General features: G+C 42.8%; 1 protein-coding gene across 1 annotated transcript; it reads left to right on the top strand.

Annotated features, from left to right (window-relative positions):
* The first annotated feature begins 482 nt into the window (after positions 1-482).
* On the top strand, positions 483-45,757 carry LOC118790866 (voltage-gated potassium channel subunit beta-3-like). Its single transcript, XM_036547972.1, has 14 exons — positions 483-2,326; positions 14,326-14,369; positions 14,972-15,009; positions 15,277-15,356; positions 16,502-16,546; positions 16,923-16,967; positions 28,823-28,866; positions 30,700-30,786; positions 31,586-31,671; positions 38,677-38,797; positions 39,174-39,268; positions 39,676-39,796; positions 40,335-40,423; positions 45,184-45,757. The coding sequence occupies exons 1-14, from the start codon at positions 2,004-2,006 to the stop codon at positions 45,271-45,273; spliced, it is 1,308 nt and encodes a 435-aa protein (XP_036403865.1). The 5' UTR covers positions 483-2,003; the 3' UTR covers positions 45,274-45,757.
* Positions 45,758-60,948: the final 15,191 nt, after the last annotated feature.

The raw sequence follows: 60,948 nt of genomic DNA, 5'->3' as shown, positions 1-60,948 counted from the left end.
TCTCCCCTGTCTATTCCCCTGGCTTCTGTGAATAGCCAAAACAATATGCATAATACCATTCGCTCGGTGGCAAGATGGGTTAAACAAGACGGCTCCCTGCCGCACAGTTGTGTTTCTATGCATGCGACGGGGAGGTGAGAAAGCGGGAGGGGAGGATTGGGTTTGAGGATGGAGAGCGAGGGAAAGAAATAGGAGGAAAAGTGAGAGTGACAGAGGGAAAAAACGCAGGAGGGAGAATGAACCACAGGCACATGTGTTCGCTGAAAGGGGAGCGTTCGTTATTTAAATCGTAATTCTCCCGGTTTGTATGCGTATGCACAGGAGAAGGCGCAAGGCGGCTGGCCAACGTTTTATTCGCTCGGCGGAGCGCACGCGTCCGTGCGCGCGAGCGAGCGAGAGGGTCTTGCTTCGCTGTTCGGGGCTATTCCCCTCGCATAACGAGAGGAAGGGAGAGAGAGAGAGAGAGAGAGAGAGAGAGAGAGAGACAGAGAGAGAGAGAGAGAGAGAGAGGAATGAAGCAGTGCGCGTTGGACTCTGGATATCCGGGATCTGTCCGTCTGTCCTGAATATTTGGGATTTAAGGATTCTTCGCCAGTGCAACGCCACAGACATTTCTTTTCCTGGGTGAGAAAAGCACTGAGATGGAAAGCGGGAAACAGAAGCAAGCAGGTGCTTTTCGGTATCACCGATGCTGTTTGCGTCGTGCCTTCGCGTTTGAGTGCCGCTCATAGCGGTGGAGTTTAGCTTTAGCTGTTGGCTCGTGGGGGGAAACAGTGAAATCCATTAACAGGAAAAACAGCGATTAGCAATCAATTGACTCAGCAAGGTGACCAGGGTTGAGCGTCTATCAGTTGTCCAAATAATATTTTTAATATACTCTTGGTACTTTGACGGCAGAGGTGGGTGCAGCGGAGCCTTTCTGATTATAAAGCGGTTAACGATAATTGATGATTTAAAAAAAACAAGAACGGCACGAGCCGTTGGTATGTGTTACTGTTGCCAGGGTGTCAGCGTCCCTGCAGCACGTGAAGGAGCCGCGCTGTGCAAAGAAGCCTCGCCGCCGCTGCGTGCTTGTATGTGCTGAGTGCATGTTTGTTTTGTGTCAGGATATGCGTGCAAGCTCAGCGCGTGTTTGCGGCTGGCAGGCGTAGACTTTGGCGCCGGAGCGCTAGAGCCGCCAGCCAGTGCGCATTTGGTACGCGACGGGAGATCGGCTAGGTGCGAGGAGAACAGTGTTAAAGCCACTCGTGTCACCGGTGCAGCGCGCGCGGGGGAAGTCAGTCTGGGCGACCGCGACGGGAGAGTCCAGATGAGTCAGAAGATTTTGTAGTGTCGGCCGGCAGCGTGCCAGCCAGTCATTCCGTCAGTTAGTCAGCTGTCATTTTCTCAGTCAGCTTTAGCTGACAGGCCGGACGGTTATCCCCGTGTTTGCTCAGGGGCTCTCTTCAACAACAAGAGTGTGGATTTTTTTTCCACTTGTGAAGTCAGTGTGGTTGTTTCAGCATAGTTACCACAAAAGGGGTTAATGCCTGTGTAAGCAAGCACAGTCAAGGCACTATAACTCTGCCAGTCAGGGGTGCAAGGGTTCCCAGTCTGTAAGGCGGTCTCGGGTTGCCGCCTGGTTCGGAAGCTCCGCTTCGTGGGTTCTCAGTGCTTCCTGCGGCTGTTGTCCCTCGGCGAGAGTGGGCATGTGAGGCCAAAGCTCGTAGCGCCCCGGCACAGGCGCTTTGGACCCGTGCTGTCGCAAAACAAAGTAGCATTCCTAGTTTAGAGGCGGCCCACAGTGTGCCACTTTGGACTCTGCACCTGGCAACAACATCGGCGTGCACTAGCGGAGCATAGCCCAGGCCCCGTTGTGGCACCACCCCCTTTTGGGCACAATCACCAGTGCCTGGCTAGGAGGGGTGGGAGACCTGGGGGGAACTAGAGTGGAGAAAGAGGGGGTGGTAGTGCCAAGCTGTCCCATTAACCAGGGGTGCTGAGAGAGACAGTGAGTGCTGAAGATGCAGGTGTCCATCGCCTGCACGGAGCACAACCTGAAGAGCCGCAGCAGTGAGGACCGGCTCTGCGGCCTCCGCACCGCCCCGCCCGGGGGGGGCTGTCCGGGTGGAGGCGGGGGAGGAGTCGGGGGCGGGGGTGGAGGGGGCGGCGGGGGTCTAGGAGGTGGCGGAGGTGGTGGAGGAGGAGGAGGAGGCCAAGGGGGAAATGGGCACCACACTTCCCAGGGGCAGACAAAGTCCAGAGTGTTGGTGGCCACACGGACCACCCCCCATGGACACGCCCACATGAAGGAGGCCATCGGCCGGCACAGCAGCATGAAGTACAGGTGAGTGGGTGGAGATGGGCAAGGAGGGAGGGGTACAGCTCCCTCTGGGGTGGAGAAAGAGGAGGGACCTGACCATGAGGCAGGGAGAGGGCAAGCGGCACAGAGACTGCTGCTGGTTTAAGGGCTCTGGATACTTTTCACTCCTTACAGCTGATCCAAGATCAGCTTACATTGCCCTAATACTAACCATGGCTATTATGTGAGAACAGCTGGCGCTGATCCTGGGGCTTTGGAACAGAATCTTTCCACACAGTTAAGGAGAAGGCTGGGTAGTGGTAGCGTTTTGGGAGAGTTTTTTTCGGGGTGGGGGGGGGGTCTGCTGGCTGCTCAATGGCCTGCTGGTTCAGGGTTGATTCAAGGGTAACACTTGTTGGCTGAGTCACCTGTAACCGATATCATGCCTGGATTACAGTTCAGTTCAGCGTGGAGCACTTGTTCATGCAGCGTTTAAAATTTCATTTGTTTTGGGCTTCGAGATCGGGCAGACATGCTATGAATGATGGATCAGTCCTAGATCAGTTTTTTGGTGAATCGCAGACACAACACCCCCCACTGCCTCCCCCGCCCCTGTTGCTGTTTGACACGGAGCTCCGACCACCTTTGTTGCCCTGTTGCCGGTCCAGTCTCATCTGGCTGCTGCTATTGTGGGAAAAGTGATGGGGGCGGGGCTATGAGGGCCCCTGGGGGGTTGCATGACTTCCCGGGGAGGTAGGCTGCCCTTGGGAATGGAGTCAGGGGGGTTGGCGGGGAGGTGGTTTGGTGACAACACTGTTAGGGGCAGGGGGTTAAGAGGGATTTAGCGATGATGTCAGCCTCAGATCACTGTTTTGATGAAGTGGCTGCCATCAAGGGGGTTTGCTCCCTTAGGGTATTGCAAGTTGTTGTTTCTCATGCCATAATCGTTGTTTCTGCTGATGTAGTTGAGGATTGAGGTCACTGTCAAATTTATCTTCAGCGCTGTTGCTGCTGTTGTGGTACACTGTAATTCGAACAACCCTATATGTATTAGAAATTTTTCCCGACGTTCATGCTAAACAGGGGACCAGTATCTTATTGCCACTTGTGTTGTTGGTGATTTTAAACTACATGACCATTAATCACATGATAAAATCACTTCCACTCCTTTTACAACTTATGTTACATTACGTTAGTTTTTGTATTAAATTGTATTGTATTATATTACATAATATAATACATAATTATGAATATACATGTTAATAATGTGCCAGATATGCAGGAGAGTATGTTGTACTTATCTGAAGGGAGAATCTCTGAAAAGCTCTGTACTGACAATGTGCAAGTCACATCTATAAGACTCTCTTATATTTTGGTTTGGTGGCCTAGCTCAGCTGTAAGTCTGTCTTTCAGTTCAATTCATTTCTTTTCAATTAAGGTCAAATTACAGAGGCTTAATTGGCTTAATTGGGTCATTTGTTTGCTCTTGGAGGTTGGACACTCCCAATTTCCCCAGGCTTCTGTTAAAACCAAATGTTGACCAAATGTTGATCAGAAACATGCCACAGACAGAAGCAAGAGTTGGCACATTTCTTAGAAATGCAAATGACAGTGGGGCAGATATTTGCAGACAGGATGTTACAGCTACATATGTGCTGAGTCTCCCCTCTCTTTTCATAAGCCCGAATGGTCTGCCCTTGAGCCATATCCATAGCAGTCTTAAATGCCAATATCCAGTGCCCATTGATTTAATATAACAGAGACAGACTAAGTTAATGGACTGTTCTGTCGAAAACATGCGTGTACTGACAAAATATCGAATGTTATTGAATATTTCCGTGCACCAGGGGGTTTTTGTCAGCCAGTCACAAAGGTCAATGTTCTAAGCACTTTTTTTAGCCTTTAATGCACTTATTTGCAAGTAGCCGTGCTTTCAGAGAAAGCGGGGTTAACTCTGACCTTGTTAGCTGTTTGGACGTGGCAACCAGAATTGTCTGAACAGCGCAAGTGCTGCTCATTGGTTTCGGTGGCGGAGCATTTCTGAGGCAAGTGGTGGGTGCTCAGTGCCAGCCCAAGCAGAGAGAAAAGGAAGCCTCTACAAGGTCAGCCATCAATGTCCGAACACGGGCGCTCGTGTCAGGATCATTCGGTTACATAATTGCTTAGACGTGCTTTTGCGGATGACAGCAGGAATAACCCCCCACTCCCCGCCCCCTCCCCCCACACAGTGCCCTGGCGTTGGGTTGGAAAGGTCAGCAGGCTTTAATTTGTCCATCTTTAATTTACACGTTCCCGGGGCCGCGTCTTTAATTACAGGGGCAAAGCCGATTGGCTCCGGGTGGCTTTAGAGCTGTGTGATTGATCGCAAGGCTGCCTCGGCATTCGTGGGCCTCTCGGACACAGTCTGCCCTACCAGAAAACACTTGTGCAAGTCACTGAGTCCGGAAAATCAGGAAATACGTCCCCTGCTCTGATTCTGAGACACCGTAAGCAGCTGGAGACAGAATGCCACCATTTAAAGATCGGTGCTGCCACAGCGTCCCCCCCCGTGGAACGAGCCGATAGGGTCTCACCAAGGGGGTCTTTGTCACCTTGTTGCCCCCCTGACGCAAGCTGACATTTGCTGTTTTTACCTCTTGCTACCTCGGCAGCCTGCACAGAGCTGAGGTGGGCCTGTTGTCGTTTCGAGAGACTCGGGGGCGTCCCACGGCTCAGACGCGTTCGACTGCGCAGAAATCCTTTCTCCTGGGGAGCCCATACTGTCCGTCCTTGAGGCACCGTGGGACTTACGTAAGACCCCAGTGCTCGACACAGAATCAGGGCCGTCTGCAGGCTCCTCCGCCTGATGGCGTGCTCTCCGGCGGGACCAGGGGCGCGGCCGTCTTCCTGTGTTTGCGAGGGTAAACGGCGGTGGCTTTGCTAGAGTGGACGACCTTGGTGTTGCGTTCCGGTCCTACATTACAGCAGCCAAATCGCTGATCCTCGCTCCATCGCGGAGAAAGACCGCTGTGAACAGATTTGTACTGCGTGCTTGTACTCCTCTGCAGGGTTTTGATCTTGCTCTCCAGCTGATTTCCTTGTAATTGGCACGAGCTCAGAGCTGCTGCAGTCGTTTGGTGCGGGAGCCGCTGTCGCGGAAATGTTAGCCTCTCAACCCTGAGAGTCCTAAATTGTAGATGCTCAGCTGACCAACCCTGACTGACTTGGCTCCTCATCCAGATTAATTGTGTGATTGTTCTACCCTATTGAGGACAGCACAGAATTAACCCCAAAGTGTGTGTGTGCCATGTGCATGTGTGCGCACGTGTGTTTGTGTGTGTGTGTGTTTGTTTACATACCTGTGTGTATATGTGCATATTTGTAAGAGTGTGGGTGTGCATATGTGTGTGTGTGTGTGTGTGTGTGCGTGTGTGTATGTTTGTATGCCCATGTGTTTTTATATGTGAGAGTTTTTGCATCTTTGAATGTTTAGGTTTGTATGTATGTGCCTGTCTTTACATGTGTGTGCTCATGTGTGTGTGTGTGTGTGTGTGTGTGTGTGTGGCCTCCGGGGCTCAGAGCCGCTGCCACTGAGGAGCGCTCATTTGTCTCTGGGTGAGGGGTGCGCACCTCAGTCCTTTCTTCTCCGCCTGCTCCTTAATTGCTCACCCTGACTAATGAAGGGGAGTCACTCATCAGAGTGGGGAGCCATCACAGGGAGGGGGGCTGTGCATAGCTGGGTGCTGGAAGACAAACAGGGCTCGCTGATTGGCTCGTCCACTCACTGTCTCAGCCCTGCCGTTTGTGTGTGTGCTCCCTCTGTCCCATTCCATCTTCCTCCCCTTGCTTCTCTCTCTCCCTCTCCCTCTCCGCCCGCCCCCCCCCCCACCCTCACCCGCTGTTTCTGCTGCCTCCTCTCCGCTCTCGGTTTCTGCAAATCCTTTTTCGGTGCATTGCAGCGCTTGGAACACAGTCCTGAGTCCTGTGAGTGTGTGTATGTGTATATGTGTGTGTGCGCGTGTGTGTCTGTGTGTATTACAGTTCACACACTGTGGAGTATTGAGCCCATACGGTACATTTATAAATTGATTAATGCATATGCTGCTTTACAAGGCTTGGCTTTCATAGATATACTCAGATTCAAGGCATAAAGTACAGTCTGATGTTCTTTAGCAGTGTATGCATGTTTGTGTGTGTGCGCGTGTGGCATTGCTGGAATGTGGTATCACCCTCTTGCTCTCTCTGACTATAACTGATCAGTGCAGGCACACACACACACACACACACATACACACACACGTACCTACAGCTTCTGACCGATGCTGATCCCTGTCTCATCAAAGCTGAGAGCCCTGAGCTGATTGGACTGCTGGAAGAGGAGTAGAATCTGTTCTCTGTCTCCATGTGCAGGGCCTGTGGGAGCAGTGATGTCACTACAGGCTTAATGAGGACACAGACATGCACAGAGGATGAGCAGGCCAGTGTAGTGCAGGACAGCCATGGGAAGGTTAGGGTAGAGCACAGTAGTACTGAGGTAGGGGTAGGGCAGTATTGAGAGGATGGTATTAATGGTATAACAGGGTAGTACTGGGGTAGGGTAGAGAAGGGCAGCATTAGAGTATAGCAGAGCAGTACTGGAGTTGGGAAGGGCAAAGTAGGATAATATTGGGGCATAGCAGGACAATATTAGGGTAGAGTATAACAGAACACTATTAGGGAATAGTATAGTAGGGTGGTATTGGAGTAGGGTATTGCAAGGCAGTATTAGGGTAGGGTATAGCAGGGCAATATTAGGGTATGGCAGGGTAGCATTAGGATATGGTATAGCAGGGCAGTATTAGGATAGGGTATAGCAGGGAAGTACTGGGATATAGCAGGGCAGTATTAGGACAAAGTATAGCTATGCTGTATAGCAGGGCAGTATGGGGGTATAGCAGGCAAGTATTAGGGTAGGGTGTAGCAGGGTAGTATTAAGGTGGGGTATAGCATGATTGTATTAGGATAGGGTATAAAAGGGCAGTATTAACACAGATTATAGCAGGGCAGAGCAGTCAAGCAGTATGGTTTGACAGAGCAGGGCAGCTAATTGGGGGGGGGGGGGGTATAGCAGATCAGAGTTAGGGTGGGGAAGAGTAGTGTAGGGTTGGTTAGAAAGCTGGAACCAGGCTGGCTCATTATACCTGTTTTCCAACATAGGACTTGAATCAGCCTGGCTCATTATAGCCCTCTTCAGCTGAAAAGTTCAAACCAAGATGGCTCATCATATCCCTTTTTCAGTATAGAGTTGGAACCAGGTTGGCTCTCTCTTTTTCAGGTTCAGGTCCAGGTTCTGGGTGGTTTTCCATTATGCTTTCCCGTTGAGTTGATCCTTGTCTCCTCGAACCTCTAGTGTCAGTGGTGCTGGCCTACTTACCAGAAAGCCACAGGCTGAGTCAGCAAGCAGCGTAGCTATGCAGCTCCCTTCAGCATCTGTGCTAAAAGCTGAACAGCTAATCCAGGGAGGGAGAGGCAAGCCTGCTGACCTATAGCAAACAACCAGAGGTGAAAAGAAATTTGGAGCCTAGAATTTTTTCATGGAAAATCTCAGCCATGGGCTGGAGACAAAGTCTAGGTAGATGTCTGGATTCAGCAGGCACTAGCATGTATGTGCTGGAGCTTTGGTTGTTATACAGAAGGAAACAAACTTTGCTTTACTAGGGTCAGCCAGCTTTGGCTCCAGCTGTTACTAATCTGCATGGAGTTCTGACACATGTAAGGGATATAGAAGCTTACCTTTAGCTATAACTACTGATGGGAGGTGGAATCTACAGCCAGAGATTTTTGATGTGGACTACACTGGGTAGGGACTCAGCCTCCCATAAGCACTGCTGTTGATGTTTATGCAACATTTTTCTGATTGAAAATGCCCAGGTCTCAGTCCGGTGGTTATGGCTGGAGTGGTGTGGGGGATTGTGACTGTGAGGACTGGAAAGATGACAGGCAGAAGGAGAATGGGGGATAATGACAAGGAAAATGCAAGCCTCACAGAATGTACATGTATAAATCCCACCATGAAGAAAATAAATTACTAAAACGGAAAAAAAAGATTTATTTTCATGGGATGTTATGGGATGTTTTCATGGGAAAATGTGTGTGTGTGTGTGTGTGTGTGTGTGCGTGTGTGTGTGTGTGTGTGTGTTTGTGCTTCTTCTTGTCTGTCTGTGTGTATGTATGTATGTGTGTGTTTGTAGTATTCCAGCTGATAATTGTTTTGGTGGAAAAATAAAAACTGAAGGAGTGCGTGAGGGAGGGGCAGCGCACAATGAGTGGTGTGGACATTTTCCGTTGAAGTCGGATTAGGTGCACCACGGCCAGTAGTGGCGGGTGCTGGGAGGGGCTGGTTCAGGTGTCTGTGGAGGAAGAAAGGGTAATGACACACGTCTGAACATGTGACACGCAGCGGCAGAGGCGTCGGTGTAGCTTTAGCCCTTTTGCCGATGCCCAGCTGCTGCTGCCGACTGGGGGCTCTGTGGATACGGTGACTCAATGCTGCTTCTGAGAACAGCATCAGCCTGAGGCTTTAGCATTTACCACCTGACCCACCATTCACCATCTACCCACCTATCCAGCCTTATCCCTAATGCAATCTGATTCTGTGTGTAGAGTGCAGACACCCGTCCCCAGCCTCACTAGGGCGGCTTGTTTGCCCAGTTTTAAACGAACTAAACAGCGTGTTTCTTCGCATTAAAGTCAGACAGCCCACGCGAATTATTATCACCCTGCCACGAATTTCTGCTGTGTCTGACCGCAGAAATTAGAATGAAAAGCTCCACATACCGGGATGCGGACGTGGTTGTGATGCGTGTGTGCCCGTCCATGCGTGACAGCATGCCCATGTGCCAGTGTTGAGATATATGTGCGCAAGCGAATGCTTGTGTGCGATGTATGCGATGTATGCCTGGGCATGAATTTGAAGTGTGCACTGCGTGTCCGTGCACAGATAAGCAGTCATGATTCCCTATATGTTTCGAAGTCGATCTGTGATTCACTAAACGTAACTGCAGGCTAGCAAGTCACATCGTATACACTATATATATATATATATGAGAGAGATTACCGTCTCTCACATAATACTCGCTGGCAAAGACATGGACGCGCTCACACTTAATTCCCCGTAGTCCAGAAACCAGAAACACACACACACACACACACACACACATTCTTGGCTGCACTTTCCAACACCAAGCTCCAGTGAGCATGGACTGCTAGCTTTTCATTGAACAATTACTAACTAGGAAACAGAAAGAGTGTGCCCTCCACACAGATATACTCTACATGCAGATTGTACTGTATGTACGCAGTTTGCGATATAGGTAATACTTCTATTCGATTGTATTCGCCGCGATATATCTGACTTCTCTCCAACAGTACATCCTGTCCAACTAGCTAGTGTTTCTCGGCATCGTTTTTGGTTAACCAAGACGCCCCGCGATGTTGCTTTCGAGGATTTCTTGTGATTAATGGACATGACGCCAACCCCCTCTCCATCTCTATAATTTTATAATGAGTAGCTTGTACGCACTGTGTGGCCATTCGCACCCACACCCGATGTAAAGTCCAAAAATAGCCCAGCCGGGCAAGTAAAAATAGAGAGGGAATTACCGAAACGCTCTAGGACGAAAACGATTTGACAAACTGTCTCATTCCATCGGGCTATTTCTGAGGAATACGCGCAAGCAGGCGGCCCCAGATGAAAGCGCGGGCTGGAAAGACGCAGGGCGGGAAGTGTGGCCGTTGCAACCCCGCTGCAGGTCCGATGCGGTGCCGGTGCCGGTGCCGCTGCCGCCTCCAGCTGGCGCGATTAATCAGAACGGAGCGCGACGCGCTGAGCCCCGATTTCAGACCGCACGCGTCGCGTGAGCGTGTTTGCCACGTGCGTTGATCCAGAGCGGAGGCGCATTTTTTTTACGGAGCGGGAGCGCAGAGACTTTCATAATTGCCTACTCGCGAGATACATCTTAGCCTAATATCAGTGCCATTAATAGCCTATCTGGATCTTGATAAGCTTATTGAAATTAAATAGGCTACACCATTCTCTCTTGTCGCGACAAGGTAATAAGTACTTAAAATCCGCAATGGTCTTGTAAACCACAATGGTTAATTTGATAGCATTTGCAGAAGATATCAGCAAGGGAGGAGCCTCTGTGCCTTGTCCTCTGCAGAGAGAACACAGAACGGAGAGAATGCCAGAAGTCTATCTCATCTCTCGCTCTCCATCCCCATCAAAACAGTAAAATTCACTGGATTATCTCAGAAGATTCTTAATGGTAATTGTTTGACTGAATTGTTATGTAAAGTAGACTATATGATAACAACGATTGAATGACAGAAGACAATATTTTATATCCACATCGAATCATTTTTAAAGCTATTCACAATAAATGCAAAGAAGTAAAGGTATAGAGGGTGAATTTAAATTTGTCTTAGTGAATATATTTAACTGGAAGGAAAAAGGCACATGAACCAGTGCTCCATTGAAACGGGAATGATTAGTTTTCTCTGTATTTAATTCAATTTCTGTACACAGGAACAAACAATTTCACAAGCACAATTTTAAACCGTTTCCTTCTTTTTCAAAACGTCCGGCACAAGATCAAAACCAGCAGCGAACGTCTCGACGACATAAACCCCAATGTTGTATTTTATATTTTATTTTGTTTCAACTGCATTCTATTTCGTTCTATTCGAAACCAAATACCTGCACATCCTTGTTGAAAACAGGTCAGTGAACAACTAAGATAAAACAAATCAAATGTATCAGCCGTGAGTTTTGGGAAAAGAACATACGTATTGAAAACAACAGTACTCCTAAATTGCATTTTTAATGAATACAGTGCTCTGATTTACAGTGAATAAAATGAATGGAGATTAGTATACAACAAAGGTCAGATTATTTTCTGCCCAAAGTTTAAGACATCATGGCTGTTACTGCATCATTCAGGATGTACCATGAGGGAAAATCCATGAGATGTCCGTGTCTGACATTACTGTTGTGTACTCTTTTGCCTTGCCAAAGAGGGTAGCATCCAAAAACCTTCTGTTTGCATGCAGATAAGAATGTACTCTCAAGGAAAAGACAATGAAGCATTATTGTAGTGAAATTAATATGAATGCCTGATGTGCAGTAGGACACTCCTGTCCCACTGTGAAATGTTGAAAGCTTCAGTCGTGAGTGCAGTGTGACATAGCAGTGTGACATAAAGGTTGCTGGTTCAATTCCCATTCAGTTCCCCAGCGGAGCACTGCTGTCGTACCCTTGTGCAAGGTGCTTAACCCAAATTGCCTCAGTAAATGTTCAGCTATATAAATAGATTGCATAAGCAAAAAAAGATATGTAAGACATTCTGGATAAGAGCAAAATATGACATAATTAACAGGGTGAGGGTGTAGTGATATGTCCTTTCATAAAATCTTACATTGTGCAAATGTCCTTCCCAATTTGTCCCTGCAAAGAGTTCATATCATGTTCACATTTGTGGCATCCTTTTTAATGAGCTCCAAGAAGGTATGAATGAATGGGCTGAATACTGTACACATGAGCATGGGTTCTGTTCTCCTTTTTCAGCAGAAAATGTTGGACCAAGGGCAACCTTCTTAGTGTCTTCTGCCTCTACAACAACTCCCCCCAAGTGCATGGCAAAAAGAAGATCTTAAAAAATGTAATGTTTTGTGATCCTTTCACTTTGATTAGGTCATTTATAGCAACAACATATTAACATGTGAAGCTTTATTGAACTAGGAGGATTGTCGTCTAAGATATGGGTAGGGTGATGTTTCAACTGTTTCCTTTTTACTGTTACTGTTACAGGTAAGTGCGCCCACTGTATCATGTAGCTTTGGGTAGAGTTCACAGCTCATTGCTGTTCTTATGTTAAGATTGCCGAAAAACATACAAATGCTTTCAAAATCCATGCGCCGTCAATTCAGGTGTTTTGTTCTTCAAAACTCCCCCAAGAGTAAACACACTCTTTCTCTTAGTGATTCGTCGGAACCAAACACGGAGCATTAAAGACCCGTGCCATTATCCCCATGGCAACAAAGAAACACACTCTGCGATATTGCAGTTAATGAGAATGCCCCTTGTCTTTGTTTGAGCTTATCTGCGTATCACCAATTACATTAAACAGTGAAGTGAGACTTCATTAATCATCGCGTGTCTGTTATTACCGCTGCGGTTATTCTCGCCGGTAACACAAAGGCACAAAGGACGCAAGTGGGTATTAGCGCCCGGTAACTGCGCACTGTGGAGCTGCGTGTAGTGTGTTGACAGCGTGCGTGGCGAGGAGGAGACGTTGGCTTACATTATTGGCTCAATTCATTCGTGACGGCCGCGATTGTCGAGTCCGCACCAGAGCGTCATTAATATTGCCGCTGAAAGGGTAGCGTATATACACCACTGAGGATCGGGTAGAATTCATTGAGGAACAAGACGCAAATCGTGCTAAGCTGGGTGAAAAAGTTGCGTGGTGATGAGTGGTGTGAGAGTGGGGAAGTGCAGAACACACCTTTAACTACATTGTAAAGTGACGCTTTTTGAAACGCCCTGCAAAAAATATCCTTTTTCTGTAGAAGCCACAATTGAGCGGTCCTTTTCTTTTGTAGAAGAGAGGACTCGATGAATTGTGACACTTCATGGAGGTTTAGCGTTTGGCACATTGGGCTCAGCACCCCCTAGAGTCAGATGGAGGTAGCGCATGCTAAGAGGCGATGCTAATAGTTTGTCTGTAGTCCCATGACAGGCTGAAGGTCTGCACGATAGCTAGGCCGCAGACGGGTGACTCATCACTAGTGCAGCTGTCCCCCTGCCCGTTTCCGCAGTCTTCGCTTTTCAGTTTGGCCATCTGGTGCTCACTGTATGCTCGCCAGCAGCCATCTAGGCCTACAAAAGCACAGCGAATGTCAAACATTTTCATCCTAAGATGTGCGCTGGCTCTGACCAAGAGGGATTGATGCTTGTGTTCAGAGGGTGAAGGAAAGAGGACAGCAGGCCTCTAGTTTTAAAAGTGAAGGGGACAGTGTCAGATGGCATCAGAGGCACAGTGGCAAATTGGACAGATCTGTGGTCTCAACAGGAGTTATGTACCACAGTGGATGTGTTTAGGCTAGCTGTTTGTTATCTGGCTATATACCTATCTACACACCTATATGAGTCAGTCAACCTATCTATCTATCTATCTATCTATCATCTGTGTACTGTGTCTACATCTGTCTGTCTGGCTATCTATTTGTTTATTTATTTGTGTGTCTGTTGACATCAGTGACAGGGTGGCACTGTAGCATAGTGGTAAGGAACACGGCTCATAACCAAAAGGTTGCTTGTTTGATTGCCTGCTGGGGCACTGCTCCTGTGCTCATGGGTAAGGTACTTATTACAGAAATGCCTCAGTAAATAAGTTGTCTAAATGGATAAGATGTTAACATTGTAATAAGTGTAAGGTGCTCTGGGTGAGAGTGGCTGCTAAATGATAATAATGAAATGTATCTATATGACAATGTATTTGTCCGTCATGTATATAAATATATCCTTTTGCTTTATAAGAATAAATGATTACAAGTGAAAATAATAATTAGGGTTAGGGTTAGGATCTCTCTTTATTTATTTAGTTCACCTTTATTTGACCATGAGTGTGAAAAAAACCTTTAAACGTGGGATGTAGAAAAATTAGGGCTGGTCATGAACGTAGTCAGTCAGCTGCAGCAGGGGCGATTAGGTGGCCACTTTTGGAATTTGATAGACAGTGGGGTGAAGACCCTGACTCTTTGCAATAAGTGCCATGGGGCCTTTCATGAATGTAGTGTGTCAGAACCTCAGTTCATCCTGGGACTCTCTACAGCACAGTGCTCTACATCATGGCAAGGAGAGTGCTGGATTTTACTGCAAACAGCTACCTGGTTTCCCCAGGAGCCTCCCATCAAAGTGCCAACCATGCTCTGGTTGTTGAATCTGTGATTGGTTGGGTCAGGCTGGATTCTGTAAAGGTAGGTGCGTCTGAATTAACCCCCCCATCCCTCTCCGTGTGTTACAGGAACCTGGGGAAGTCGGGCCTAAGGGTTTCATGCCTGGGGCTGGGTGAGTACTGCACCAGGTTACGCTGCATAGCGCACCCCTCTGCAGGGGCCCCTGAGTACGGGATGCACGGCCGGACACCAGACCCACCCACCGCAGGAGATTAAACTCCTCTGTTTACTCTGATCGGTCGGGGCGACTTGTGTTTCACATTGTTACACATTCGATAATACATCTGGATTAGCGGTCGAGCGTCACAGATTAAGTTCGCCTGTCATTGGGGAGTAAGAATGAGCTCAGGATGCCAGTCCTCTGTCCTTAGCGACCTCCACACTCCAGCATCCAGGGTCTAGCAGCACTGTACCTTACTCTGTCTATATATACATACAGAGACATGTTGTAAGGATTATAGGGTTATTGTGTCCTGCATGTCAGACCCAGCACGTGGTAGAGAGCAATGACTGTGTGATTGTATCACACAGTACAAAATTTCTGTGTATCATTTGTAATTAAGTAAAATGTTACAATTAGTCAAAGGTTTGAATATTTTTGCAAGGCACTGTATGTGTTCACGTGTCAGCAATTGTGTGTATAAGTGTGTGTGTGTGTTTGTTTGAGGGTCTTTGATGTTAAGACAGTTGTGCATTTTTCCTTTCTGTTCTCAGGAACCTGGGTGACCTTTGGATCACAAATCTCAGATGAGGTGAGTTCATCTAGCACTGGCAGTACTGAAAATCTCTCATACAATCTCTCTCTCTGTGTCTCTGAATCAGTGTGCCTAAATCTCAGTGTCTCTCTGTCTCTCTGTGCATCTCAAAGTCTCAATGAACCCTCATTTCCTCAGAGTCTTTGCATATCCACATGTAATGACATGTTCAACATTCGGTCGACTGGTGTCTCACAGTCTTTGTCACTAAAAGTCTTGGTTTCCTCAGTGTGTCAGTGTCTCAGTGCTGCTTGTCTTTCTCAGATGGCTGAGAACCTGATGACCATCGCGTATGAAAACGGCGTGAACCTGTTTGACACGGCGGAGGTGTACGCTTCAGGGAGGTGAGCGCTTCGCCAGTCAGCTGTGCCGGATCACGTGAACACTCTCACAGCACTGTATAACGCACACTGACCGAGCAATTATGTATTCATGTAGTATAATTTCTACAAAAAGGCAAACACGTACAGTCAAACCAATGAACCTACATAAAGCATGAGCAATGTAATTTTCATATAAATGATAATTGTGACAGTGAAGTTACAACATTGTGAAAAATGTATATAATTAGATGGAATCTATTCAGTGATATTGTTGATTCACATATATGTCAGTGCAGTCATTTTTTTAGTTATCAGTCAGCACCAGTCAGCTATGCACTGTCCCTCAGGCTGTGACAGTCTGAGATATACTACTCTGTGATTGGGGCTGTTGGTCCTTCCCCAAACAGAACTAGCAGCTTGTCATCATTCGACATGAAAAAGAAAATGTCCCTGATTAAGGAAATATATTAAAATGCAGCTTCCTCATTTCTGAATGTTTTTTTCACTGTGTAAAAGGAATTGTGCATCTGTGCACTTTGAATTGGTGAATTAGAGAAGGAGAAAGGAAAGGAAATATTAAGTAATAGATAGGGTTTAAGTTTGTTTTGTAATGTTGCTTAGTATTTTACAGTTTTCAACATACTAGTTTTTTCTCTTTCGTTCAAGGATCCCCCTGTGTTTTACTGGCATAGATTTACAACGGGAAACACGGCCAAAACATGCTTACATATACAGGATGTATGGAACAATACACAAGATTTTATATACTGATACAAATGTGGTAAAATAATATTTTTATATTATAAATTATAAATAAAGAGCAAATTCTAATGCTACATATAAATACATAATGACAACAAAAAAAATGTAATATATATACAATAAAACCAGCCTAAACTAAGGGACATAGCAATCTTGGGAATGTTGCTTTGAGATGTCTACACACTGTCACTCAAGTCATGGCAAGCTGATGCAGGCTTAGCTGCCAGGTTTGCTGTTTGCTCTTCCTCTGCAATAACGATGGGGATTTTACTGTGGCGCCTCTCTCTCTCTCTCTCTCTCCCTCTCCCTCTCCCCCCCCCTCTCTCTCTCCCCCTCCCTCCCTCTCTCTCCCTCTCTCTCTCTCTCTCTCTCTCTCTCTCTCTCTCTCTCTCTCCCCCCCCCAGGGCCGAAATCACCCTGGGAAACATCATTAAGAAGAAAGGATGGAGGTGTGTCTCTCATATATTTATAGTTTCCTGTCGATCCATCTTTCTGCATCCCTGATTTTCGTGATGACGGCAGCAGTGCCAAACCACTGTAAATAATTGGTGGACGCTTTTCCACACCCCTCCCCTGTCTCACTCTGAATTTCATTTCCATTCATTTCAGTGTGCTTTACTGCCATGAAAAACATTCGGTGAATACTACCAAAGTGTGTGTGTGTGTGTGTGTGTGTTTAAATCAATGAACATACACTCATCTTCAGCAATATAAATACAATAATGATGGCTGTAAATCTAGAAGTCATTACCAGACACAATATTGGTGAGCTCTTTAGTTAATCTCTCTGTCTCTTTCTCCCTCTCTTTCACTGGTTTAACTCAGACGATCCAGTTTTGTGGTGACCACTAAGATCTATTGGGGAGGCCAGTAAGTATCCTGTTTTTACCAGCACGTCTTGTAACACCACATGGATAACACTAGGCCTGCATGATATGAGGAAAATCTGCAATGTGCGATAACATTGTTCAATATTAAGATATGACTTGCGATAAATAAACAAATATTTCAAAATAATAAAATTATTATAACATTACTCTTTAATCTGCTTTACAGTAATTTTAATCATTTGCAGAGACGATTGTCAAAAACATAAAACATCCATGTACTTCTTTTTGGGAGCATAAACATATTTAAAAGGAAAGACACCTTTCTGACAGAAAATGCATGCAACTCAAGGTGCTTTAGAAAATTAAGTTGAAAACAGCTGTATTGTCCACCATTGTAATCAAGAGTTGAAATTTGACTTCAGCTTGAAAAATTGACAAAAATATAAAGTTAAACATCATAGTGACAACACTGAATAACAAATCTTGTATCTTAAGTTTACATTGAGCAAAGTTTGAGTTACACATCATCACAAAATGCCGCCATATGGTAGCTAGTGAGCCACAATATCAAAACGCAACTTAGCTTCTCATTCACAGGGTCACTCGGAACGATTTGGTAATTTCGTTTTATAGTAGCGTAGGGTAACTAATAACACCAACAACAGAGTATTGGTTGAAAAATGCAACAGAATATGATTACCCAGGCTGCCAGGTTTGGCATAATTATTTTTTCTATTTTTTATTAGTAGTGATTTCGCACTGACTTGTGTGACTGAAATGGCAATAGTTTGGTTTCCTTACTGAGATCGCGTCAACTTAACAAAATAAAACATGCGTTTTCATCAATTTCATCGCTCCTGCGCAGAAATAGCTACGGTTTGTTTCCACGGTTAGCAGTTTATTGTAAGCAAACACTTGGCAGAGTGGTGTTTTAATTGATTTCAGCTTTTTATGTGACGTCACTTGAAATCAGACTGGCAACCCTCTCGAAAAGGCCGACAGTAGTTTATCACAAACACAGCTTATGGCAAGCCGTTTTAACATTTAATAGCTAGACTGGATATGTAGACCCTATTGCAGATATCCGTAATTCAATTCTTCCTAGTCAAAATGAAAATTTCAGATTTCCTATCCAGAATGAACATTCTGACTGTCTGCAATAGAATTCTTACTAGGAAAAACTCCCATTTCTTATATCTACAATTCAGTTCTAGTAAAAATGTCATTACGGATATGTACAACTGCAGTTTTACTAGGACAAATACAATTGTGGACATCCGTATAAATATTGTGGATCTCCATAATTGTAATTCTTCCTATCCAGAATGCAGTTTTAGACATCTGAAATTGTAATTGATGTAGAATGAATGTAACTGTGACTTTTGACGCAGTGTTTTGACGTGTAACAAACACATTCTTGCCGGCTACTATCACAAGACGTTTTAGCGGGATTCTCTAGGGCAGTGTTTCTCAACCCTCTCCTGGAGTACCCCCTGCCCTGCATGTTTTAGATCTCTCCCTGTTCCAACACAGCTGATTCAAATGATCAGTTTGTTATTAAGCAGCTTCAGGAGTTCATAACGAGTTGATCATTTGAATCAGCTGTGTTGGAGCAGGGAGAGATCTAAAACATGCAGGGCAGGGAGTACTCCAGGAAAGGGTTGAGAAACACTGCTCTGTTTTAAACCTTTCTGGAGTTAAGGCACATCAATGTTCAAATCAGAATGTCAAGGCACACCAATTTAAAGTTGGTTATCAATTACGAAGAATGTCACACACATTATGATAGGCTATAATGTCACAGCGAGATTTGACCCATAATGCACTACAGCAGACTGTCAAATAATTATCAAACAGATAGGCTAGTTAAATCAGACAGGCAATCGTATAATTTATTAAAAATGCATTGAAGTGCATTGGAGCAACAACTTGTCCGACATAATGAAGAGCAACATAAAATAAAATAAATAAAACAAAACATTACTCCATTAACCCTTTCGCATGTATGCTAAAACTGGTGCGATTAGAACACTAGATTGGAAAAATTCTAGCTAATTTTAGCTTTGAGGAAACAGCTATTTAACATTAAAAAATATAGCAAATGTTAACTGAAAATTATGAGAAGCTTAATAACGTTAATGAAAACATAACAAACCATGTAGGCTAACGTAACATGCCCGCTACATAGCATAAACATAAGTTATGTGCTAAAGGGTTAATAGCACAATATAAAACATCAGTTTTTTCACAGAGTATAAGTGCACACACACCTAGCCTATATAAAAATGCATCGGGTTCCTTAAAATTCCACAGCACACCGGTTGAGAACCACTGCTTTAGTGGGATTCAGAAAAGAATGGACCGGGAAAGGGACAGAACGTCGACTTTAGATCGTATGACAAACCGTTTTAACATTTAATAGCTAGACTGACGACGACAGGGAAACGTACTGGAGAAAGAGACTTTTTTTTACTAGTAAGAATGCAATTCTGGATATCCAAAAAGATAATAATAAATGCCAAAATGGCTCACTTCAGTTATAACTAGTAAAAACTGGATTGTAGATATCTGAAATGGGAGTTTTCCCTAGTAAGAAGTGTATTGCAGACATCCAGAATGTTCATTCTGGATAGGAAGATTGACATTGTGGACATCTGAAATTGAAAGCCCAATACACATAAATGGGTGGCCAAGATGGCGTCGTAATCACCATATCATAGAAAACTCTCCTGATTTTTTTTTCCAGAGATAACAGCTCATTTCGGTTTTCTGAAGTCTGCAACTTGTCACAAAGGTTTGTTAGTTTGTTTTATGCCGGGTTCAGACTACACGATTTTTTTGTCTTTCATGACGGTCACCATGTCAGACTAGGCATTCATAATAGCATAAAATGGTGCCTCGTCTTGGTCGGGAGACTGGCAACACTACAAGTTTGACCCCGACCAACCATCGTTCACGTCCTTGCGTTTTGTCGGGGAGGCGGGTCAAGAAAGTGTCAATCATGGCTAGAGAAGCGCTATGTGTGTTGTTGCTGCTGAGTTCGCATTAACATTACACCGGAGAATTTGCTATCAGCTCCTAAATCGCAGATACAGAATGTGCCTTGTTGTCTCTAGTACACAATTTCTACAACTAGTGTAAATGTAGTTGCAAGTTCAAAAAATATGACTGGATAATAATACTGATTACTGTTATTACTATAACTCCATGCAACTGGCAGTTACTGTAACACTTTATGTGTAACCATAATTAAAATAATATTACCGACGTTTAACAATAATATACTGTTACTATTCCTAATTTCCATGTTTGTAGAGAGCACTCTGTCATCCTATTGGTCAACTTCAGAACATGTCGTGGGAGATTCTCAAAAAATTCTGAAATGCTAGACTATTCGTCGAGGTGCCATGGGGCGTCCCAGACGCCACATCGCTGTTCGTCGATTAGGCCTATGTCACATTACAAGACCCATTCGTCGTTCAGCGTCGTTCCCATTGTTACAATGTTCACATTTGGGCCCAATGCTAGAAATTTGTCGGGTACGGCAAAATCGGGCTGAAATTGTGTAGTCTGAACCCGGCATTACAGTCTAACAGCAAGCCTTTACTTTGATCAATAATCGTAATTTGAATGAACAAAGAAATTTTTTACCCATGGCGTCTAACAAAGCTAGCAAGCGCAAATCAACCGCTATTTCTGAATCTCCAACAAAGACTCCCGTCAGCAAAAACAGGAAGATGTTTGAAGACGAAGATATTGCACAAAACATTATTGCTACTCTTACAGTTGTGATAAATGAAAGAGCCAATGGTTTGCAGGAGGGGACTAAAAATCTGAAAGATTCAGTCAAATTTAACTACTCTGAGTTGAAAGACTTGAAAGGGAAAATGACATAAACGGTTACCAGAGTGGGTAACAATGAACAGAAGATACTGGAAATGTAAAACAAAATCCTAGAGCTCTCACGTTATAAAAGGTGCTGGGATCTGCGTTTATTCGGCCTGGCTGAAGAAAACAGGGAAGATAGATATTACTTTCTTTCAGAGAGGCTATCTGCCAAGAGATGGTGCCAGATTGTAGCAGCAAGATACCCAGGGCCAGATTAAGAACACAAAGGGCCCTGGGGCTACACCTAATCAAACGGCCCCCTCAAAATTATCACGCAATATTTTCAGGCTCTCAGGTCTTGGCTTTTTAAATGGAAGACAAAGTGGCTCGGACCGAGCCATACACTATTCCAGCCAATCAAGATGTTGCTTCAGGAGCATGGAAGGGAGGGGTGTAATTTGATTGGCTGTTGAGCTCAATTATCAACAACCTTTTGCCAGATTCGAGGACTGTACCTTTAATCTTAGTTGAAGACACAACAATATTAAGATGAGTAGGTATGATTAATTAGTTAACAATTTATTTTATGAAAACAATTATTTCTAACCTGAGACAAGGACAAAATCAAGGCTAAATGTACATGAAACCATGGCACAACTATAACATACACTTAACAACACTTCTTAGGCTACTTGTTTGTCCAGCTAGCTAGATTACTACATTGATTTTAGATTCCCCAATGCTAACTCGCTACTGGATGCCAGTCGGATATTGCCGTAGACCAGCTAGCTATACATCGTGTTATTAATAAACTGAAATGAAGCAAAGTTACATTTTCACAAACATGAGGCTGTGGGATGAGGTAAAGATGTGCTAATCAATAACCCAGGCAGTTTTGTATAATTACAGTCAAATGTGCATCTAACTGGCAGATATACAATCTTAGCCCTTTCGCACGTAAGGTCACACCGGTGTGATTTGCCATTTAGCACGTATGATAAAACCAGTGCAATTAGATTGAAAAAAGTAGATTGAAGAAATTCTAGCTAATTTTAGCTTTGAGGAAACAGTGATTTAACGTTAAAAAATATAGCAAATACTAACTGAAAGCTATGAGAAGCTTAATAACGCTAATGAAAACAAAACGAATCATGTCATATAACACACGTGCTACATAGCATAAAAATAAGTTACATGCGAAAGGCTTAGTTACCTGGGGGGATGGAGATACCTGTCCCGGCCTCTCCTGTTTGAACAGACGCTTGTGCTTCTGCTATTTTGAGGCTAAAATACTGTGTCAGTCTGGATATTTTATCTTTCAGCTCTGTTTTTCGGCCTTTAACTTCCTTTTTGTGTATCCACTGTTGCTTTTTTTGGACATTTTATTGGATGTTCAAACGGGAATACAGCTGGCTATACCAAATGTTTGAAATTAGGCGCAAAAGGTGCAACAACTAGCCTACACGTCATCACTGAATTTGAAAAGAAGGAATTGTATTGGACCATAAATAAAAACAACCAGACAATTTGTCTAATCATCTCATTGTCTCCTTATTTATATCCTTTACATGAACAACGAAGGGGCTGCAAATTTATAGGCTACCAAACTGACGTAGGGTTACTCCCACTGTCAACCAGGTCCCTGCCAGCCTGCGGGCCCTGGGGCTTAAGCCCCCCCTTAGCCCTGTTGTTCATCCAGCCCTGAAGCTACCCGAAGTGATCGACAGTGTTCATCAGCTCGGGAAATCACACCAAGACGGCTGCCCAAGAGGCACTATAATACAGTTCTCAATGCGTCATTACTGTGACTCTGTTTTGAAAGCCGCAAAACAGTCGTCATATCTACGTGAAAAGAAGCTATGCTTCAAGGAAGACTTTTCCCCAGAGGATCAAGCGAGATGCAACCTGCTGTGGCCTTTAGTGGAGAAGGCGAGGAAAGATGGCAAGACAGCCTACTTTATTGGTCCCAGAGCTTTCATTAAAACGGTGAGAGAAGAAAGGAGATCCACTCCCCACCCTCAATAGATGAACTTTGATTACATTGGTTGGTAAATTCTGAAAAAAAATTGTGATAGCCCATACTCTCTTTGCTGGTTACAACATTCTTGTAAAGGGCTATGTTATAAGTACTTCAGGTCAATGCAACCTACCTTTTCAAAGCCAACATTTAGTTTTATTTGGCTAGTTACTTGAGTCTACAATGTTCTGGTATAAGGTTTATACATATAAAGGTTTTACAGCTTCAGTTTATTAAGCTGCTAACGTCTAAGAATTGTGTTTTTATCAGGACAGTGTCAGTTTAGGATATTATTTGCCATTGCTCAGGGTTATAAGCTGTTCTAAAGTCATTTACTGTCTCTTTTGTATTCATCATTTCTTCCTTGTCCATTATTTCATTTAATGCTAGGGGATTAAGAGACAAGACAAAAAGGAAAGCAATTTTTGTATGCAAAGAGTTTAAAAGCAGACATGTTTTATACAGGAAACACATTCAGGGTCAAAAGATTCCAATTTCTGGAAAGCTCAGTGGGGTGAGGAAATATGGTTCTCTCATGGCTCAAATCACTCTGCAGGTGTTTTAACATTAAGGCATAGGTTCAGTGGGGAAATTTTCTTTTCATTATCAGATCAATATGGCCACTCACTTTTTGGTTATTTCACTGAATGAGGAGTTGTATTTACTTGGTAACATCTATGGGTATAATAAAAAAGAAAACATAGAATTCATTGAAATCTTAAACAAAATTGATTATATACTAGGGAAACGCACAAAAATGAAAGTAATGTTGGGAGGTGACTTTAATCTCACTTTGAATGACGGTATTGACAGATGGCCTGTCAAATCAAATGCAGCCTCCAATATTACAATGATAAACCTTATGTAAAGGCTAGACTTAATAGATATGGAGACTCAAATCCCAATGAGATAGAATTCACATGGATGAACAAAATGGGTTCTCTGAAATAACGTGTAGATTTTTGCCTAATTTGAGAACATGGAGCGCTCCATCCATAGAGTTGATATTTTACCTGCTCCCCTTTCAGAGCATAAGATAATCTTGCTAGAAATAGTTGTGTCTGTGCGGTGCGGTGAATGGTCTTTAATAACAGAATCCAAAGTCGTGGTCTGGGACAAAACAGGTCTGCACCGGGAAGCAGCAATACAAAAATCCAAATCTGGGCTCCCGAGTGGCTCAGTCAGTAAAAGCACTTGTTCCGAGTGTAGACTGAACACTGAAGACCCGGGTTCAATCCCAACTGTGTTACTAGCCAACAGTGACTGGGAGCTCACAGGCGGAACACATTGGCTTCGTTCCGCCAGGGATAGGGGTGGGTACGTCGGCAGGGGCTTCGGTCCCATTAGCAACAGCAACCCCTGCTGGTCGATCAGGCACCTGTGGTCCACGTGCCAAAGCTGCATATGAAATGTCTTCTTCCGACTCATCTCTGTGCCAGCTTAGCTTGTGGCTAAGCGGCTGACATCACGCTTCTCGGAGGAGGGCACGTGCTTGTCCACGCTCTCCCAGATTGACAGTGGGGGTTGTGCAATGGGACCGAACATCAATGACAAATTGGGCATTTGAAAAATTCAGGGAATTAGCCATTCCAAATTGGGGAGAAAATGGAAAAAATGAAAAACGAAAAAAAAAATCCAAAACCACTACTGAGGTCCAAAGAATAGGCAAAGGGAGGAAAAAAAACCACAGGAGACTAACAGAGACCAGGCTCAGTAGTGTTGCAGGAACAATACCTCAAAAAGAGGTAACTGAACTTAGTCCTTAAGTAGCCAGGGCTTGATTGAAGAATGGGTTACAGGTGTGCTTGAGTGGTTGAGCCAGGCTGAACTGGGCGTGGCTGGTTTGGCTGAGTGGGTTGAACTGGGTGTGGCTGAGCTGGCTGACTGGGTGTGACAAAGATGAAGTAAAACTGGCAGATCAAGCTTGACAATATATATATTCATAAAGCAAAAGGAGCCTTTGTACGTTCCAAAAGAAAATGGTTGGAAGGGGGAGAACAAAATTCAAGTTATCTTTTTTAATTAGAAAAACACCATCAGAAAAATTATTGTATAACAAAATTGAAAATGGGTGACTCTGTAACTCAGAACCCTTACGAAATATCAACCATCTGTGAAAATTTCTACAAATCTCTCTATGATTCAAATTCATCAATTACAACAATAGAACAATTAATGAATACAATAACTGATGTTAAAAAAATAGTAGAGATAGCCTTAACGCATGTGACTCGCCGATTACTGTAAAATAAACTGAAGATGCCATTGGTAAACTCAAATACAACAAGAGTCCAGGTGTTGACGGACTAACGTCGGAATTTTACAAAAGATTTGCTAAAGAAATATCACCATTTTTACAGAATGTATTTTTAGAAAGTATAAAGAATGGAAGTCTTCCCCCTACCACGACTCAAGGCCTTATACATTTAATACCAAAACCACAAAAAGATAAATTATCGCTTGATAATTGGCAACCTATTTCCATGCTTCAAAACGATTTCAAGATAATAGTCACATGTCTAGCTAAAAGGATTAAGGAAACTCTCAATGAAATAATAGAAGAAATTCAGTCTGGTTTTATTGTCAGTTCTGCGGCTTCGTTGCCGGTTTGTTTTTGTTTTCCTGGCCATGTGCTTTTGTTTTCTGTGCTCTCATTTGCCTGCCCCGCCCCTTGTTTCTCCGCCTGTGGCTTGATTGTTCATGTGTTTCACCTGCCCGCTTGTTCACCTGAGTCTTGTTTGCTTGTTAGCGCGTGCAATTATACCCTGTCTGTTTCCTAGCTCGTTGCCAGTTTGTCCCAGTTATTCTGTGTTGCAACCAGCAATCTCTTGTGTTAACATTTTGCCCACCTGGTTTTTGATCTTGCCTGTTTCCTGACCACGACTTTAGATCCAATTCTGTCCCATGCCTGCCTGTTTTGTTTACCCTGCCTGTTTCTCGACCTCGCTTTTCGTATCCAACTTTGTACTATTTGCTGTGCCTTCCTGGTTTTTTGACATCGCCTGTTTGACCCCGTTTTTTGGACTACCCCTGTGGACTGTAATAAATACCTCCGCCTCTGTCTGCACCTGAATCCCTGCCTGAGCCCTGAAATTTATGACAGGCAGACATATAACTAACAACATAAAACTGGTATTAGATATTGTAGATTACTCAGATCTTATAGAAGATGAGGGTTTTATTCTTTTTTTGGACTTTTACAAGGCCTTTGATACCATAGAACATTACATTATTTTTAAAACTTTGAGTCTTTTTTGTTTTGGGAGAGCCTTTATAAATGCAATTAGAACTATTGCTATTATTATATAAAGTTCTATCAAACTGTCACATGGTACTTCCAAAAGATTTTATATTAAAAGGGGCCTTTGACAAGGGTGCCCTGCATCACCATATCTTTTTCTGCTTGTTATGCAAACTTTCCTAATTCATATTAAAAATAGCAATATTGAGGGTATATCAGTTGCAGGCAGAACCATTTATATCACTCAACTAGCAGACGATACCACACTCTTTCTTAAGGACAAACAACACATTAAGATGCTGTTAACATTTTTTCTGAAGCCTCTGGACTTTTTTAAACATAGCAAAATGTAAATTACTTCCTATTAAAATTTGTATAGATGATAGGTTATTCAAAATACTGGTTAAAAAGGTTAAATATCTAGGGGTAATTATAACGACAGATCAGAAATCTAGAGCAATGGAGAATTTTAGTCCTCTAATCAAAGCAATAGAGAAAAGATTTAACCTATGGCTCCAAAGGGATTTATCTATCTCAGGAAGGTCTTTATTATCTAAAGTAGAAGGTCTATCTAGGTTCATTTACACTGCTCTAGCTCTAGATGTACCCATAGAATGTTGTACTAAAGTTGATGAACTAATCTTTAACTTCATTTGGAAAAACAAGACCCAACACCCATGTTAAAACAAGTGTTTTGATGAATAAACCTTCCAGTGGTGGCATCAACGCATTCAATTTTTCAACTCTGAATACCACTTTTAAAATTAAATGGATTAAAGTTTTGCTTAAAAACCCATCTTCATTTTGGGTTTTTATACCCACTCATGTAACCATGTAACTACAATATCTCTAAAATTCCGCTGAAACTCTCGCTGTTTCATAAACAAATGTTATTAAGCTGGTGTCTTTTGTATAAACACATTTTTTCACCACATAATTACTTTGTATGGAATAACAAAGACATTAGATTTAAGAATAAAACTCTCTTTAATAAAAATTGGTTTGATAAAGGAATTTTATTAGTTAGTCAACTACTTAATCCAGAAGGTCACCTACTTTCATATGGAGAATTTCTCAAAGCATATGATCTCCATATGTTACGGAAATATTATGCAGTAGTGTTTGATGCAATCCCAGGTGGTGCTATAAAGCTTTTGTCATCAGCTCCAAAAGGAAAAGATTGTACAGTGCCATCCTTAAATCCCAATAATATTTACATAAATTCAGAATGTTCACTATTATGTGGTAAAGCTACTAATAAATGTGTAAGAAATGTAATTCTAAGAGATGTTGTTACCAAGTCTTCTGCAGTATATTACTGGAGTAACATTTATGAGAACATGGACTGGAAATGGTCCTGGCTATTACCAAAAAATACTTAATAACAAATAAAGTGAAAGAAGTTTCCTTAAAAATTATGCATAAATGTTATCCAGTGAAATCTTACTTCTATAACTTCGCTAAATATAAACTAGATTTGGATACTAGCTTCTGTTTTTGTAAAAACTGTGAAGAAACTTTAATACATCTGTTCTGGCAATGTTTGTATAGCAGAAAAAAATTTTAAAATAAAAAAAAATTTAAAAAAAATTATGCACTTTTATCACGGAGGAGCACATACTGTTTGGGGCAAAGAAGGATGACCTTATTGATAAGGATAAATTGTTCTTTATCAATCTTTTGTTACTTTTTGGTAAATATCATATACACACCAGCAAATTCTCTGACCAAAAACCAATCTTTATTATTTTCAAAGCCATCTTTAATATATATTTGGAAATGTTGAAATTTTGTTCAAATTCTAAAGCTAGAAAAACTCTCGTAATTTGTAAAAAATTCTCTGTAATTTAAGTGTAATCCCCTACCACTTGCTTTGAATGTTTTTGTTATAATTAATGTTGTGATGTCCATATAGTCATTTTTTGTTACTTGTATCCCATTGTTCTGTTGTATAAATTATACATTGTTTGGTTGTATGTTAATAAAATAAATAAATAAATAAATAAATAAACAATACACATGAATGGCAAAAGTGACGTCATTTGTCCTAGGAAGAATGACGTTGTGGATGTCTGAAATGACAATTTTGGATAGGAAGAATGTCATTGTGGCTATCTGAAATGTTCATTTTGACCAGGAAGAATTGAATTACAGATATCTGCAATACATATCCAGTCTAGCTATTAAATGTTAAAATGGCCACTTGTACTTTTTAAGGATTTTTAGATATCTTAAATTTAGTTTTGACTAGTACAATCAAAGTTGTAGGTATCTTGAAATACAATTTCTACTAGTAAGAACGTTATTGTGGATATCTTTAATTAACATTCTGACTAGTGATTTTTACTAGGAGAAATGCTATTATGGATATCTAAAATGTAATTGCAGATAGGAGTGTGGTTTGATTAAATGTTAAAACGGCTTCCCATACACGCTTCTTTAGTGCATTTTTATTTCCTATTCAACCAGCGCTCGCTACGCCCCTGCCCTTTTCCGCTCATTGGTGGAACATCAGTTTTAAGGGGCACGTCATCTTACCCGGAAGAATGTGGCGGCAGGAGCGCATAGCTCATGGCGGGCCAAAACAAAGGGAGCGAAATTGGGTAGCCCTGTGATAGGTCAAATGTTCGCCTGCTGAGTGTAACTGCGTGGCGCATGTAAATAAAATGATTTCTCTTATTCATCGCGTTTCAGGCAGTCTTTTGCGATGTGTTTATCGCGCATGTTCATATTGCGATGACCCCCCCCCCCCCACACACACTTCTATGAATATGGACTGTGCTGTGACAATACCTGTGCTCCCTTGCAGGGCGGAAACAGAGAGGGGCCTGTCCAGGAAACACATCATTGAAGGTAAAGCACTATTGCTGAAATACCACCTCCTTACAGCCACCATCTTCATCACCATCATTATCATCGTCATCATTTCCATCATCATCATCAATAGCCTTACTCCCATTACTGTTAACATTATCATCATCATCATCATCATCATCACCGTTAGCCTTAGTAGCGTAACCATTAGCATTATCATCATCATTATTCACCATTCATTGCACTGCAAAGAGGCATATATTTAATATATTCACCATCCTTTGTGTGTATCCCATTAATATGTGCTTTGTCTAACCACTGGACAAATCAGCAAACTGAGGTGAAGGTCTGTGCTTGAAGCTACTGTGCTGTCCCACGGGGGGGTGTGAGACTTTAGCCTACACAAAGTCATGAACCCAGCACCTGCCCTGCAGATCCCCCACAGTCCCTCTCACACTTCCTGCCCTCACAGTCTGTGCCTTCACAGACTTTACCTCTCACCCCGCTCATCAGCTTGGTTCAGGACGTGTCTGGCACCTGGTTCTGCCAAGTTATAGCAGACACAGGCCAGGTGAAAACCCATCTTTTAGACTACTGTAACGATACAGCATCACACTCCACCCCCCCCCCCCCCCCATCCTGCCCCCTTGGGACTGTAACCTAATTATCTCAGAGCCCAAAGTACCTCAACCCTGCTCTAATTAAAGAGCCATTCTCTCCCTCTCTCTTACAGTGTCCTCTACACAGCACTGTGGGCAAAAACAGTGGGCGCCGAGTGTTCTCCCCAATCCAGACTGAGCCCTCCTCATTAGCATTGGGATCGCTTTAAATTCAAACCTCAACACCCCCCCCCCCCCCAAAAAAAGCACATCAAAACTCAGCCTCATTATAAATAAACCAGCTCTTATTTGATTGGCTCTTGACATCAGTGCCTCAGAGGTGGGACGTGACATGGCAATGTTCTTCTGCAACTTTTTGCATGCGTCACACATATCGCCTCACCATTTGTCATTAAACATTATTTGCAGTGATGGATTATGCTGCCTGACTTTAACAGACTCAGACCAACAGCGTGTAGGCTTTCCTCCTTTCATTTGTATTTGATTAAGAAAGGCACCCTTTAGCTGGAGGGAACATTTTAATATTAAAATATCCCATGCCACTCACACCACAGATGTGTTCTGTACAAAGACACAGCAATTGTAAATAATGAACCCTTTATATTACCTTACATTATTGTCATTTAGCAGGCACTCTTGTCCAGAGCGACATTTTTATGTAACCCATTCATGCAACTGGATATTTACTGAGGCAATCCCATCTCTATGGTTGTAGCTCTCGTACTCTAAGCTCTGGCCAACTGCGACAGTCATACACATTTATGTTTTGCCATTTAGCAGACATTAAGTACAGAGCGACAAGTCCAAAGTCCAAAGCATGAGCTCCAAGCACATTTCATAAAGTAGGAACATCGGTACATACAGGACGCAGCAGACCACATACAGACATGCTGCACACCCTCACAAACACCTTACATGAATGCACACATTCAGACATGCAATAAAACATACCCTGTAGGATATGTGAGTTGCAATTGAAATTGTCTTCCATGACATCCTTCAACATAAGGGGGCATAGTCTGAGGAAGTCAGTGAAAATAAGTGCAGTGTTAGCACAGCTTATCCAGGCAGGTGATTATATTAGAATGGTATCAGCAGGAGGACCGATGTTGTTGTTGTGGACACAGAGATTGATGAGGGAAACTGTGGTTGAGCATAGAGGACGAGGGAGAGGGTGGCAGGATGTGGGAAACCGGCTGCGCACAGAGGACGAGGGTGGTGATGATTGTGATGATGTCATTGCTGTTCCCAGGCCTCAGGGGCTCCCTGTCCCGGCTGCAGCTGGAGTACGTGGACATCGTATTCGCCAACCGGACGGACGTCAACAGCCCCATGGAAGGTCAGCCCTTGCCCTTGTGTGTGTGTGCGTGTGTGTGTGTGTGTGTGTCTGTGTGCACACGAGTGTGCGTGTGTTATTGTGTGCTTGCAGTGTGTGCACATGTGTTTATGTCTGTGTCTGTGTGTGTATTGGTCCCAATGTCATACTGCCAATCATTCAATCAGTCAGCGAAGTGGGCAGACTCAGGTGTATTATGGGTTATCAGCTGCTAGGGTTTCCATGGTACCAGTCAATGTACAATATCAAATGAGGGTCATTTATCCAAGCTCAGTAAACTCTTTATTCGCTTCTTCTGTCTTTGAGAATCACTGAGAATAAATAGCAGAGACAAGCTTGGATGCTGAGTCAGTGGGGTCTGAAAAAGTACACTGATGGAGTATAGGATGTTCATAAAAACAGTGGCTGAGAAATGTGGGGGATTATGGGAAAGGGGTACTGATACTTGCAGCAAGGTCAAGAGGTTGGAGGCCAGGCACAAGAGAGAGGAACAAATTAAGTAGAGTGGGTTAATTAAGACAGAGGTGAAAGGATTATAATGACTACAGTAAAAATGAAGTAGCTCTCCAAAGGAAGAGAGCTTAAAAAGGAAAGAAGATTGATTTCAGTCAGTCACCATGTAAATTACAATATTAATTGAAATAAACAAACAAGTGGGGTAGCTGAGTGCATGCCGGCCATGCACTCAGCTACCCCACTAAGGGGGTCACTCAGTAAGAGTGTCCGTGTGTCTGCAGCTACCCCACTAAGGGGGTCACTCAGTAAGAGTGTCCGTGTGTCTGCATGCTGTGTGTGTTCGCAGAGGTGGTGCGGGCCATGACCTTTGTCATCAACCAGGGAATGGCCATGTACTGGGGAACCTCCCGCTGGAGCGCCATGGAGATCATGGTAAGTGGGCGGAGCTTACTGACATGAGGCTGTGATCCCTGGTCATATACTCCACCCAGCCCTGCCCCTAAACTGTGCTACATTATCCCCAGCTGTCCTCTCCTTTACCTCCCCAACACCAAGGGCGTACGAGAGAGTTTGATATTGGGGGGGACACAACTTGCTATGAATTTTATGTCTATATACTAGGGGTGCAACGAATAATCGACGTAGTTGACTAAAATTGATGACCAACTTAGTTGCCAACAAATTTAATGGACGATTAGTTGGTGACATCATCGCGTGTGTGTTTCGTGTTGACTCAGAATGCTCAAACATGTAGCCTGAGCTACGTTGCTTTACTAGAGTGAACAATAGCAATGACAACACCTTCACGACCAAAGACCTCAAAAGTGTGGCAGCATTTCACTATTAACCCTTTCGCACGTAACTTATTTTTTATGCTATGTAGTGCGCCTGTTACGTTACATGGTTTTTTTAATGTTTTCATTAGCGTTATTAAGTTTCTCATCATTTCCAGTTAGCATTTGCTGTATTTTCTAATGTTAAATCGCTGTTAAGAAGGTTGTGAACTGCAACATTTGCAAACCTGACCTTGGCTGGCATGGGAGCACATCAGTTATGCTCGAGCATCTGAAGAGGTGGCACATTGGCTCTCTGGATGATGAAGACTCATCTCTTTAAGTTAGCTAGCTAGCATAGCCAATGTCAATGTTAAAAGCCATGTTACTTCAATGGTATTTCAACTGGTATTAAACCACATCAAATTACTATTAATTCTTCAAAATATTGTGGAAAAAATTTGTCCTGCTTTATCTACAGCCAGGATAAATGTTATGAAATATATCTATAGCCCTATATTATTAAACATTAGGTTTTATCTATATATAAATAACTTTACATCAGTTAAAGTTTATTAAAACAAGTTTATTTAGTTTAATTTCATTCTTTGCAAAATCACTCCTGCGCAGTCTGGCGTCCAGCCCAACCCAACCGGTCTGGAGTGTAGCGGAGTCATTTCTGAACTGCCTGGGCAAAGGCAAATTCAGAGACTGCCCCTGCCCCCATTTGCTGAGCCAGGGCATCTAAAACAGAAAACACAGAAGCAAAAAACTAAAGTTGTAAATTTCAGATTCTAAAAGGTTCAACAGAAATTGCACTTAGAAGTGGAATAGTGCACAACGCTGCACTGAGCACGTAAGTTATTGTACAAAGTGTATAATTAGGCCTATCAAAATAATACAGTAGTGGTAATACCTATAGGAAAGTGTTCGATACCATTTTATACTGACTTTATAGCACAATATCCAAGCTCCATCAGTAACTTAATAGGATAATTTCGCTAGCATAAAATCAAAATGCTAACTTTATCGTCGGAAGAAATAATCCTGCACTGAGGACTGTAATTCATGAAAATAGCGTGTATTTTATCTTTGTTCAGATTTTGGGTTGTCTACGAAATATAGGCCTATTCATGCCTCTCTCTTCCTCTCAACTGATCCATAACATTATCCCGTCATCTAATGCTAAACGTTAGCAAGCTAACTTAACGCATCTGCATCTCTCAGTCTTGACATTTTGACAATAAAACATCCCAAATATTTAATATAATTTATAGCTACCACGAATATAATAAAACCCTACAGTAAACTAAGGTTAGCTGACTAAATTAGCTTAGTGTAGGTGTTTATGAAGCTGTAGAGTGAACTTAGTCTATGCTGTCTAAATCTGACAACTTTGACAGATGTAACGTTTCAATAACATTTTAGAAGTGTCTAAATTATAATAGCCTAATGACCACTGTGACAGGCACGAATGTATGTATGACTGCATATAATGTTAGACAATGTAAATAAACTGTAAACGTTTACGAATATTTAATTTGGTGCAATTCAACATTCAAACATTAGATAAATAAATGCATGCTTAGGCCTACCTGATATGGATTCACAAATGAGATGTGTGGGGTGCAGTACGTTGGTCTTCCACACGATGGTCTCCCGGTCAACTATAATTCGATGACTGTTCGATCATACTTCCCGGTCTTTCAATATCACGTCATTTCCCGGTCAATTATAAATCGATGACTTTTCAGCATCATTGTCGTTACACAGTCAACTAGAGATCGGTGTTCAATCAATTATTATCAGGACAACTATAAATCAATGTTATTCCAGCGTCACTGTCATTAGCATTAATATACTGTCGGGTTTCATCGGTATTGTAGCCTAATGGTGATCCAACATTTATTTAGCATTGAGATTTCAATCTCAACCATAATGATGATTCAGATGGAAAATCAATATTTTTTTAATGTCATCTTGCTATCTGGGTTTTCTCTTGGTCAATAAATTATTAATGATGTTGAACATACAGTGTAGTGAATAATAACCTATTATTCACAACAATACTGTTCACATTCCAAATGTGTCCTAACTTTACAATATCAAACCAGAGCCCGCGTCTGCTCTTTAGAAATTCTCTGCTTACATGTTGCATCGTTATGATGGCAACGTTTATGGCTAGAGATAGTGTTGCTGCCGAGTGCACACGTTTAGAGAATGCGATACGTTTGAAATGGCGAAGGATTTCTACAACTCGTGTCTATTCGTGCGTGCCCAATGTGGGTTGCATTTGAATTAATTCGAATGAGTTATGGGTTTGTTGGATCTTGTAATGCTACCATTGATGGCTTTCTTCAAAGGAAGCAGACTTGTATTCTCCAGCAAGCAACTGCTCTCACTAAATTAGTCCTAGTAACCATTCATTAAAAGACGTATTTTTGAATGAAGTTCTCATCCTTATTGTTAGTTAGCATATGCCTCAAACAACCTCAAGCTAAATTTAAAAACCGATGGATGAAAAAGAGGCATTGAGTAACTGTGCGATTCATAATCCGAATAGTCGTTTCAATAATCAATAGATTATTCAACTATCAAAATAGTCGTTAGTTGCAGCCCTACTATATACATAATCCCAGTCCTTATAGGACCATGTATCTTTATTGAAGAATAATACAATATCAGGATGGCTTGAAATAAGAAGGTTCAATTTTATTGTACAAAACATTTTTACAAAACTAAGTTAACTATATACATGTCTATCATATACACATAATATATACATATAATACATTCTGTATAGGTTATATACACAGGCCTATATGTTGTTTCAACCAAATGAATCAAAGTGTGCTGTGCGTTGATCACTGTGTGCAAGAAATTGCTGACAAATTTGCTTGTTCTCTATGAGGTCTAGTTTCTCATGGTGGACATGACACACTGCCACACTATTGAGTTTTTTTTTTTGACTCATGGTAGATCTGAGCCATGTCTTTAGTCTCCGAAGAGAGCTAAAACTTCTCTCTGCCTCTAAGAAAGAAATGGGAACCACTGTAACTAACCTCAACAAGGTTTCTACTTCACCAAATAAAGACCGGACCTCTACTGGTAGCCCTCGCATAATATTTGCAGCCTCTGAAGTTACAGCTGACCCATCTTAACACCACAGCTTTATCAGTTTCAGATCTTGTTGTGTAAAAATAAATAGCTATGTCGGCTATGACTATGGGTTAGTCCTACTGTTGTCAGTTTACAGCCAACTATTTGGTCTAAACATCCATTTACACTGCCTGGCCAAAAAAAAAGTTGCCGTTTGGATTTAAATAAGCAAATGATCTGGGGTTGTTTCAATTGGTCAGGTCTAGGCTCAGCAACGTTATGTGGCAACGTTACGTCAGCTGAGTACCTAAATGTACTGAATGACCAGGTTATCCCATCAATGGAGCTTTTTCTTCCCTCATGGCCATGCCTGTAACCAGGGTTTGAAAAATAGTGAGGTTTGAAAATGGGGGGGGCGGGGGGGTTAGTGTTATGGTTAGGGTTTTGTCAATGTTGATGTCCACGTATAAACATTACATACATAGCGAGAGACCTGTTGCTATTTACAAGAAACAAATTTTATTTGTTTTAATTGTATGGTACACCGCCTGAACTGGATTGTACTGAATAACCTCTCATGTGTGGAGTTTTCATATTAATATGCATTGCTGAATGAATAATAAATCGTAAGAACATTATCCAGAGCATCAAAATACATAGGTCTACAGTATGAAGCATGATTTAAGCTAAGGTTATTTGTAACCTTAGCTAGCTATAAAAATCCTTGAGAGTAACACCATTACAAGTTCACATCATTACACACTTATATCCATTTCCATATTTGGCTTTGAAATGTTTCGTAGGCCGACTATTATTGATACCGTCACCTAAATAAGCTGTTTTTTCATCAATGGCGTTGTGTGAAACGTTAGCTAGCTTACTAATATGAAAGAAATAGCCTAGCATTCATCATGGCCAGAGTACGCATATTTAACATTAATTTCATACAATTGCCTTTACTCCAGACGCTGTACCAGGTTACTGTTTTGAACGTTTCTTACAGATAATGGCATAACGATCATTGCTTTGTCTTACTGAATGGTATGCTGGCAGTTCACACACAAGCCACCTGCTGCTGCCAACGTGCGTAACTTCCAATTGCTGCTGTCAGTGGAAGTGCTGATGATGCAAGGGGCTGCTCTCGCACCTTCTCTCTCAACTCTCACACACAGTGGACACTAAATAACAATTCTAAACTGGAGTAGGCATGTACTCGTCTTGGAGGAGAAGGTCTCAACCACTGATTTTTTAATCCAGTTGTATTTAGCTTCAAATTTTATTTTTAGCTCTAAAAAATTACCGAAGTCCGGACCTCGGTGACCTCATAGCTGGTTACGGGCATACTGTTGGTGCGGGCATATTCCAGGACAACAATGCCAAGATTCATCGGGCTCAAATTGTGAAAGAGTGGTTCGCGAGGAATCATTTTCACACATGAATTGGCCACCACAGAGCCCTGACCTTAACCCCATTGAAAGTCTTTGGGTTGTGCTGGAGAAGACTTTACTTTAAATATTTGAGCCCTTTAAATGCAGGTACCACAGCCTATTAGTCTAAATTAGCCTATCAACATTACTAATAGGTCTCAATGAGCATTCATTCATATCTTTTACCAAAAGTTGGCTGCAGTAGGCTATTTATGATTATTTGGTACTTTAACTTTGCATTTCCTATATTTACAAACATTGCGGCACGTGAGCACTAGCTGGTGCCAGAAAGCCACCGGGCAGTAACCAGTACCAGCAGAAAATTGACCCTTCTCGACAGTGTCTTTTATTGTGTTATCATCATGTAATTTTGCATTTTATAATTTTTGCATGATCTATCAGATGTATGTTAAATAATATCTGTCTACAGTAACGACTCTGTGTGCCTACAGTTAAAAAAATGTAAAGGTAATGTGTCCGATTTGGGGAAAACCATATGATTCTATGGGGAACAGTAGGCTAGTAATGTTACCTAGCGATTATACCGACATTATAGAAACATGGTAAAGTTATTTAATAACATTGAGAAAGTCGTGAATTTTACATGTAGGCTAAGTCTACGGGAGCCAAAGCCACTTTCTGCCACCAGCCCCGTGTCGACACGGAAGTATTGGTCTATTGTGCGAGACTTAAGGAAACAATTAAGCATACGGTTGCTGTTCTTTGTTTACTGTAGTGTGTGTTCATGTGTTCATGCGTTATTTTGTCGTTCTCGAATCGAATAGCATGCAATAAATGGTGAACATTGGATAATGTAAAGATGACTTTAGGCCTACAACAATGATAGCAAAATGTAAAAAATTGTTATTCATTTCTTTTTTTTTTGACAAAGCTAGGGAGCCACTAAAGAGGGGCTAAAGAGCGACATGCGGCTCAGGAGCCGCGGGTTGCCGACCCCTGGCCTAGTCAGTGATGTCGTATTTTTATTTGTTGTTAATGTAGACATAGTACACTACAAATGTGATGCATAGGAACTGCACATCACTATCAGCAATATGTCAGTGACAAAACAGATGGCTAGCTAACGTTAGCTTGTTCATTAACGATCAGCAAAATACGACATACTCAAACAGCATAGGCCTACTGTTCAGTTGTAGGCTATAGAAATTTGATACAGAAAAGTGTGAGTGCGGCAAGTAGCCCAGAATACTTCCTACATCCTGGATTTGTAAAGGCGGTTACCCCGTGAACTCAATGTTTTTAGCCCAGTGCCTTATAAACGACTCTTGCAGCCAAAGCCTCTGGCTGTGTTGTCCCAGTTAATCTGTTATATCGAGCGGGAGCCCTGAGTTATCTTCAAAAATAAAAACCTGTTTAGTGGGTTTAGGCTACTGTGCTTGCGGTCGTCGTTTAACATGAATTCAACGTATCCTGAAATCAAATTTTACTTATCGTACAGTAGTTTCAACAGTATAGAAACTACCTAGCTAATAGCCCTAGGCTACAATCGCTGTTGCCAAATTATTCAAAAGATGACTAACGTGAAACTGGTCGCTAAATAAATCCCCACACGCCTATCACTATCATCTACCAAACTTACAGTGGTCTTTACTGCAAAAAATGATCTAATGTCTTTTTTTTTCTTTTCCTGGGGGGCGGTTCCTTGTTTAAGGCTTAGGTTCAAGTTGATTGTGCTTGCGTGTTTTGTGATAATGATCCAGTCAGTAAAAGTGGCACGCTCACAAAACGTGATCAGGGAGGACGATATTCCATTTCCAAATTAAACTTTTCTTCTAAATTTGCCGGTTGTTGTGACATGACTACAAATAATGTTTTTACTCATTTAGAGAACTTAATTTATACCACAGGCCTGTTTTCTTGGGATAACTAGTAGGGGGGTGAAGACAAAAATAGCCCACACAAATATTGGGGGGACGGGTCCTACGCCCCTACCCAACACTGTGCTATAGGCCCACACTCCATGTTTCCCTGCTGTCCTAAACCATGCTACACTCTTCCCCACCCTTTCCCCCAGTGCTATTGTCTAATGCTGTGGTCTAAGTATGTCCTGTTGAAATATGTGCCTCCTCCCCACTCCTACTAATAACCATGCTGTTGTTTCTCCTCATGGCCACCAGGAGGCGTACTCTGTGGCACGGCAGTTCAACCTGATCCCCCCGGTGTGTGAGCAGGCGGAGTACCACTACTTCCAGAGAGACAAGGTGGAGGTCCAGCTGCCAGAGCTCTACCACAAGATCGGTCAGTTTCACACTGAGTTCAGTATTCTGTAACAGTGGTTGGTTTTGTGCTGGGTTCAGCATTCCAAAAGATTGGTGGTTTTCACATTGTGTTCAGTATTTGACAAGATTCATGCTGTATTGACTATAATACAAGATTGGGTGGATTCAGGCTGTGCTCAGTATTCTGCAAGATTGGTCGGTTTCACTCTGTGTTCAGTACACTTCATGATCAGTTAGTGCACATTGCTGCCAGAAACTACACTTGTGAAGTAAGCATCATGATTCCCCACTACAAACTCAACATGCTCTAAACCTTACAACACTCATACAGAATTCTTATGTCTCTTATATTTACCTTTCTTTTCTTTGTTTGTGTGTGTGTGTTTGTGTCTCAGGTGTTGGTGCAATGACCTGGTCACCCCTGGCCTGTGGGCTGATCACTGGGAAGTACAACGATGGGGTTCCAGATTGTTCACGTGCCGCCATGAAGGTAAGCTTAACACACACTCGTACTCACGAAAGCATACACAAAGACACACACATGCGCACACACACACACCATCCAGTCACATTGCAAATTGTGTGAAAGCACCACACTGTGAGAGCCCCATGCAAACTTAAGGAACGTCCACTGGGGGAAAACCACACCCCAGCTCCACATAGTCCCCTCCCCACAGTGAGGAAGAAATTCACACATGATTGTTAAAGATGGATGAGATGAATAAAAATGGAAGGGTTTGGGCTTGTTCACTTTCCTTTAAAGCTCTTTGCTATGAGCAGTGGACTTTTTTCAGCTGTTCTCAGCGTGTGGTAGCACCACATTGTGTTTATAAGAGGCTTTTGGGGAAATGTATGCATGTCTGAAGGGCTGATGCCTGTATGGGTTTTGTTTGTAAGGGTTACCAGTGGCTGAAGGAACGTGTTAACAGCGAGGAGGGCCGCAGACAGCTGGCCAAAATAAAAGAGCTCCACCTGCTGGCCGACCGGCTGGGCTGCACAGCTGCACAGCTGGCCATCGGTAATGAGCCAGCCGTCAGTGTGTGTCTGTGCTGCTGGCCCTGTGCTCTGTGTGTGCTGTCTTCTCTTTCACTCTTGCTCTATCCTTGCCTTATGCTGCATCTCTCTCTCTCTCTCTTGCTCTCTCTCTTTCTGCTCTCCCTTCCCCATCCCTCTTTCTCCTCCCTCTCTTCCTGCCCCCCATCGCTCTCCCCATCTTGTAAATTCAAATTCAAATTTGCTTCATTAGCATGATATACTCTGCGTAACTGTGGCCAAAGCATGTTGTACAATACAAGAAAAGGGAATAAATAACAAGTAAATAATTACCATAAATCTAAGCCAATAACTATATATATGATGGGTAAATATTTTTCCTCATAAATGAATTAACAATGATTAGTGGTTACTGACTGTCCCGCAGGCTATGGCAGGCAGAAACGTACTCTGCTGCTAGTGGGGCTGTTAGCCATTCTCCCTAGGTTCACACTTTTTCCTTCTCTCTCTCTCTCTTTCTCTCCTTCTCTCTCTCTTTCTCTCTCTCTCTCTCTCTCTTCCAGCCTGGTGTCTGCGCAGTGAGGGGGTGAGCTCGGTGCTCTTGGGTGTCTCCAACACCGACCAGCTCCTGGAGAACCTGGGCTCCATACGGGTAACTGCTGACCACCCACCGTAGCCCACACTGACCACACACAGTCATGGTCCTGACTCCGTCTGACCGAACAGATGGGATTTAACTGGGTTTGGATGGATTGCATTAGGACCGGAATACTATTCTCAGCAGGGCATGTGGTCACAATACACAACAGATCTGCAGAGCTATTGCAAATGCTATGGTACATTAACCAACTCCTGCAGTATCTGATTATAAATGAACCAGTCCTGTACGGGCATTATTGTAAAGGTGAGGCTAGAGCTAGAGTTGGAAAAAAAGATATTTTTTACCATCTTATTTTAATATCAGTCATTTTATTATTTCATGTACGGTCCTTTTGTAATGTTAAATTTTTGCAGAAAACTAAAAAGCACACGCCCCGCTTTGAAAGAGGTTCACCTTTTCTGACTGTCAGTTTGGTGGAGGTTCTAACTTGAGTAAGACCAGATTGGGGTCAAACTGTTCAGGACGTGAACGCACCCCAGTGCTGTTGCCAAGCCGCGCTTATCAGCAGCTGACGTGATTGGACGGTGCAGTCGAATGTAAGAAGCATGCAGGATGTGTGAGTGAGAGAGGCTCAAGGGAGCACCTGATCCTCTCTCTCTCACTGTCTGTATTACTCTATCTGTCTCTCCATCTCCCTCTCTCTTTATCTATGGCCCTGTTCACACCTGGTATTAACATGCGTCTTTGGTGATTCAATCACAAGTCGACGGTGCTAAGTACAGGTGTGAACAGTGGCGCCCCCAGAAAATGTTCAGTGGGGTGGCCAGGTGGGGCCAGTGAAAATCTTGGGGTGGCTCTAGCATGATAACTGCCGAGGGTGGTGGATGTAATAACAGCAATTCAACTGGCTAATAGGCTATCCGCAATCAACGCAGCCAGCTAATTTATATATAGCAACCTAGGGAGACCGGACTTAAACACATCCATCTTACAAGAGGAAAAAACAACAAACATCTGAAATCTGCAGTAAAAACAATAAAATATGCACTTTTCCAGTTCGAACTTGGACAAGTCCTGTCATTACAGATATAACACATTACATTTATTATAAATAGCCTAAATAAATGTAAAAATATATATTTTTAAAATTGGCTAGTGGGGTGGCCAGTCATTTTTGTGGGGGGGTCATGGCCACCCCTGGCCACCCCTTGGAGGCGCCCCTGGGTGATTTAATTTAAAAAATATAGCAAATGCTAACTGAAAACTATGAGAAGCTTAATAACGCTAATGAAAACATAATGAACCATGCATGCTACATAGCATGAAAAATAAGTTATGTGCGAGAAGGGTTTTAAAGTGCGACAACAGGCAACAACAACAACTGGAGTTGGCAAGCTATGTCAAATGCTTCCAAGCCCCAAAGGTGTAATGTAATATATTACATGGAAAAATGGTATTATGAATAATACGTGAAGCGTTGTAGTTCTACAAATAAATGTTAGTAGACTATTGTGGGAGTAAAGATTTACGATATCATGAATATCAAGGAGACATTCTAAAATGCTTAACATGGCTTAATGTTCCAAAACTGCGATCAATAATCACCAAATTTCTCTCGGACATCTCTTGTCAGAAACACTTCCTCCTGTCAAAAAAGCGTCCATACTCATCGCTGTTTTGGAACATTACAGTTTTTCCCAATTGCTAACACACTATAACCGGTTCCCTCAGCAAGAAAACCTATAGCCTTGCCTCATTTCTCAAAAGATACACACTTTTCTGTAAGCACTATTCACGTTTTGACACAAGTTTCTATGGTTAAAACCCTTTTTTGCAAAACATATCATTCACTGCACTATATGTTCATTCAGCAAACACACGCAACCGATACAATACACTCAAGTCATTATCATCCGAACTCAAAGAGCACAACTTTCCCTAGGTGTAAACACAAAGCCACTAAATTAGTGACACCAATCAGAATCACAGGATCTCTATAAATAGGGTTATTTGTTTGGATGCAATCTTTGAACTTGATGGGATGCCTCAGCCCCATGAGTATATCTTTGTTGATGAGGCAGGGTTTAACCTCACAACAAAGTGCAGAAGGGGATGAAACATCATTGGTCACCGTGCCAATGTGAAGGTTCCTGGCCAGAGAGGAGGCAACATGACTCTATGTGCTGCAGTCAGTAATCAAGGGGTCCTCCACTGCCATGTCACTTTGGGTCCATATAACTCTCCACATCTGCTTGAATTCCTAGGTCAACTTTACCAGCGACTTCAACAGGAAGGGGAACCAGGGCAACCAGAGCAGTCCGAGTACATTGTCATCTGGGATAACATTAGTTTCCATCGGGCTGCTCTGGTTCGCGCCTGGTTCAATGACCACCCCACATTCACAATTTTTTTTTTGACCTGCATATTCCCCGTTCCTCAATGGAATAGAGGAATTTTTGTCAGCATGGCGGTGGAAGATTTATGACATAGAAGCCATCCAAGGCTGGATTAGATATACCAAGACATATTTCCTGCATTGCCTGGCCAGAGAAAACATCCTTTGTGATGTCAATGAAATTTTGTGGCGGGATCCAGACCAGGGAGGAGATGATGATGCAGAGTAGGTGTAATTAGATTTACAGTATGGAATTACATGTGTTTATCTTATGTATATATAAATATTTTTTGTAAGTTTTTCAATTTTTTTCATTTTTTTCAAAATTGTACTCTACCTACCCTATGTACCACTATTCCTTCCTTATGGTTTTCTGGAAATAAAGGGTTAGAAAATTTCTCTCTTCTTCATACAGTAATTTGTCAGTGTGACATTGTAAGGTGTTATATAGTATTGCTTTGAATGTCTCTTGATGGTGTCTTCCTGTACGCGTAATCTTTATGTCAGTAAAGTGATGTTACAAAGTTCAAAATAATGCAGATTCTCAAAATACTGATTTCAGAAGAAAAATTACATTTTGGTAACAGTGTTTGAATTAATCCCTCCAGTGTCTAAGAGGCAGTCATGTAGTATGTGCTTTTGATTTCTTGTGTGTATTGTGGGCAAAGTTTGTTTTCGACCGGAAAGTTAGCTGGTTCTACAGATGAGAATGACGTTTTGAGAATGTGTGTAGTTTTGAGAAAATGGTGAATGGTTTCAGAAAATGTGTCTTAGCAATTGGGAAAAACTGTAATCCATGTTAAACCATTTCACATTAAGCGTTTTAGAATGTCCCTTCTTCCATAACAAGTGCGCTTCGGTTCTAGAAAAGTAATTCATAGATGCATTCACAACACTAGCAAACCAGCAAACACCCTTTGATATTAAACTGCATTATGAAACATTTTCATTGCAGTGAATAACGTAAGAAACTTTGGAAATATAATATCTTGCTTAGCCTATTTAATTCAACCATACTGGCAAGGTGTCAGACAAATACAGTGAAGTTCAAAATGTTCTAGTCTAGCGTTTCTGCTTTTTCCAACGATAAACAGAATTTAACAAAAGATCAACTGCAGCTGAGTTAAGGGTATTTCATTTCAGTGATGAACGGAATCTAGCTTGCTAGTCAACTAGGTTTTCATTTACAGATACAACACGCATTATTTCATAGTGACAATCATAACAAGATTCATTCAAGCAGACCTTTAAATGATGCGTAAACTTACATTTGCAAACGGACATGATGTTCGTGTTTATTTGCATATAGAGCAGGGAGGTGAGATCCAATCACAAGTGGTCAATCGAGACGCATGTGGGGATGCATTTTAATGCGATTTAACATTAAATTGCTGTTACTTCAAAGCTAAAATTAGCTAGAATTTTTCCAATCTCGTGTTCTGATCGCACCGGTTTTAGCTAATCACACTGGTGTGAACGCAGTTGGCGTGTGAATGAGTATGTACTTCCACTACACAGAGGACGTCAGTTGAGTAGGCAGGCCTTCAATGCGGCCCAGACCACCTCCAGATGTGGTCTGAAAGATCTGATCTCAAATCGGGTCTTGGTGCGTTCACACCTGTACTTAGCGCTGTCAACTTGTGATCGGATCACCCAAGACGTATGTTAATACCAGGTGTGAACAGGGCCTAAATCTCTCTCTCTTTCTCCACCTCTCTGCCCTCTCTCTGTCTCTCTGGCTTTCTCTCTGTTTCTCTATTTTTATTTCTCAGTACCTCCCCCTGTTTTCAGTTCTGCTTAATTCAAATTGTTTTATTGGCATGACAAAATAGTTTACTTGTATTGCAAAAGCACACAGTGTAAACAGTAATTGTGATATCTCTTTCTCCCCCTCTGTCTCTGCACTTTTCCCTGGCTTTCCTTCTCTCAGACTCAATTTCTGATTGTGTTTTTCTGGCATGACGTCAGAACATACAGTAAACCCCAAAGCAGGATTGCAAATGTGAAACACATAAAATGCATGATATAGTGATAACATGGTACTGATAATGGTACTGATTGGTTGCAGCTTTAGAACTTTCTCTATCCCTCCTTCAGTGTCACATTCCCTCTTTTTAACCTCTGCTTTCTTTCTCTCTGTGTCTTGTTTTCATCACTCTCATCCCATCTCTTTCTATCATTCTCTCTCCCTGTCATTTTGGCCTTTATTTGTGTGTGTGTCGATGTGTCTGTGTGTTTGTGTTTGTATGTGTGTCTCCTGTTTTCTCTGTCTCCCTCTCCCTCTCACCCCCTTCCCCAGCTTCTCTCATGCCCCCACCCCTAAACAACCCTCCCCTCTGTCTCTCTCTCACCTTCTAATTCTTTCTCTTTCCTCTCGGTCTCACTCTCACCCTCTCTCTTTTCCCCTGTCTCCAAGGTGCTGTCTCAGCTAACGCCGCAGACTGTGAGTGAGATGGACTCCCTCCTGGGGAACAAGCCGCACTCCAAGAAGGAGTTGCGCGCGTGAGGAGGGAGGAGGCCACAGCCAGAAGGACAGAAGATAGAGAGAGTAACATTCTGATGCCACCTCCTGTTTTAGCCAACCCGCATGGTTTTTTTTTCCCCAACATTGCGCTTGCAGTATCCTGCTGCACATTTACTTGTATCCCATACGTTTAAAAACTAAAATCAATGGATGTTTCAGCTGAAGCATTGAAAATAGAGACATCAAAGACAATGAAACAGAAACTGGCAAATGCTGTCCTGTGACACAAGAAGTGCGAAGGGAGAAAAGCAGAACGATGTGGCCCTGTTTTTCCTGCACAGAGACTGGCCATGGGAGCGAGGTGTGTGGGGGGGGTGGGTTGTGGTGGGGGTACAGGGCAGCAGCTTCCACCTAGCCCACATCACCCCCCCCCCACTAAAAAAAGCTTTCTCAGAACCAAAACAGAACCTCAGAACCTCTTTCTCAGCGTGCACATGCACGCGCATGTCCCTTTAAGAACATCAGGAAGCCGAGAGGGAATTGGGGGGGGGGGGGGGGGGGCTGGAGCTACACCTCATTGGCCGGTCATGAGACGGACAGAGAAGCAGCATACTTTCAGCTAGTGACCTGGCTCCTGGGGGGAGAGTATTGCATGAACACTTCACAGGGATGCTGGGGGGGTGTTGTATTAACACAGAGTTTGAGATGAACCGTTGGATCCCCAGAGACTTGCTCCACCAGAGAGACCTAAAGCTGCAAGGGTGATGTCCATGTTCCCTAGCCCGTCCCAGGGTGACTGGCTCCAGCTTTTCCTTGCAGTAAGGTTCTCATCCATGACCCCGTCCATATAGCGGTTTGGTCTACCCCTGGTGTGGGAGATCCACGCCCCCTGAGGACGTCAGAGATGCCTCTCGACTGGCAGCTGGTCGACACCGAAAGCACCGGGGGACTCAAGTTCCTATCTAATTAACAGCTCTAATGAAGGCATTAAGAGCTGAGTTTGGAGCCCAGAAACCCATGAATGCTTGAGGGACTCTACTTTAGGGCACCACTGTTGCCCTGAGAGCTCACAGGACTCTTAGGTGTCAGCCTTCAGCCATATCACAAAGCTCACATGCTTTCCCTCTGCAGTGTTACACCACTGATACCACAAAAGTACAGCAGTCATAGAGAGGCACACGGTAAAACTTACAATGACTCAAACCATGGGTATGTGGGGGTGCCGGTTTCCACCTCCTTTAATGTACTATGACCTCTTTTTGTGTGAAAAGAAGGGGTGGGGGGATTATGGGTTGGAAAACTCATTTCAAACTTGAGCAAACCATGTACGGTTTAACATAGTCCTCTTGAATCCAAACCAGCTGAGCGATATTTCAACAGGTGCATATTCATCGATATAGGAAATGGAATACTTTTTAAGTTCTTTATCCTTTCAGAACTGCTGCATGTGGAAGGTTGCAACAGCTTGGGTTTTAAAGAGACAAAGTGCAAAGGAGTTCTTGCATTCAGTGTTATGGCCTCAATGCCTTGTTTGCGTGGGTTTGGGATATTGAAACCAGTGTTGGGAAGGGGGATCCTCTCTAAGAATCATCTGGGCTCCTGAGTGGTTCAGGCAACTGTCGTGCTTGTTTGCAAGTGCAGGCTAAGACCTACAGCCTAGGTTTGAGCCCAGCTGACCATGACTGGGATCCCAGCAAATTGACTTTGTTTAATCTGGGTAGAGAGTGGGTATTTCGGCAGGGTGTTACTACTCTTGAATCTTGCTAAATATCAGGCAGCTATGGATCATTCAGATGACATCAGTGGAGGCATGACTAGCCTTCTATCTTCACTTGTTGTACTGTGGTGCATTGTGAGACTTGTAGAGTGTGAGTGTGAGAGGATAGAAGGATTGTATTAACTATCAGCAGTGTTCCTGCATGAGTGCAGAGGACCTCATAGTGAGACGGGCCAAATATGCAATTGGCAATTCAAAAACGGCGGATGAAAAACTCATGATATCATCAAAAAAGGCCCCCTCTCCTCCACCCATCCGCTCCATTCAAAAGATTCTTGTGCCAGAAGACGCATGACATGAATGCAAGTACCAATTGCATTTGACCTTTTTAGTCTTTGATGAAAGGTACCGTCCTTGACCACCCAGCTAAGCAGTATATACAGTACCTTGCGCTTTTTCCATGGAGATTATTTTCAGGTAAGACCTGTTATGACTTAACTTAATGCAAATTGTATTACATGTCCAAATGGCTTGGAAGACAAGAATTACTGCAGAGAGAAACAGGCTGAGGTGGGACATTGATGTTTTGGCAGTGGGATATATTTGTATTTAGCCCACATTTTTCCTGGTGCTCCCAATATTGAGTTCAGTTGATAGATTAACTCACAGTCTTGCGTGGCTGTTGAAGTAATAGGTGCTGCTTTGGGAACAGTGGACGCCCTGCACCTGTTCGCAGACAGATCAGGAGAGATGGCAGGCTTTATTTACAAAGCATTAGTGTATTCACCACTTCCTTCCTCCCAGACGGCTCTACGTCAAAGCAACAAAACTGCAAGTCATTGTTGACTGTTGATGCAGCAGCTCCTCATTGGAATGAGGAAATAAGAAAATGACCACCCTGAAGATTTAGGCTGAATAGTTGCAGTCTGACGTTCTTTAGCTTTACCTTGTCAGGAATTAAATACAGTGTTACAGGAAGTAAAGGCCTTCTGTGCTACATGTCCCGCTTCTCCGATGCAGGTAAAGCTTTCAACGCAAGTGAATGTAGTGTCAGGTAACGCAAAGCACTCTGGGTAAACCTTTTCGACAGAGGGGTAGACATTAGTACAGGGATTTAAACCCACAATCCTCTAGTCCAGCACCATAACCACACTAGAACCGATATTGACCTTCATTATGATCATAACGTTTTTCAGCTGGTTCAGATACTCAAATGGCTTGAGGGATTACCTCAGAAAACAGGAGGCAAACAGACTGATGGACTGTGCACTTTCAGCGAGAGCATATAAAAACAATATGAGCAGATCATTAGCGGAAATGACGATCAGTTGACCTGTGTGTGTAAATATATAAACTCTATTGCACTTCCTAATAATTTTGCCTGTATGAATTTATGACTTACATATACATATATATATATATATATATATATATATATATATATATATATATATATATATATATTACTGTCTTGCAAAAGAAGAAAATCAGCCCTGTATTGAATGTACCTTGCTTGCCTTTAAAAAAACAGTATCAGAAAAAAGATCTACTTATAGAACAATGTAATCCCTATATCTTTAGATAGATAGCTGTAGAATAATGATTACTCGAATTTGAAAGGAGAAAACAACACAAAACTGAAGCAAAAGAAAACGTGTCGCCCTCTCTCCGACCCCTCAGATTTGTAACAGACCCTCTGTTTTTGTTCACCTTTCCTCTCCTTTCCCTCCCCCTCGTCCTTCCCTCTTTGCGTTTTTGGAGAGGGGCAAATGGACACATGCACGCACGTGTATGCACATACGCACAGCCACGCTCTCTTAGGGTTGCTCAGAGCTAGGTAGGAGCCTGCACATATGCACAAGCTTACTCACAAAGAGAATCTACACAGGAGACAATCAGTTTGGATCAGAGACTGGGACTGCTTTATGACAGGCTGCAATGCGCACGTGGCAGGTCAGCTGGCCAATCGCTGCAGAGTGCTCGTCCCTCAATCCATCCCACTGCTCCAATGAAACCTTTGCCTTACCTGCCCCTGTCCCGCCCACCTCTGCCCCTGGCACACCCTGGAGAAACAGGCTGTAGGAATTTAGGGGTAAAAAAAAGTAGGAAGTTTTTGTAGGCTATTTATTTGTGTATAGATAGATAGATAAGCATAACTTTGGTCTGTCACAGAATATCCGTTTGCTCTTTGATGGTAAGTCTCGCAGAGGTTGGAGAGCTGTGCATGTTGGAGAGTTGTGCATGTGTGTGTGTGGGTGCATGTGTCTGTGTGTGAGAGAGAACGAGAGAAAGCATTAGGATTCGGGACAGTGTGTAATGCGGCCTGCGGCATTATACTAAAGATACTCAATAAAGTCTTCCTGAAGTAAATCACACTGCTGGGTCCCATCTGTTCCTCTCTATAACGGCTAAAGGGCAGTGATCTTTGGCCCATGTACACAATCTTTCTTATCTGGGTTTTTTCTTTGGGGAGGGGAGGGTTGTATAACTAGCTCTTACCTCTGACATACAACTGTTTACTAACTAAAAAGATATTGTTCATTTACTTGACACACATACCTGGGGCTCTGGAGTTAATTTCCCGACTGTTAAAAACTGTGTGTTTGTCACGCAGTTTAATATTTTTAGATGACATTAAACAAGGATTAGGGAGAGAAATCAATGGGCATCAGTGTGGCATAGTGGGAAAGGCTCATAACCCCAGGGGTTGCCGTTTCAATTGCCAGGTCATCTGCTGCTCCTGTATTCTGACGCAAAGCATTTAAACCAAAGTGCCACAGTAAATATGTACTGTAGGTGTATGAATAGATGACATGTTAAGTTTGTAAAGCACATATTGTAACTTATGTATCAGTCCAAAAAGTGTATCTGCTAGGCAAATGTAGCACAATTGAATGTAAAGAGACTGGGTGCTGTCAAACGGGTCATGGTGTCTCTGTGATGTCATCAGATTGACAGGTATACCAGCAAATAAAGGCAATACAGGTGAACACAGTGAAATGCATGACAGATCAGCCATGTGTTTTTGCGTTTGCCTTCGCCTCTGCTCCCCAGCTTGGGCACATCTCCATAAACAGTAAGTAATCCGTGTAAAACAAACCTTTTCTTTGTCGTGGTACACTAAACCCCAATTCCTGCAGAGCCCTCTTGCTTATGTGCAAAAAAACTGCTTCACCCAAAGCAGTGGAACAAGGAAGTCCACTTGAGGCATAGGACCTTTTTACACAACTGAAAAGGTTGTCCAGTTAAACATGTTTGTCACTTTGGGTCCTGATTGGATTTCATTAGCATGGTCGTATTGAACTGCCTTTCTGGTCAGGCCACAAAGCTCTGGTTACTCCAATGATGGATTGACCACAGCATCAAAAAAAAAACAGTCATACCAGACAACTGGCAGCAGGTGGTATTCTTGGAGATGGTACTTGCCTTGTGAGCAATGGAGGCTGGAGATGAATGTACTGTCCTGAAATCTAATGTGATGGAGCACTGACAAGGGTTTTGCTTTCCACCAGCCAATGATGACACTCTCCTCTGCTTCTGCAATTGTTAGTCCTGATCAGATTAATCAGAATATTATAGTGATACTGTTATACAGTGCATTCTGTATAGTTATTCCTATACTAGCACTGTGTAAATATTCTGTTTATGAGAATAATATCAATAAAATATACTCAAAATATGGCACTCAAATATAGTGGCACATACCATGGCACTGTAGCCTACTCAGATGTCCAGAAATAATTAAAATGAGTCATATTATTGTTTTTATTTTATTCAGTGAAAGATACGATACATTCAAATATGCTTTGTTCCATGTCTGAAGAATAAGAACTAAGGACATTTCTGAAACTTTATATAATAATTGTCCATTTTGTTTATACATTAGTAATTCCACTTTTTTGAAGAAGTAAATGACTGGATTAATGCAACACAATTCCATTAATCCAGTCTGAGCACAAAGCTCTAACAATGATCTATAACAGCAACTGTGGTGTACTGATGAAGTCTGGAACACCTGCCAATGGTCCAAATGACGGTGAACAGGTGGTTGCTCCCTTCTCAACTGTGATGCCAACGCACTATCAGAGGTAAGAGCTATGTTAATTACAATCTCACTGCTGGGACAAGCAAGATCAATGCCCATACTGACTTTTCAGCTCTGTCCACCACTTTTCGGATCTTCTGTTCTTGTTCAGCATGTTTTTGTTGCTTCTGCGTTGGCCTTTTTCCAGATCAGGTTTGGGTTGTGATCATCATGCTGTCAAGCTGTCATGTTCCCTCAGCAGCTAGGTACTCACAATCAACAAAACAGCTGAACAAAATAAGATTTACTGTGAACGCAACAGACCTCCAGCCAAATGTGGTGCAAGGATCTGGAGAGGAAGGGAATATTAAGTTAATTTTCGCTACCCTTTTATTCTGACTTGCATCATTTTACTTCAGGTTGTCACTTTGCTCATTCAAATCCTGAAGTCTACCTCAATATCTTTAGTAGCATATCACAGAGTAGGTATATATTCCTACCATTGTAGGTCTAGGGATGAGTTGTCTTGAACATGAATGAATGTACTTCTGTTCTGTTCCTTTGTGCTGGAAGTTGCTCTGGATAAGAGCATTTGCTAAATGAATGAAATGTAATGGCATGTATTGTGTTGGGGGACGGGGACCAATCTTGTCCAGTGGAGGTCCAAGGGAAGTAGGGCAGAGTGAGTCAAACACCACAGAGAAGCTCAGAAAGTCCAGGAAGAATATGTGTACCCAGGTGTACACATTGCATGTATCATACAGGGCCATATGTATCAATCTTTGTGTACAGCTTGCCATAGGACCATGTGTACACACAATCCCACAATTCATGTACAGAGGTTTTTTGTCAGAGTTATCAAACACCATGTAAGCCTAATTGTCTTCATAAATCTGATCGTAAATCAAATCAGCGTGAGATTATGTGCACATGAACGTGCTCAAAGTCCACTCCCACAACTGTTCTTATATGGACCAAGACACGCCATTAATTCGTCTAATTGGCATATTAAACATCCCAGGTAAATCTGAGTGAAATGCAGAGACTGATGTTGAGGATCAATGGCAGGATGTAAGAAAAGAAATTATTCGGACACGGAGATAGGTAGGGAATTGTTCGCATCTAGTCAAAACGCCACTATATTGCCACCGGCAGGATGAAAAAAATGCAGAAATAGGCATAGCAGGATGATAATCTACTGTTTTACTATATAAAAAGATTTGCCCCCTCGCCATTTTTAACTGCCTCCTCAGTCACTTCATCCTGGCACAATAACACTCATTGATGATTGATACAAGACCCATTTACTTGCATCACCGTTAGTTCCTCTTGGTGTCGCCAATCTGCAAATTACAAATTTTATGCGTACACCACCTTGAGACCATATGCAGAGGTACGCATGTTTTCCTGGGAAGTATCTTTTCATAATACTGTTTTATGTGTAGAAAAGTGTTCAGCATGATTTTAGTGAATACACACCATTGATACATGTGGCCCACAGACAGATACATGGGGACATACAGAAGGCTGAAGCACAGGCATACATACATGGGATGCCAGAACCAACTATTGAGCCTTCCCAAGGAAGGCTTGTTAAAGGGATGTTTAGCCAGGAAAGGAGTGGACAGTTTAAAGTTCCGAAGGAACAGTTGGAGGAATAATAATCTAAGGAACACATTCTCAGATACAGGAAAGAATAAGGAAATGGGTCTTCCAGCAGATATACCACCCCGAGGAGAGATAGAGCACAAGATAGATGGTAGGACACTTAATTAGAAGGAAGTGGAAGCAGTAGTAAGGCAAAGGCTTCATCAGCCCCAGGGCTGAAGTGAGTCCTTTACTGGGTATACGAGTGTGCCTCATGTGCTTAGATTTTTTTGGAGGCTCTTTAGAAAAGTGTGGGAGAAGCAATACTTAGTTTGGTGTACAGCAGGAGGGATTCTAATTCCCCAGGAAAAAGAAGCATCAGAATTAAGTCAGTTTAGGCCTATATGTCTAAATGTAGAAGGTAAGATTTTCTTTAGTATAGTGGCACAAAGGTTATTTAGAAAGGAACAAGTTAATAGATACCATGATGCAGAAGGCAGGAATAGTGGGTTTTGCAGGTTGTGTAGAACATGTTAGTGTAATATACCAGATTCAGACAGCCAAGTGGGAAAGAAAGGATTTACATGAAATGTTTTTGGACCTGGCAGATGTGTTTGGTTCACTACTGCATAGCCATATTTGGAGCACATTTGACTTTTTTAGGGTTCCAGGAGCAATAGTTAACTTAGTAAAACCATATTTCCAGGACATTAGACAGTGCTATAGTACAGCAGACTTTACAACAGCATGGCAGAGGTCAGAGACAGGAATTATGGTGTACCATTTCCCCATTAGCTTTTACAATGGGAATGGAAGTTGTGATTAGGGCATCACGGTGGGTTGTAGGGCTGCTGCACCTCCCTCCAATTAGGGCATATATGGATGACATGACACTGGTGACCACAATACAAGCTTGTACAAGGCGGCTATTGGGGAAATTGAATGACAATCTTAAGTGGGCTAAATTGAAGATTAAGCCGAGCAAATCACTGAGCATTTCTTTGGCTGGAGGAAAGGTGGTAAAGACTAGGTTTTACATAGATGAGGAAGAAATCCTGTCTGTGATGGAGAAGCCAGTTAAAAGCTTAGGTGTCAGCACTCCAGCCTGAGCTGCTTGTTTCTCCCTGTCTGTCAGTGTGGGTGTGTCTTGTTTTGTTTTTCCATGCATGTGCTTTGTTTTGTTTTCAGCCATCGCCCCACCTCCTGTTCCGCCTATCTGCCCTGCTGCCACGCCCACCACCTGAAGTCCATCCTGCGCACCTGTTCCCTGTTTACTATAATAAACCTGTGGGAGGCTACCGCCGATTGAAATTTCAGCTGCCTCTGCCTCCAGTCAAACCAGAGGTTGCACACACATATGCCCGGAACCAGATGGCACAGATTAGAAGATATACTTTGATAGTTCATAAGCCAGACCCTCCGTCTGTAAGAATACGGGACCAAATAACAGGGACAGGATACCCCACTCAGTGTCTTAAGAAAAAGGCTACCACACTTAATAAACAGGCACAGCACAGCAAAACCACAGCAAAGTCACAGTCAATATAAGGCACTTCTTCAAACTGCAGCCCACCCCACACAGCATAACCACCCGGCTAGATGTGCCCCGCACAGTAATATCCAGCTACAGAGAATAGTCTGGGAAAACTTATATAACAATCCCTAACAAAGACAATACAAAACATTTAAACAATAATTAAAAAGGGAACTCCCCTATGCACGTTCAGACCCTCCCTCGGGTAGTTGCATTTGAGGACTGCACTTCAGAGATGGGAGGCTTTGTCAGGTGTATCAACACGGGGAGAGATCACTGAGCTTGTACCACGGCGAGCTAAGGCGGGGCGAGTAATCACTTGGCAGTGCAGCGCTCCTATCCCAACCCCACTACCTAAGCTAAACTCACATTTTCTGTCCCTCCCCTAACTATCTTCCTCGGCGGCGGCTTTAGCAACCGCGACTGACTTAAAACGACACCAAAACTCCTCCAGCGCCACACACTTGTCCCGACACACCTCCGTTCCCTCACCTCTCCACACTTAAATCCACCTCTCAGGTGCGCCTCATTACTCTAATTACTCCCCCGCCACTGTTCAGTGTACCCCATACCACGCCCACAGTCAGTCGGTTCATTCACAGTTCATCACATTACTCATCACCAGCCCGTGTATATATACCCTCCTGTTTCCTTTGTCTTTTGTCTGATCGTCTCAGTTTTGTTCCTGTGTCGTTCTTGCCTTTCGTTAGTTACTTGTTCTGATCCATTTGGTTTTCTGCCTGTCCCAGATCTACTATTTCGCCTGCCGTTTTTGATGCTATCTGTTTTTTTCCTCTGGATTTTGTTGGTTATAGTGCTGGGCAAAGCAAAGCTTTGTGAAACACTGAAACGTTCGAAGCAATTGTGCTGGAAATTGTTTCGAGGTTTCGGAACAATCCACCACCCATCACCACGGTGATACTAACTGGCCACTTTTCTTGATCGTCACTTCTTGATAATGCTATTCTGTGAAACAACAACTCAGACAAGTGTTGAAAAATTCTAAACTACTTATTATTCTGGTGGGTTATGCCAGGCTATCAATACATATGATCAATACATATTTCGGAGAAATCACCATATACAACATACAAAGAAACAAAAGGTTTCAGATTGTCAGAGGCAGCAAATTGGGACTGTAATGAACAGTGTGTTTCAATAAATATTTCTTTTTTCTGTTGTGCTGTGTTTATTAACATCTATGAGGCTATTTCAACTGCTTGGTATTTCAGTTTCATGTGTAAGACATGACTTTTAGGAAGATCCCACGCCAGAGATCTGGATCTTTTAGGTGGATTCTCCATCTTAATCTAGCCTATCTATCAATCTATCTACGCCTATCAAATTGCTATACTATCTCTCACCTATCTCGTGCTATCTGTCGCTATCACTCTCTATTAATATGTTGCATATATCTATCCTAACTATCGCTCACTGTTTGTCTCTCACTAGCTTATCAATCAATATGTATCACTAACCTTATTTCTAGCCTATCACTCACTAAATCGCACTGTCAATCGCTATATGTCGGTATCTCTCAAAATTTCTCTCCTCTCACAAAAACCCTCAAAGCTGGGATGTGTTTGCTTGACTTTTAAAAATTCTGGGAGTTTGCTGTTGAGACAGATGTGTGATCAGGTTTGTTCCAGACACTGTCAATCAAACGTAGGAGCAGGTATGCCACCTATCGAAATGGGTGAAACGCACCGAAGCTTCACTTAGCCATGGTCACGTGGCATGGGCATTTTGAACCACCCTTTGGAGCAGTGTTTTGAAACGTCTGCGCTTCGGAAGCTCGACACAGCGTCGAAACGTCAGTATCGAGTGTCCCATCCCTAGGTTACCGATTTGGACTGTTCTTTTGACTATGATTTTTTCCTGTGCATTTGGACTCATAATTAAAGGATATCTTCTCAAACTGCCTGTTATATCTGTGCCTAGGTCCTTTCCCTGCAAACCCTGACATTAGGTAGGTGGTATAACAGTGAGTTAAATGACAGTGAGCAGGTGCAGCAACTTAGAACAGATATTATAAAGGATAGAGAAGTCAGGACTTCCAGGCAAGTTGAAGTTGTGATGTTTGGCCTACTCCCTAGAGTGATGTGGCCATTAACTGTGTATGAGGTGCCAATTTCTATGATAGAAAAGCTTGAGAGAGTGCTTAGTGCATGCATTTGAAAGTGGTCAGGTGTTCCTAGGTGCTTGAATAATATGCCATTGTACAGACGAGGTATTCTTCAGTTACTGGTTCCTAGCATAGTGGGGGAGTTTACGTGTGCAAAGGTAAGGTCATTTGAGTTACGTTTGTCAGGAAGTAAGGATACTTTAGTTAGTTATCTAGTGCCAAATGTAGCTACAGGGAGGAAGTGGAACTTGAGGCAGGCAGTGGAAGAGGCACAGGTAGCTGTGAGGCATTTAAATATTGTGGATAGGGTGCAGCAAGGGAGAGAGGGCCTAGCATTTAGCACAGGGGAACCACTGTGGAATAATTCAGGTCCTGCAGAGAGGAGGAGATTAGTTGTAGAGCAGATACTGCGTAAAGACAAAGCAGGGACAAAGCAAGGACAGTGGATGAACTGGGAGAGCGTAGAAAAGAAGAGGCTTAGTTGGTTTAGGTGATTAGCTGATTAGGTTTTCCTCCTCTCTCTGCTCACTTAATTGTCTCCGTGCTGGATTTGCTAATTGTCCCTGTACTGCATTTGCCGATTCAGGGGCACTTTAATTACTGGGCGGTCCCCTTTCAGCATATATCTAGGCAGGTGACAGCTTCCTGGAAGTTTGTCTTTTACCACTCCCTTCCTCTCCCTGGGAACTTGGTTTCCATGTTGGTGGCGTGTTCACAGTTTGGCCTGGCTGGTGGAGTCTCCGTGTCTCTCTGCGATCTGTCTTCCCAACAATTTTAAGATTAGGCACGGGCTCCGAACCAGCCCTCAAACTGCCTTAGTGGAAAAGGGGCACCCTTCAGATAGTTACTTCTGCCACGGTAAACCCCAGCCCTGCTCCTGGCTCCCTCTGCTTTCATTAGTAGGCTACTGGGCCTATAGGGTACTGTGCAATATTTTACGTGCAGCTAACTTGTTGCTGTGTTCTGTTCAGTGGCGTTGTTAGGTCCGATCATGCAGGGCTATAGCCCCGAATATTTTCGCCCTGAAAAAGGAGGTTTTTAGAGCAAAACAACAGACTGTGTAACAGAGCGGAACTTGACTTGCAGCGTCCGAAGGTGTGATAATATTTATTTATTATAAAGGTAGATATAACCTCCCCAACCTACTGATGCCGATCTCCCTTCAAAAAAAAAAAATGAAAAAGACAAGCCCCAGGCGACCTTGACTTAGCCCCTGATCTTTTCAATAGCAAGAAACGCCCCTGGTTCTGTTTGTATGTTAATGTTGTCTGTGTCTGCCTAAGCTGTTACCAGTGTACTGCCCTATCTTAAGTTTTAAGTGTGTTTCGAACCTGTGTGATCTTTTTCGGGCCCAAACTGGTTAAACTTCTTAGTAATTTCCTTGGGGTGAAAGTCCCCTAGGTGGCGTAGTCAACACCACAAACCCCTCCCCGCTCCTGCCACAGAGGCAAGCCATATAAGGTTCCTTATTGGTGCTACGTACGATACGCCGCCATCACCACAGAACCTCATACAGTGGGTAAATGGGGACCCAGCATGTCCCCTGTGTTCAGAGGTAGGAACTCTGACATTTTGTAAGGATGTAAGGTTAGTCTCTTAGAGGGACAGTATACTTGGAGGCATAACCAGGTGTTGAGGTGCATAGCAGCAGCGATTGAGAGGAGGAGAAGACAGGTGAATTCAATATGTAATAGGACTGAGAGCTTGGCTATTCATTTTGTTTGTGAGAGAGATCAAAGTAGAGGAGTAAAGGTTTCAGACAGGCATGAGCTAGTGATTTGGAGATGCAGGTAGACTTGGGAAGGAAGCGTGTAATTCCGCCGGAAATAGTTCGGACTAGTTTGAGGCCAGATATAGTTTTATGGTCGGTTAGTCAGTTTGTCGTATATTTTATAGAGCTGACAGTGCCGTGGGAGGACGCAGTGGACGAGGCTTACAAGAGGAAGAAGCATACGTGGAGCTAGCAGTAGAGGTAGAACAACGAGGATGAAGAGCAAGCATTCGTCTGACAGAGGTAGGTTAGAGGTTTTGTAGCGCGATCAACTACGGCGCTGTTTACAGAGCTGGGAATTCGGGGGCAGAGTTTACGGCAGTCAGTGAAGGAGATGGCAGAGGCTGCAGAACAAGGAAGTAGGCGGATTTGGTGTAGAGGGAATAGTGTTATCTGGGGTCAGAAAGGAATATAATATGCGGTGTGTGCTTTTCTTTCTGTTTATATGTGAGAAACATGTCAGTTGAACAGCTATTATTCCGTCGTAGGATAAGTATAAAGTCAGTAGTAAATATGTTACTGTTTGTTTGATTTGCGAGCTGTTTTAGGAGTATTGGCGAGTGTTTATTAGGATAAGTGTAAGGACGCTGGCGAGTGCGTGTTGGTGTGCTTCAGCAGTGGGAAAGTGTTGAAGTTTGCTTGAGTTCGTTGTATTGTCGCACTTAGCGTAATTAGCATGCTCTATTAGCGGTTTTCGAAGTTATCGTTCCGTATCAGTTGTGGGTATTTCAGTGCGGTTGAGAGATGAGTATGCGACGAGTCGCTTAGGTAATTAGTGTTTTTCATTTAATGGTTATCGGCTGAGTAGGGTAGGTGGTTAGCATAGGGGGTGAGAGCGGGTATAGAAGGGGGTGGTTGTGGGACGCCAGAACCAACTGTTAAGCCTTCCTGAGGTGTTGTGGGTTTAACTCAACGAAACATCGATGATGAAGGTGCCCACTTGATAGCCCAAATGATATACTAGCATCTACATGCCTAATTGTTTGCTTGTAGCGTATGGTGCATGTTACCCGGTAGATATTACAATAGCACTGGCCTTGGTTGTCCTAGCTGAGTGTTTATCCTGTTTTAAGGCACTTTGTATTATAATACTAACATTGACAATGACAAAGTGACACTGATGGTTACAGGTAAACATAGTTTGGGGTTCAGACTACTGTATATTGAGCGGTTTGAAGGTGGTTCGATCACAGTAGATGTTCTGTGGTTGTGTCTTGGCCGAGTTCCAAAAGTGCATGCATATGGGACTGGTTATTTTTGTCCCAAGAGTGTTGGTGTTAATTAGCAGGTGCTCAGGATAGACAACTAAATAAAGGAACAGGGAAGAGGAGAAGAGAGCGAAAAAGACAAAAAGAGCAAAACAAGTAAGATGCAAAAGTAAACAAACAAAAGAGAAAAAATGGAAGGGAAGATTGTATGTGCCTGAAAAGTAATGCATGGGTGAGAAGTCATGTGTTAAGGGATTTTAAGAAGCACGTCCATGTATTTGCAAAGTCTGGCAGGTTGTTTCTGAATATCATAATGAGTCTTTCAAATGAGATTATGATATCTTTAAGTTATGCCAATGATTTAGGGCGATTTTACTCTTATTTTTCCAGTTCTGTAGAATTTAATTTGAGAGGTGATTAGCAGGGATGATTCTGCCCAAGATTTGAGATAGAATGGTGGTTATTTAGTGCTAGAATGAATGGACAGGGGCACAATGCTAGATCGAGTGCGTGTAAAAATTGGCAGGTGAGTCTGATGCGCGAACTGCATAAACTCTTTAACGAGTCACTCTGGGTGTTCGGAATCGTTTTCGAGAATTCTCGAGAATAGGCCTATTAAGTTGTCATACATGCTACATATCTTGAGGTCCAATATCACCTCTCTTAGGTTTTTGTTAGGCTATACCATTTGAGTCGTCAGACTTTTGACAGTAGTTTTCAATACATTGTTGTCTTTCCTGAGGTTTTCTATTTGTTCATAGCTAGACTCCACACGTGGCATCATGTCCTTTATCTCTAGTTGTAAAACATCGGCTAGAACAAGCTGCGTAGGCCTATTAATTGACGCAAAAACCCGGACATCTACTGCGATGATTTGCAGACCCTCAGTGCTGGTGGAGGAGTTTCGGTGCTGCTTCCTCTTTACATGCGGTTTGGTGCTGGTTTCGGGGTTATCCATATCCAGCTTGTATTGTTTGTTGATGAAGTTCTGAAGCCTCTTTGTGCTTGAGCAAGTCGGTGTTTTTTTCCCAGTGGGCATTGCACAAAACAGCCAAAATGTGTAGCATTTAATAACATTATCCTTTCGATCTATTTATTTCGGTCTCAGGCCGTTATTCCCCCCAGTGTATATCCACTGTAAATATGGAGGATCTTAAGAACAGTTCCACATTATGATGACAATGACATAAAGGTAATTCATTCCTATGAGACCAAGCAACAGTTTGGACATGGGTGTACCAATGTGTCATTCTGCCTTACATATGTCATGCATACTAGGCTATAATAAAAAGCCATCGGTCACTTCGTTTCACAACGGAAACAATCAGCATGCTCAAGCCAGGTTACTTACAGCGTTTTACCAGTTGTTGGATACTACTGTATGCACTGCAATTTTATTTAGTTCTTTCGAGGGATGTGAACGGAATTTCGGAGTCGTTCATCTCCGACACTGAGATCAGTCTAGACTCCATCGAGAATCTCCTGGACAACCATGTAGATGTGAAACCTAAAAAAGCTCCTTCCGTAAACAGAAGGAAACCTAGGACCCTCACAGACAGGAGAAGCTCGACCAGACGAAAAATGAATAAGTGCACAGGAGCATATCCTGGGTGAAGATTATGACTCATGGCAAAAATTTTTTTCGAAAATACTGTATGTAGAACCAGAACATGATCTACAGAGGGATCTGGAGAATCGGAACAAGATGACTTTAGACCAAACGAAAGTGGAAATAATCAAAAACAGTCTGA

The sequence above is a fragment of the Megalops cyprinoides genome, chromosome 16 (genome assembly GCF_013368585.1).
Source record: "Megalops cyprinoides isolate fMegCyp1 chromosome 16, fMegCyp1.pri, whole genome shotgun sequence".
Lineage (NCBI taxonomy): Eukaryota > Metazoa > Chordata > Actinopteri > Elopiformes > Megalopidae > Megalops > Megalops cyprinoides.
Note: the sequence above shows the minus strand (reverse complement) of the source record. Positions and strands in the feature narration are given on the sequence as shown.

What these genes read in the sequence shown, in the direction of transcription:
- LOC118790866 (XM_036547972.1), top strand. Translation starts at nt 2,004, where the DNA reads ATGCAGGTGTCCATCGCCTGCACGGAGCACAACCTGAAGAGCCGCAGC. An exon ending in ATTAAGAAGAAAGGATGGAG is followed by an intron (nt 16,547 to 16,922) that starts GTGTGTCTCTCA and finishes GGTTTAACTCAG; the next exon opens with ACGATCCAGTTTTGTGGTGA. An exon ending in CGTCAACAGCCCCATGGAAG is followed by an intron (nt 30,787 to 31,585) that starts GTCAGCCCTTGC and finishes GTGTGTTCGCAG; the next exon opens with AGGTGGTGCGGGCCATGACC.